Source organism: Furipterus horrens, unplaced genomic scaffold, assembly GCF_987537825.1.
Source record: "Furipterus horrens unplaced genomic scaffold, mFurHor1.1.pri manual_scaffold_5, whole genome shotgun sequence".
In the NCBI taxonomy this organism is placed as follows: domain Eukaryota; kingdom Metazoa; phylum Chordata; class Mammalia; order Chiroptera; family Furipteridae; genus Furipterus; species Furipterus horrens.
The window spans coordinates 149,973,249-150,045,337 of record NW_028327175.1 but is presented as its reverse complement, the minus strand read 5'-3'; the positions used below and the strand labels follow the sequence as shown (position 1 = coordinate 150,045,337).

Sequence of the window (72,089 nt, the reverse complement as noted above, 5' to 3'; positions counted from 1 at the left end):
CCCATGCCTATATGGTCAATTAATATTTGACAAAGTAGGCAAAAACATACATGGAGTAATGACAGTCTATTCAATAAATGGTGTTGGGAAAATTGGAAAAAGACATGCAAAAATTTAAAATTAGACCACATTCTTGCACCATATACAAGAATAAACTCAAAATGGATTAAAGATTTAAATGTAAGACTCAATACCATAAAAATCCTAAAAGAAAACACAGGCAGTAAAATCTCAGACATCTCTCTTTTAATAATTTTTCTGATATATATATCCTTGTGCAAAAGAAACAAAATTAAAAATAAACAAATGGGACTATATCAAACTAAAAAGGTTTTGCACAGGAAAGGAAATCATCAACAAAATGAAAAGACAACCCACTGAATGGGAAAACATATTCACCAATAATACATCTGATAAAGGGTTAATATCGAAAATTTATAAAGAACTCATACAACTAAACAACAAAGAAACCCAAAACAATCCAATTTTAGAATGGGCAAAGGGCCTAAATATACACTCATCCAAAGAAGATATACAGATGGCCAACAGACATATGAAAAGGTTAAACATCAGTAATCATTTTAATGCAACTTAAAATCACAGTGAGATATAGCACCTCATACCTGTCAGAATGACTATCATCAGTGAATCATAAAATAAGTGTTGGCAAGGATGTGAAGAAAAGGGAACCCTAGTGCACTGCTAGTTGGAATGAAATTTTGTGCAGCCACTGTGGAAAAGAGTAAGGAGGGTTCTTTAAAAATTAAAAATGGAACTACTTTATGACAGAGCAATTTCACTTCTGGGTATATAGCCAAAAAAACTCAAAATAATAATTCAAAAGAATATGTACACCCCTGTGTGCATTGTAGTGTTATTTACAAAAGTCAAAATATGGAAGCAACCCAAGTGCCCATCAAGAGATGAGTGGATGAAAAAGCAGTGGTACATATATATAATGGAATATTACTCAGCCATTAAAAAGAACAAATTCTTACCACCTGTGACAGCATAGATGGACCTAGGAGGTATTATGCTAAAGGAAATAAGTTGTCAGAGAAAGACAAATATCAGATTATTTCACTTAAATATGTGGAATCTAAAGAACAATATAAACAAACAAACAAAACAAGCTGACTCATAGATACAGAGAACAGACTGATGGTTGCCAGAGGGGAAGGGGTTTGGCAGACTGAGTGAAAAAGGTGAAGGGATTGAGAAGTACAGATTGGTAGTCACAAAATAATCGTGGGGATGTAAAGTATAGCAATATAGTCAATAATATTGCAATAACTATGTACGGTTGCAAGTGGGTACTGGAAATATCAGGGGGAACACTTTGTAAAGAATACGATTGACTAATCACTATGCTGTACACCTGAAACTAATACAAAATAATATTGAAAAAATAAGACATTATTGGGACAATTTGGAACACTTGAATGAAATCTGGGAATTAGATAATACTGTTCAATGTTAATTTCCTACTTCTGATGGTCATATTAAGGTCATGCAAGAGACCATTTTTGTTTATAAGAAATACATACAAAAGAATTCCAAGTGATGAGGCATTATGTTAGCTATTTACTCATAAATACTTCAGGAAAAAAGTTGAAAACTTTTCTATAAATTTGAGTTTATTTCAAATGTTCTTAGTGGAAAAAGAAAGCCAGCCATAACAAAATATGTAGGGTTTTATTTCATTTATATAAAGTACAAAAGCAGACAAGAAATATATTGTTTAGGGATGAATCATTAGATGGCAAATTTTAAATAAAAACCAAGGAAATTAATGCATAAAAGTAAGGTTAGTGGTTACCACCAACAGTATATGTGAGGACTAACTAGGAAGGGAAACATGAGGGTTTTCTTGGGTGCTGGGATTCTTGTTGTGTTTGACCTGGGTAATAGTTCAGCAGGTAATTTATTTTACAATCACTCATTAACTCGTACATCTGTTTTATACACTTTCCTATAAATTTGTTGTATTTCACAATGTAAAAGTATTAAAAAGGAATTTTAAGAAACAAAAAAGAATACTATAACTTAAACCATTGGGGATAAATGCATTTGAAATTTTAGATTCGTTTTTCAGATTTTAGAAATATAATACAGTGCATGTATATGTATTATTTTACCCCCTCATAGGTTTGAAACCACTCCCTGGAATCAAACAAATCAAAATTTTCTGCACCAAATCATCTAAATACTTACACCAGGTAGTATAAATAAAAACTACAAGTAGCCACAGATGTGTTCAGGTCACATGATGCTGTCAAATAAGTTTGCTGCCAATATAAAATTTTGTTTTATTTTGCTTTGGTTTTCAGAGCTTTCTGAATTTTGGAATTGCAGATAAAAAATCATGAACCTGTATTAACTTCAAAAATATGCAGAGAAGGAAAAGTAATCATTGTATTTTATACAGTTTGGTTGTGAATATCATTTATATAGTAACAATGATATAAACATTGAATATTATTTAACTCAAAACAATGGTATAACCATACTGGGAAGATTGTATAAGGAGTACACTTTAATAAGTTTCATTTCCTGAAGTTTAGAACTCTGTATGTATGTAAAGAGGGCTAAGTCCCTATCTTCCCTATATAGATATTGCCTAAAATTGAAAAATCAAGAGATAGCAATACATGTTCATTGTTTAGCAAAATGCAGATAAATGCCTAGGTTTTAGGAAATGGGGAATGTTAGGATAGAGGAATAGGCCTATTAACTGTTCATAAACAAACCTCAGGGATTTATTTGACTTTAAATTGTATAAAAGAAATAGTATACCTAATAAGATATATAAACTATTTTCTTTTTTTAAGCTTTTATATTTTGAGTTCATTCTTCATTTAACTTTTAAAACACTACTATAGTTAAAAATTAAAACAAAAGCAATAGCAAGTAGTGAGCATATTATGATTATAGTCCTCCACTCATTCACTACTGTGTATAAGATGCCAGCAGTGAGTGCTCTTCACTGGTCCCATTAGGAGGTCTGACACTGAACACAAACCCTAGGATGATGTCCATTATCCTCATATGCTTCTCCATTGTAATGATGCCATCTTTCTTGATTTGGATCAAAGTCCACCAGTTTTATCTGGTCCATTTCACCAGTCCCTTCTGCTTCCTTTCAGGTAGGAGTTTTTTCCAGCAAAGAGAGTTTATCAGGAGAGAGAAAGCCACTCTCAGGAAAGTTTACCTTAAATTTGATGATTAGGCAATCCTTTTCATATGGTCTACAATAAATTGACATGCCTTCATTTATAGCACACACATGATATCTCCATGCTTGACAATCTGACCTTGATGAGAAGGGATGATTATGGTTCGGTTGTCAAGAGTAGCTATTGGCTTTTAGAAGCCAAACAGTGCTTCAACCAGCTGTGAGTCCATACACATGAAAAGGTCTTCTCCTTGCCAAGTGCAAACAGTAGGGTCCTTCTGATCTAAAACAATGATAATATCTCCTGGTTCTAGTCCTCGTTCTACCTCTTCTTCACCATGGAATGTTATCTTCTGACCATCTTTCATGCCTTTGTCAAAAATGAACGTCTAGAATCGTCTTCTCTCAAACTGTCTTCCTCGCATTGCAGTTTTACATCTATCTTTAGGACTGATCCATTCCCCATGGCCTGGCACTCTATGCGCACAGACTGAATTTGCTGAATCATCCCAGGTTTTACCTGATGAATTCTTACCTGCATCCCAGAACCTCAGCAGTTAGGACAGCACTCCACTGCTCCTTTCTCACCACTTCGGCCTTCACATTCGTCACAAATCACATTCTTTTGCAGAGCTAGTTGTCTTGTTGCACCATTATATAAATGCTGATACACAACATTTTTACCTCTCCTTTCCCCCTGTATCCTTCCTCTATCTCCAAAAAATATATCAAAGAGTCCATGGGAGAGTCAAAGCCACCACCTGTTCCACCTTCAATTTCCTGTTCTCCTTTATCATATAATTCCCTTTCCTTTGCATCAGAGAGCATTTTATAAGCTTGAAAAATCTGTTTAAAACCTCTCTCCGTCATCAGGGTGGTACTTCAAGGCCAGCTTCTTGTAAGCCTTTTTCAATTCTTCCTAGGTGGCATTGGGTTTGAGCCCCAAAACATCATAGTAAGTGATTTCTTTCACCATTTTTGACAGCCAGTGAGTGGCCATCAAAGCACTTATAACTTGGGCATTGTAGCTGGGGTGTCAGCCATGTATCCACAAGTAGAATGATCCATAATGTCAGATGTATGGCAACAGTCCATGGAGGTTTAGCCAACAGGAGTTTAGAAGAAGAAGAGAGTGCCCCTAAAGGAGCAGGTGCAGAAGTGTTCCCGGAGGGGGTGGGCTTGAGTGGAGCCTTAAAGATGGGTAAAGCAATACTTTTGCTCATGCTACACCAAGCCCTTGATCCTAAAAGGCCTTCTGCTCTGATCTGGGATTTGGATATCTGAAATGAACACTTGGCTAAATGCTCTTGTCAGTAGGGTCTTTCATTGGCAAAGGAATGCTATCAAATACAAGCTAAAGGGAAGTCAAAGAACAACAACAAAATTATATCCTTGTAATTTAATAATTCCAGAAATAGATTGTTTCCACTTCATTCTACTAGAGCAGTGGTTCTCACCTGGGAGTTATTTTGCTGCCCAGGGTATATCTGGCAAAGCCTAAAAACGTTTTTGACTAGAGAAGTGCTACTGGCATCCAATTGGTAGAGGTCAGGGATGCTGCTAAACATCCTGCAATGTGCAGGACAACCCTGCATAACAGAGAATTATCCCATGCAAAACGTCAGTAGTGCTAAGGCTGAGAAACTCTAAGGCAAATCATCCAGTCCTGTTCCCTGTGCATGGTGACCAAAAAGAAGAGGGGGAACTGGAAGCCATACATAGATTAAATCTTGAAAGATTACAGGAACATCTCCCAAGTACACTTGTCTCCACAGGCTGGTTACTGGTGCTCTGAAGTTTAACATTCAAAGCATTTCTTGAGGTTAAAGCACTGCATCTCTAGAAGTTCTTAATTGAAAGGAAGGGGCGACCCATTAAAGAAGTGACATCAAATAAGTTTCATCTTGATGCTAAGTCTGATCAGTTGGAAGTGGTTGCCAAGAATAAATACTGTGTTAAAAAGGATTCTGAAGACTCATCTGGATTGAGTATAGAAAAAAGAACCATATCTATAAACAGATATAGGAGAATAAGTAAGGGTATGTCCAACATATTTGCCTTTTTTAAAAAACTGAGGTATAATTGACATACAACAGTATATTAATTTTAGGTGTACAACATAATGATTTGATGTTTGTATATATTATGAATTGATCACCATAAGTCTAGTTAACATCTGTCACCATGCATAGTTACAAATATTTTTTCCTTGTGAGGAGGACTTTTAAGATCTACTCTCTTAGCAACTTTCAAATATGCAATACAGTATTATTGACTATAGTCTATTAACTATATTTAGCTTTAACATCCGTGGGGGTCAATTATCAGGTTTACTTTTCAGCTTAGTAGGGAGTCATTTAAGAATATAAATGTAACTTTTGATAGTAGGATCAAAGGTGAATGTGGTAAACAGACTAATGACCCCGTTAAGTTGTCCATGTTCTAATCCCCAGAATCTGTAAATATGTTATGTTACATGAAAAGGGGAATTAAGATGGCTGATCAGCTGACTGCAAAATAGGGAAGGTGTCCTGAATTATTTAGGCGACCTCAATGTAATCACAAGCATAATAAGTGAAAGCAGAAGTAGGAAAGTAAGAGTCAGAGTAAAAGGTGATGACAAAAGCACAGTCAGAGATACACAATCTCAAACTCAAAGGACCATTCCTGGCTTTGACAATGGAAAGGAACCACAGGCCATAAAGAAAACCTCTAGACTGGCAATTGTCCACAGTGGTGAACTCAGGGCTTCTAGAGGGCAGTAGGAAAGTTGGGAGTACCAGAAGACAGGAGTAATAGACCCATAAAGGGAAAATGAAGGGGTCCTGAGAGGAGTCTATGACAAACTTATTTCATTGTGTTCCTAAACACAAACCCTGGACTTGGGTCTCCAGAGAAACATAGGAGAGAGCAGTTTTTCCCTCTGGAATTTGGCTGAAAGATAGGTAGAGACTTGCTGAGTAGCCAAGGGAATCAGTCACTTCATTGTTCCCAGCAGGTATTCTCATTTTCCTACCATGAGCCTGGCCAGCATCTTACCTGAATTAACATGAGTGGCAGCCTTCCTAACTAGAGCATGAGCTGCAAATCTGGGACATTTTTGAGGTTTGACTCCAAGCTCTTCCTGCAATATTTGAATAATCGCCATCCCCCACTCAAACCAATACAAGTTAGATTGAGTAAAAACTCTTAGCCAGAGTCCTTTATTACTCTCAGTTATATGATTGATTACCTTAAACTGTACTAGGAATAGGCTAAGGCCTCAAAAACAGAAAAATCTGCTTACACAGCCTTTGGATCTGAAAACCAAATGGAAACATTAATATCTTAAAGCTGAAAGCAGTTACTGGGTAAACTCCTAAGGAACCTTAAACAACCTATTGAACCAAAACAACATCCTGTCCCACAAATGCTTTCAATTCATGTTGTGAAATAAAACAGACATCATGTTTTTACCCTTAAGAACATAAAACATAGTATTGAGCTTCCAGTGCTATGAAATAGATATATAACTTCAGAAAAGAAAATGAGTACGTCGCCTTCTGTTGAAAAATAATTATAGCTTCATGTTTATTTTTTTCAGGTTGAACCTATTACCAGATAATTATTTCAAAATGAATCTCTTTCCCAATCTCCTGGAAAAGAATGCTTGGTATGTTTTTGACTGTTCAGTGTGCCATCATGCATTTTATGAGCTCTTTGCTTAATCTGATGTTAATGTATTCTTTTCAGGCAAAAGAGAAAGACCATGCCCAGTGGCACCTGAATTGTTCAACAGATCTTCACTTGGTTTAATATGCCAACAGATCTTCACTTGGTTTAATACGTCCTCTTTTTTAAAAATCATATTCTTCCATAAAGTCTTCCCTGACTGACTAGCTTCATATTCTACATCATAAACCTCAATGAGCACATTCAATGTCTGAATGAGCAATAACCTATTCAATGTCAGTTAGAGGATAAAGGCCATGTTCTTTGTATTCTATGCCCCATTCCTTGTGCCTAATACTGTGCTTGGTATATAGTAAATCTATTTAGATATATTTTGAGTTAATAAATGAGCAATTACTTCCTTCCCTGAGGACTGAGCAGTTTAATCCAAGGCCTCTGACTCCTTTAAATAACTCTTTGTAGACAAGTACAAATAATATGGAAATTTCCTAAATATACCATTTGTTGAGGAAACATTTCTTTATTTGTTCTACCATACAACAAAAACACTCTTACCTGGCAATTTCTTTGAATATGTATCTAATATTTTTTTTCTTTTTTAACATCTGTCCTGCTTATATCTTACTGAATAATACAATTTATGGTTTTAACTTGTATGCTCTTAACTACCTCTCTGCTGCTCTGGTTGTGGCTGCTGCAGGTAAAGCCCATAGTTGGTCTCACTTCAGCTTAGAATTAAATGCTGGCATATGCCCATCCCAGCCCCTGGACTGATTTTAACACAGAAATGAGTTCCTTGGAAGAAATTCTCAGACGTTAGACATGAGAGAGCAAAGAAATGACCACACTTGACCTTGAAATTGTGTCTCAAAAAGCAACTAAAGTTCTAAGGAGACAGTTCATTGGTTTGTAATCCTGAGATCAAGAAACAGGGTTTCCAGAGAAAGTTATCAGCATGTGTGATGTCATCAGAGGAGGGAACAAGGTAGGTTTAGGTAGAATTATACTGTCTATCTGCTCGAAGATGCTGCTCATCTTGTTCTACATTACAACTCTTTTCCTCATCCCTTCCTCCAGTGTTCAAAAATGTGGACTTGGGTAACTCTATTGGCCTTGCCTCTTATTGCAAGAAAAAAAGAAGAAGAAGAAGAAGAAGAAGAAGAAGAAGAAGAAGAAGAAGAAGAAGAAGAAGAAAGAAGAAGAAGAAGAAGAAGAAGAAGAAGAAGAAGAAGAAGAAGAGGAGGAGGAGGAGGAGGAGGGAGGAGGAGGAGGAGGAGGAGGAGAGGAGGAGGAGGAGGAGGAGAAGAAGAAGAGAAGAAGAAGAAGAAGAAGAAGAAGACAGAAGAAGAAGACGAAAGAAGAAGAAGAAGAAGAAGAAGAGGAGGAGGAGAAGGAGAAAGAAGAAGAAGAGAAGAAGACGAAGACGACAGGAAGAAGAAGAAGAAGAAGACGAAGAAGAAGAAGAAGAGAAGAAGAAGAAGAAGAAGAAGAAGGAAGAAGAAGGAGGAGGAGGAGGAGGAGGAGGAGGAGGAGGAGGAGGAGGAGGAGAGGAGGAGGAGGAGGAGGAGGAGAGGAGGAGGAGAGGAGAGAGAAGAAGGAGAGGAGAAGAAGGAAGAAGAAGAAGAAGAAGAAGCAAGAAGAAGAAGACGAAGAGAAGAAGCAGACGAGAAGAAGAAGCAGAAGAAGAAGAAGAAGAAGAAGAAGAAGTCTTGTCATTTAGTTACTGGAAGACAGTCTGTTGCATGGATTATATTTTGAAAAATTTATTGTCCAAGAGGGACTAAAAGCATTGCTGTCTAAGAGTTCAGAGTCTGCCCCTCTGTGACTGTGTGCTTGCCTCCAGGCCTTCAGTGAAGCTAACTGGGACCAAGGATAAAAGATCTGCAAATTGGAAGATAGCAGACAAGCTAAGGATATATATAAGGAGAAAAAAACTTACCTAGCAGTGGGGAGAACAAGGGTGCATGCACGGATGAGAAAGGAATTTGGTGAGCTGACAGTCTTTGGAAAGAACTTTAGAGTGAGTAGGGAATGGAACAAGAGATGAAGAAATAATTTTGAAGACTTCTGCTAGATATTCTTTGGACATTCTTTGAAAGTTCCTGGTAAATATTTGAATTATCTTCTGATAAGTTTCAGTTGTCAAACTTGTATTTATTTGAATTGATGGTCATATGGCCTGGACCACATGGGGTCCTATGTTTAAATGGGCTTTCTCCATTGCTCTCTTCCTTTATCCCTATATGTAGGGAAACCAATATAGTGGATCTTAGCTAATTTTCATGATCCCAGAGAACTCTTAGGAAAACCAAATAAATGAAACAGAATTATTTCATACAGGGAATTTTGTTAGAACACCCATAGACACAACTATTACAGGATATATACATTCCAACATTTAATAATTTCTTCATCTACAACTCAAATCTATAAACATGAACACCCAACTAAAGTTCAGAATGATGACCCCATGATACTTTGGGTGGTAAACACACAATGCAATTTACAGATAATGTGTACAGAATTGTACACTTGAAACCTGTGTAATTTCATTAACTAATGTCACCCAATCAATTTAATTTTAAATTTTTTAATTAAAAATAATCTCTTCTCTTATACATACCAAAGGGAAAAAAATAACCAAAAGAAACCCCTTCTAGCCTTGGCCAGGTAACTCAGCTGGTTGGAACTACATCCCATACACCAAAAGGTAATGGGTTCTATTCCTGGTCAGGGCACACACAGAAAACAACCAATTGATGTTTTTCTCTCACATTGATGTTTCTCTTTCTCTGTCTCTCTCTCTCTCTCCCCCTCTCTCACTTCCTCTCTCTCTAAAATCAATAAAAATATATCCTTGGGTGAGGATTAAAATAAATAAAAAATAAAAGAAATCCCTTCTAGCTCTGGGCATTGTGGTTAAGGGCAGTTTAGCCACCTTAAAGACATAGCATGCGATTCAAAAAGAGATCAGCAATGAGTCATTTGTGGCTCCGTGTATATAAAAGGAAACCTCACCTTGCTATACCAATCATTTTTGCTGTTTCTTTTCTATAAAAGGCAAGACTTAATGAGCAGCACCTGAAAGAAGTTCATTGGAAATTCCCTGTACACTGAGGGAACTCTAAAACACTGAAGGGCAAAGCAACTAGACGTTTTTCTTACAGAAAACTTTTCCCCTAAATGATCCATTTCTACCAGTTTTGTTTATACTTCCTGAACTAGGACAAGAGGCAGACTCTCACACCCACACAGCATTTATAGGCGTCACTATGGATAGGGTTTTTTTTTTTTTTTCCCCTTATTTTTCTTCTTCTTCTTCCTTTTTTTGGGGGGGGGGGTGGCTCTCTTCATTTCTTCGAGAAGAAAGCCCTAAATTTCAACTTCTCTTGATGGTTTGCATCCTAGGCCACACAACTGGCAGAGCCCTGAGTCCAAGACCTCCCAAAAACATAAAGATGCCTGGAAATCTGAAACAGGTACCACTGATTATTTTAGCAGAGGAGGCTTCCTGTTTTCATTTGCTACTGTTACTAAAACAATTCTTTAGACATGACTTTCAGGTCCCTCACTTTGCTTTTTTTTTTCCCCACTGTCAGATTTACCCTGATTCCCTACCCCCTACTCAGGCTTTGGCTCCTGCCATCTCTGCTAGAACTGATATCAACACCATGGTTGTGTTTATGTCTCCCCCCAGTGCCAGGCTCACTGATGTGGTGAGTGGGCTCTGGGAAGTGGAGCCGAAGAGGCTGAGTCATCATTCACCATCCTCTGTCTCCCTGGGTCTGACCAAAATGACAGAGGCTCTTCTCACTGAAGTGTCTATCACTTGGAGACCACAGTAGAAAGGAGGTGGGGGACTTGTCCCCTTCGACTCTAACCACTTTAAGAAAAAACACATTTTTGGCAGAGTAGTGGGGAGATGGTAATATAGACATCTCAATGTAACTTCCATTTCCTTTTGTCCTTCAGGCCACAGCTTAAATGTGAACCTTCCAAAATTGAAAAACCACTCTGAAAAACTACTTAGTGGAAAGCTATGAACATATACATACTCTGTGACCCAACATTTCCCCTTTTGAATATGTATGTATATGCACACACACACATATATAATGTGTTTATATTATATAATCATATTCTATACTACATATAATATATGCACATAAATAATATATAATATAGGTAATATAAATCTGTTCATATGTTCACCAAAATACACGTATAAGAATTATCAAAGCAACACTACTTTTAATAGCTAAAAGCAGAAGCTACCTAAGTACCTACTAGCAGGATGGGATAAATAAATTTCAGTATATTCACATGGTAAAATACCACACTGCAATGATAATGAAAGCACCATAACTATACAGAATACTGATGACTACCACAAATATAATAGTGAGCAAAAGAAAAAGCAGAAAAAGACAAGTAAATGTTGTGTGGTTTCATTTATATAAAGACAAAAACTAGGCAAAATTAATCTATGCTGTTAAAAGTCAGTATAGAGATCACCACTGGGGGTTATGACTGGAAGGGAGGATGAGGGAGGTTTTCTGTAGTACCAATAACTAGATTTCTGAACAGTACATCTTAAAATGGTGAATTTTATGTTATGTATATTTTAGCACAGTAAAAAAGTCATCTAATATATTTTCCTGATCACCTCACAGAAGGAACCACACTTGCAGTCATTCCCATCACAAAACCAAGTTTATTTCCACCATGACACTTTTACTACTTGCTACTTCTTGTTACTTATCTGTTTTCATTATCTTTATCGCCAATGTCTACTAGAATGTGAGCTCCATGAGGATAGGTATCCTGTCTGCGTTATTCAACTCAACTCATCTACCAGCTCCTAGACCTCAATAAATATTTGATGAGTCAACAAATGAAACACTTCTGTAAACCTTTTATTTTATTCATTCATCCAACAAGTATTAAGCATTTATATATATATATATATATATATATATATTATAATATATAAATGTATATGTTACAGCATTCAAAAGTGCAATGAGGCAGCATATTCTTTTTTTTTAAGGTTTTATTTATTTATTTATTTGTTTATTTATTTATGGGAAAGGAGAAAGAAAGAGAAGGAGAGAAACATCAATGTGTGGTTGCATCTTCTGTTCCCCCAGTGGAGACCTGGCCTGTAACCCAGGCATGTGTCCTGACTGGGAATCAAACCATTTGGTTCACAGGCCAGAGCTCTCAATCCACTGAGCCATACCAGCCAGGGCACAGTCTTACAGAAATGAAGCTAGTTCTTGCAAGTAGCAATGCACTCCCAGTCTTCAGCTCTTGGGTAGAGGTCAGGTCAGAATAGCACATGGATTTAAATTAAATATGACAGACCAGATTGTTTAATGGGATCTGCTTCCAGAATTTGTTGAAAAACATTTTAAAGCCCATTCTGGACTCAGCAGAAGAAAAGAAATGTCATAAAAATATTAGTAATCTCTAATGATACTACATATAGAGAACCATAAAATATCTACCAAAAAACTACTGGACCTGATAAAGGAATTCAGTCAAGTAGCAAAATACAAAACAAATGTTCAGAAATTGTTTGTATTTTTATATACCAATAATAAACTATAATAAATGGGAACTAAGAAAATTATCCCATTTACAATTTCATCAAAAAATAAAAATACCTAAGCATAAATTTAACCAAGGTGGTAAAATTATAAAGCACTGAAGAAGATGCAAATAAGTAGAAACATATACCATGTTCATGGATAGGAAGAATTAACATTGTTAAAATAGCCATACTACCCAAAGCAATCTATAGATTCAACATAATTTCTATCAAACTACCAATGAAATTCTTCATAGAACTAGAACAAATAATCCAAAAATTATCACAAAACCACAAAAAGATCCCAAATAGCCACAGCAATCTTGAGAAAGGAAAACAGAATCAGGAGTATCATGCTACCTAATATCAAACTATACTGCAAGGCCGTGTTATTAAAACAGTATGTACTGACATAAAATATATATATATATATATATATATATCGTCGGCAGCCGTCCGTCTCGAGAGATGATGGTGTAGCTTCTTAAGGGTCTATCTGCACTGCCGAGAATGGCTGTGCAGTCCGACTCGGGAGTGACACGGTATCTGTCTCCTCCCGTGTTGAATCGACATCTTACGATGACGCTGGAGTGTCCTCTCCAGTGAAGCTGAAGCTACAGAGCCTGGGCAGGGTGATATGGAGGGTCTGCTGTTGCCCATGCAGCAGACCCCCCCTCTCTTCGCAGCTGAAGGATCCAAGGGAAAGACGGAGTCAATACAGCTTGGCTTCAGGTGCGCCGCAGGAGTTGCCGGTGTTGACTACAACGTCAAACCGCCTTAGGGACTCCGGCTCCGGATTTTCTGTCGGGGTTTACTCCCTTAGCCTTTCCCCTGAAGAGGTATGCCGCAAGGCAGCGGAGGTTTTTTGGAGTCAGAGTTTTCCTTCTCTGATATATATATATATATATTTGTCAATGGAACAGAACAGAGAAACCAGAAATAAACCTATGCCTATATGGTCAATTAATAGATGACAAAGGAGACAAAAACATACCATGGAGTAAAGACAGTTTATTTAATAAATGGTGTTGGGAATATAGGACAGATATATGCAAAAAATTAAACTAGACCACTTCCTTACACCATGTACGAGAATAAACTCAAAATGGATTAAAGCCTTACATGTAAGACTTAATACCATAAAAACCATAAAAGAAAATATAGGCAGTAAAACCCCTGACATTTCTATTAGCAACAGTTTTTCTGAAACATTTCCTTGGGCAAAGGAAACGAAAGAAAAATAAACAAATGAGGCTACATCAAACTGGAAAATTTTTGCACAACAAAGGAAACTGTCAAGAAAACATAAAGAAAACGTATTGAATGGGAGAACGTATTCACCAATGATCCATCCAATAAGAGATTAATACACAAAATTTATAAAGAACTCTTACAACTAAACACCAAAAAAAAAAAAAAAAAAAAAAAAAAGACCCACAAACAATCCAATTTAAAAATGGACAGAAAATCTAAAGAGACACTGCTCCAAGGAGAACATACAGATGGCCAATAGACATATGAAAAAATGCTCAACATCACTAATCATTAGAGAAATGCAAATTAAAACCACAGTGAGATATCACCTCACACCTGTCAGAATGACAATCATCAATATATCAACAAAGAACAAGTGTTGTCAAGGATGTGGAAAAAAGTGAACCCTCACACACTGTTGCGGGGGGGCGGGGCAGATTGGAGAAGCCACTATTTCCACAGTATCATGGCAGTCAGTATCATAACCTCAAGAAATTTTTCACTTCAACTTGCTAGATGTGGCCAAGGATTGAAATAATAACCCTGAGAAGAACTTAGGTTTGTTCCTACAGATACTGGTCAAAGGACATAAACTCTGGGATAAATTTTCAACTTGAGGACACATGTGCCTGACTAAGATGCTTTCCTCATGCTTCCTTGCTGGTGGTAATCCTCAACTCTAAGCAGTGCCACCACTCTTCCCCATAAAAGGAGGGAAGCCATCTCTGCCTCTAATGCTTCTTGTAAGAATAACTGCCATTGTCACTAGCTATTCATCAACTTCTGGGACCTGGGTTGGCACCCCCAAGGGATTCATGGCAAATTACTGCCATGAAGATTGTCCTTTCTCATCAACAACCTCCCTCAACAGCTCCAATTATGCTTTCATGCAAGCACCAATACATGCTTTGACCCAACAATTTCCCAGACTGTGAGCTCTCCATATTCCCGCGTAGCTGTCCCCCATTTCCATGCTTTATCAGGACAATAATGACAATGTCATGCTATGACATAATGGAAACATGGTAGTTGATAAATGAGGGAATGGGTAGGCAGTCAGAAATATGAATTGAGGGAGTATCTTAGGGTAAAGATTTTAATTAAAAAAACAGCTTTTTTTCTTTTTAATAAACTGTACATATTTTTTAAACAATTTTATTTACTTATTTATTTATTTTTAGAGAGAGGGGAAAGGAGAAAGAGAAAGAGAGAAACACCACTGTGTGGTTGCCTCTTATGCGCCTCCAACTGGGGACCTGACGTGCAACCTAGTAATGTGCCCTGACTGGGAATCAAACCGGCAACACTTGGTTCGCAGGCCGATGCTCAATCCACTGAGCCACAGCAGCCAGAGGCAAAAACAGCTTTTATTAGAAACAAATAATGCTTCTCAAGATGTTGGCAACAGGTCAAAGTACAGATGTAAATTTCATACATGTATTTCTCCCTTGAATTATATTCCAGTAGGAGGTAAAATACCTCCTTGGTTATGTAAAACAGAAGTACTTGGTGGACCATGTAAGCTGGTATCCTTGTACACAAACCATGCATTTCCTCCCCAAAACATCACATTCAGAAAGCCGAAGATTACAGATACATTTAGAGATCCCACCCTAGTCACAGATCCAAAATAACACATTCTTTGAAGATTACAGGGTTCATGTTCCTGGACAATATTGTAACTGGTAGCTATTTTGATAGCTGTAAGACCCTTAGTAAAGGCTGAAGTGTTCACTAGCCACAAGAAAGTGGCAACAAGAATAACAACAGTGTCAGCCATGGAAGTTTTTGACTATCTCAATACAGGTTTGTGTAATGACCACAGAGCAGAAGAGCAGCAATGCAGTACAGGAAGACAAAGACTACAAACATAATATAGAATTGCATAAAACAATAATTTTAAAATTAAAAATGGAACTGCCTTATGACCCAGGAATTCCACTTCTCAACATATAGCCAAACAACAACAACAATAACAACAACAACAAACAAAATACTAATTCAAAAGAATATGTGCACCCCTGTGTTCATTGCAGTGTTATTTACAACACCCAAGCTATGGAAGCAACTCAAGTGTCCATCAATAGAAGAATAGATAAAAAAAAGTAATGGTACATATGAGTACTGCCCAGAAGGTACCCAAACGTGTAATATGAAAAATAGAGACATTTATTGAAGAAGATACAAGATACTAGAAACGTTGTACATGGGACAATTATGCCTTAGTTGTATTCAAAGTAGGCAGTTCTCTCAGTCACCATCAGCTGCCCCATCACATTTTCCTGAGTCTCATCGAGGGTCTGAAATCTCTTCCCTTTCAAAGGTGATTTTAGTTGTGGGAAAAGGCAGAGGTTGCAGGGTGTCAAATCTGTGCTTCAGGAGGGCTGAGTCACCTGGGTGATTTGATGTTTTGCAAAAAAATTCTGCACAAGACTTCCAGTCAAGATGGAAGCATAAGTAACATGCTTCATCTCCTTGCACAACTACAGCAAAATTTACAACTAGACTACAAAACAAATATTACCCAGATTCATCAGAACATTGTGCTGTCTGACAACCAAGGATTTAAAGAAACCACATTCATGCAGATGGGTAGGAAAGGCAGAGACGCGAAGTGGCACAGAGAGGCAGAGGAATAGATGGTCCCTTGTTCACATGTGGTGAATAAAAATTGGGGAGGATATCTCAGGAATGAGCAATCCTAGTCCCACACCAGACCACCAAGCCCACAGTTGCAGCACCGGGAAGATAAGTCCCCATAACGTCTGGCTATAAATACCAGTGAGGGTTGGGGTGGTGGAAGAAACTGCAGGATTCAGAGGAAACTCCTCTATAATGGGCCTTCAAAGGTCACAGGACTTATGTAGACCCACCCCCTTAGGATTCAGCACCAAGGCAACAGCTGGAAGGGCACAAATACATACAGAGAGAAAGTGAAGTGACTAGTAACAGGGACCATGCCTGGAGACAGCTTCCTCCAGGAATATCTCCAGAGGCCAAGCAACAGCATTGTCCCCTCTCACAGCCCTCCCCCACACAGAGCCACAAAGTGGTGAAACAGGTTGTCCTGCCTTGCAATTACCTAAGGCTTCACCCCACACAATTCACAGCTGCCTTTTCTCAACAAGCCACACTACTAAGACAGGGAGTCAAAGCAGTTCTACCTAATACACAGAATCAAACACAGGGAAGCTGAGAAATTGAGAGAGGAAACAAAGAAATATGGCCCAAATCAAAGAAAAGAACAGAACTTCAGAAAAAGAACTAAACAAAATGGAGATAAGCAACCTATCAGATGCAGGGTTCAAAATGGTGGTAATCAGGATGCTCAAAGAACACATTGGGTAGAGCAACAGCATAAAAAAGAGGCAGAAATAAAATTTGCATTAAGTGAAATAAAGAAAAATTTACAGGGAACAACAGTGCGGGGGGGATGAAACTGTGAATCAAATCACCAACTTGGAACATAAGGAAGAAAAAAGCATTCAATCAGAACAGCAAGAAGAAAAAGGTATTCAAAAAAAATGAGGATAGAATAAGGAGCCTCTGCAACATCTCCATACATACAAACATTCGAATCATAGGAGTGCTGGAAGGAGAAGAGGAAGAGCAAGAAATTGAAAACTTATTTGAAAAAATAATAAAAGAAAATATACCTAATTTGGTGAAGGAAATAGACATACAAGTCCAGGAAACAGAGTCCCAAACAAATTGGACCCAAAGAGGACCATACCAAGACACATCATAATTAAAATGACAATGGTTAAAGATAAAGAGAAAATCTTTAAAGCAACAAGAGAAAAGCAGAGTTGCCTACAAAGAAGTTCCCATAAGGCTGTCAGCTGATTTCTCACAAGAAACTTTGCACGCAAGAAGGGGCTGGCAAGAAGTATTCAAAGTGACAAAAAGCAAGGACCTACAAACTAGAGTACTCTATCTAGCAAAGCTATTACTTATAATGGAAGGGAAGATAAAGTGCTTCCCAGACAAGTTAAGACTAAAGAAATTCATCATCACCAAGCCATTATTATATGAAATGTTAAAGGGAACTATATAAGAAAAAGAAGATCATTTAAAACATTTAAATGGCAACAAACTCACAACTATCAACAACTAAATCTAAAAAACAAACTAAGTAAACAAGCAAAACAAGAACAGAATCATAGATATGAAAATCATTTGGAGGGTTGTCAGTGCGGAAGAGGAAGGGGGAAAATGGGGGAAATGTTGCAAAGATTAAGAAATATAAATTGGTATGTACAAAATAGAACTTATATGCACAACCCATGGACATGAACTACCATGTGGAGGGAGGAAAAGAGGGAAAAACTGGGACAATTGTAATAGCATAATCAATAAAATATATTAAGTAAAAAACTTCAGGAGACATGATGCGTGAGCAAGTGCTTTATCATGATTAAGCTGTCAGTTACCAGTTGCCCATAGCTGCAGCCTTCTGAATCATCCAAATGCTTTCTGCAGGGGAATGTTCACACTTAACACAAAGTTTGATGCAGATGTGTTGATCCACTCACTCAGTCATTTTTAATGTGATGGTCACCCAGTATACATACTCATTCAATGGTGTCTACTGACCCCACTGACTAGTACAGTGAAGTCATCATTGTTCATGCATGTGCATTCCAGTTCACTCTCCTTGGCTGCCAGGTTACACTGATGTCATGCAAACCTCCTTGTTATGTTAACAATGGCTGGATTTTTCTGGACAGACCTTGTATATACAATGGAATATTTCTCAGCCATTAAAAAAGAATAAAATCTTAACATTTGTGATGGCATGGAGGGACCTAGAGAGTATTATGCTAAGTGAAATAAGCTCAGTCAGAGAAAGACAAAGACCACATGATCTCACTTATATGTGGGATCTAATGAACAAAATAAATGAACAAACAAAATAGAAACAGACTCTTAGATACAGAGAACAGACTGATGGTTGTCAGAGGAGAAGGAGGTTGGGGAAGTGGGTGAAAAAAAGGTGACGGGATTACAGACTACGAATTGATAGTCACAAAATAGTCACAGGGAATATAAAATACAGCATAGGAAATATAGTCAATAATATTGTAATAACTAAGTATGGTGCCAGGTGGGTACTAGAAATATCAGGGGGAACACTTTGTCATGTATGATTGTCTAATCACTAAGCTATGCACCTGAAACTAATACAAAATAATAGTGAAGGTAAACTAATTGAAAAAAATTAGTGATATCTACCATGAGACCTTAAGAGGAGAACAATAGCATTGCTATATCATGGATTTTGTCATTCTTGGGCTTGTTGATATCTTATCAAGGGTGTTGTAGATATGAATCAGGGATCAGACTGAACCTGAACTAACAGATGACTTCTTAGTCTTCCCAATCTGGAGTCTATGATTCCAAAAAAATGAGTCAGATTTTGAGGGCACGGTTAGAAAACACCAAATCTGTAGTCCTAAACTAATATAACATTCGACCAGGTAACCCACTGAAGGTAGAGGAGAGATGTAGGTATGGGAGTGGTCCAAGACCATAAGATCTACTGGTCATGTCACATATTGCTACAAGCAGATGATGTCAGCCTCTTAGAATAATGAAATGACCTGCTGAAGTACTAACTCATAGGAAATACTGTGCAAGGACAGGGTACCATCCTCCAGGATGCAGTGCATACACCAAATCAAAGACCTCTATATGATGCTATATCCCAAATAAGAAGAGTTCATGGGTCCAAAAACCAAGGGGTGGAAGCAGGAGTGGCCCCACTTACTATCATTTCCAGTGACACATTAGGAGACTTTGTCCTTTCTGTCCCAATTCTAAGCTCCACTGGATTAGAGGTCCTGGTACCAAAAGGTCCTCACAAAGCGTCATAACGAGGCTTTCACTGATCTCTAAGACACAGCTGTAATTTGGGTACTTGTGATTCCTTATATCTAGGACCATCAGGCATGAACAGAAGTCATTGCAGTAACAGCAATTATTGAACTTAATAAGTAGGAGATGGAGCTGTTGTTACACAATTGGGACAGGGAGAAATGTATGGAACTCAGGTGATCCACCAGGGTACTTCTGGTTACTCCCTTATCTAGCAGTGACAGTGAATGAACAAGTGCAATCATCCTGGCCTTGGAAAAATATGGTTCCCAGGGCTTCAGGCTCCTTAGGAATTACCAATAAATGAGCCCATGAGGCCTGTGAGGTGGCAGCTGAGAGAGAGGGAGGAATTTAGAATGGATGCTGGGGGGCAGATGATGAGTGCCAGTTTGAGCCCCTGACTCACCCATGAGGAAGGGAGGCTCATCAGAATCCTGAAGTCTCTGTTGCCATTCACTCAGCACAAGGGCAGACTGTGGCAGCCAGAGAGGTTTTCCATTCCAAACTCCCTTCAAGAGAGAACTTGTCAGCAATCTCCGTCTCAGCTATTAATGTTCTCAGGATCAGCCTTAACTTTCAAGCTAAAGCCACACTCTTCCAAAGCATCCCCCAGCCAATGACAGCACCGCAGAAACAATAGGCCTATTTCTGGCCATTCCTCTAAAGAGCAATCTTTGCTCTGGAGCTCTGTTAGTTTTGCTGAGGTTTTGTCAGATCCGAATCATGGTCTGAGGCTCTCCCTACCCACTGCCTCTTCCTCCTCCTCTCCCTTCACAGGTGTCAGGGCCACATCACAAATCCCACTTCCTTCCCCTTTTATCTTGTGCAGATACTACTTCCCAATGAACTTCTTGCACTCCAAACCTTGTCTCGGGTTTGCTTACTCTAGGACCCAAATTATACAAGTAGTTTCAAGCTGCAAATTTAACATTGCAAATTACAAGTGTTCACTTAGAAACAACTTATTTATTATCAGGGATTTACTTATTCAATGACCAAAAACAAATCTTTCAAGAAATGCAAGGAAGGCCAGCAGGAAATAAAATCACAGTTGAAATCTACTGAGTATGTGTAATGTGCCAAGCTCTCCACATGAAATTCCCCACTTATTCCTCACAGTGCCTTATGAAATGTGTAGTACATTTTACAGAGTGCAAATGGAGATTAGTTTGATTGTCCAATGACGTAAGTTAAAGAATCAGAATCTGTACTCAGGAAAGCCTAACCTTTTAATCACAACACCATTCCAGGTACCCAGAGTTGATATATGTTATTTACAGCCAAAGAATCCTAATACACATGAACATTTGTTCCAGAGAGTAAGTTGTAGGATATAGACCTATTCAAACAAATTTGGCCCTATCTAAAGGTAACATCTATGCTTCTGAGCCAAGTGACCTCAATATTCACTCCTTAAAAAATTCCTTCTCTTATTTTTGCTGGTATAAATTAGCCAATTGCTACAATGTTTTCAGAACATAAACTCTTTTGAAGTGTCCAGTGTTGCAAATGATCCCAGGAAAAATGGGATCTAGTCCTAGTCCCTAACCTGTTGAAAATAGATGTAGCATGAAGGAGATCATTAGCTTCCTCCCGGGAGAGAGCTCTCAGGTTGTCCAAAAGAACAGCTTCTGTAGACAAGGAGGGTAGAACTGCTTCCTTTGGCAATGACATTTCAATGGTGAGTTTTGAAGAGGGATTTGAGTACTTAGAAACCTCCGGTTCCTTCTGCAATTCTTATAGCAACCTCAGCCCTGACGTTACAAGAGCTAGGGATTCTTAGAGAATGCTGGCCATAGAAAATTGAGGAATTGTAGTTTGTGACTCCCTAAAAATCAAACTCTGAGGTTGGCTTTGTAGGCTGTAGATTGAATTTGCGGTCTTTTCAAGTATCTTGTCTTTTCAAGCATCTTATGTAAAAATCTGGACATTTATTAAAGAGTCCACTTACCCAGAGACTCTATATTCAATATACTAGCTAGAGTAACTGGATGGCATTCTCTAAGAGAGTGGCATCCTGGGTATTCATGCAAAGGGCCCAGGGACTTCAAATAGCCCAAGAGAAGCTGTTGAAAAGCATAGATGGGTAGGATGCATTTTGTTTGAAAGCCATCCTGGGAGGTCAGATGGGTTTAGATTTTCTCATGCTGGAATGTGAATAGTGCTGGGAGCACATCCCAGCTGTGCCTCATCCACAAAGAATATTTGTCAATAGCTGAGGAAGTCGGCATGCTTCCTTAGATCTGTAGGTTCCTCGAGCCACTGCTTTCACAATCCATCAGCCAATTTGTGTTTGTGGGACCAAGGAAGCTGCACTTATTAGGATGGTTCCTAATAAGCCTTTCTAAGCCATCTCATGTCATCTGCTAGGTAAATGATTATTGAACAAATGATAGCTGTGAGCTCTCAGCCATTATATTAGTGGCAGTGGTGGGGTCACAGTGACTTACCTTAGGAGTGGCACAAGGCACACAGGAAGAAGGAATTTGTTACTGCAGAGGTTTCATGGTGGTATTGCATTTCAATCCACCTGGTGGCTACAAAGATCAGAGACAGGGATCACGGTGCTGTATTTAGGCTGCAGCTGTTCCTTACCTTCAGCCAGTGCATCATTCAGGGGTCAGTTAGAAAACAGAAACCACTTCAGCTATTTTAAGCAGTAAGGGATTTATGAAACGCAGATAATTGAGTGCACCTAAAATATTGGAAGGGCCGGAGAAGCACATTTGAGGTAAGCCCTCCAGGGATGGCTCCCAGATGACAGAACAGAACTGGCCTGTCAGGGAACCAGCTACCCTGCCATAAACTACCCTGGAATTGTTAGCTCCAGAAAACCATAGCCTAAACAGCAACTGGAAACCCAGGGCTGTAGCTGTTGCCTTCAAGGTCACACTGCTCCTGCTCCTGTTTGACTGGCCTCAGCCAAACTGCATGGCCAGTACCCGACACCTTGCCGACCGTGGAGCTAGTGACTGGACATTGTGATGCTACAGCGGCAAGGCCAACTCTTCCCCACCATGCCAGCCTGCAGGAAGCAGAAGCAGCAACAGCGCTTCTCCACACACCCATTTGACTTCCAAATGTCCCATGAGTGCATCTGATTCGCCAGACTTCAATCATATCTGCAACCTCTACTATAAGGGAATTGGGAAATAGTGTTACAGGCATCACAAAAGGAGGCAGAAGGGATGCTGAGCACATTGCATTACGAACCCCAGCCAGCTCGCTGTGTTCTGGAGGAAGATGGGAACAGGAGTAGCAAAAAGCCATAGGTGAAGGCATTTACTGGCTTGAAAACAGAAGCGGAATGAGGGGAAAAAAAGGAAAAGCCTAACCCAATGGAGCATTCAGGCAGCTTTTGAACTTTCAGAATCCTTATCAAATACTGCCCTCTGATGTTTGTGGCATAAACTGCTTTTGAGAAATGCTGAAACACAGCCCGATGAGAGAATGTACCTGGATGTAGTTTTCTGGGGTAAATAGCTATTGATGTCTGAACTTCGTGGAAACTGGGGAACATCCACTGAATTGGACACTAATTGACATCAAGATCAAGTTTCGCCAAGGCATTATGGACCTGAACCTCTAGTTATAGGTTATTTTTTCCTTCATAATCAGAGTGGGGAAGTTTTAAACATTCCTGGTGGTTCGTGTAATGATCAGAATCAATTAAACTATGAATGGTTGACACAAATTATGGGTCAAAGTGAAGACTTCCAATAAAAGAGTTTAATTTATTGTATTGTTAACTTGAACTTGCTTGGGTTGCAATCTATCATTACAAGATGCTTGAAAATGCTTCCCCCCAATATTGCACCCACAGAAGTGCAGTTCTCGCTTGCGTCTTCCGAGCTGTTAAAATGTTAAGGTCCAGGGTCCATGCTCACAGGAAGTTGGTCAGTCCTCTCCATCTCTTTCCTCATGGACATCTTGGGGTAAACCAGACTGTGGTTTGGGATCTTTGGATGAGTGAAGCTGGGGTAGAATAGGACTCCTCTTCAGACAACTTTATGTGAGCTGTCTATATTAGGGTTGAGGGTCAAAAGCACATTTATCAATCAAGCATTACTCTGTTTTCCTTTGCTTACCTTCCTTGACTATAGGCCTCTATTGGTTATTCTTTAGTAGGACTTAAATATTCAAGAATTTCTAGCAGCATCTCAATCTCACTCTTATATCTAATTGGATCCAGGCTAGAGAAGCCAAGGAGAGTAAATAGAAAAGACCGCCAAGGCTGGTGTTGTAGCACTCTTCTCTGAAAACAATCTCTACCTAAGACCACCATCTCTTAGAACCTCTAAATATTTGGGAACTCTGACAAACAGGATGAAACATCCAAGTTTGAGGCTCCATAGCAGTACTAAACATGACAAGCTGGAAATGCTCAGCAGGAGCCACTTCTTATACCGCTTCATGGAGATAAACCTTCTCTTCCAGGTGCCAGAGCTGTCCCCAGTCCCACGTCTCTGTTCAGTCCTCTGGCTTGAAGGGAAAGGCATTTGCAAACAAGTCACTGCAGAGATCAGAGAGTGCCCCCTCTGCACAGCCTGGGGGACATGCCTCACGCTCTTCCCACTCCACTGTTTGCTTTCCCACTGGGAAAGAGATGGGCTCCTTTTCAGGATGCAGGGATGAAAGGCTGCAGAAAACAAGCTTGAAGCTGTGTGGGGTCAGGGCTGTGTGTAATCAGTCATAAGGGGGTCCTGATCTGCTCATCAGCTTCAAAGCTTTGGCATTTGACTTAAGGGATGTCATCCTGCTGGGTTCACAGAAGAAACTCCCAGGGGCTAGAGGTGAGGTTTTGCCACAAAAGTGAAATCATAGATAGAGAAACACTTAGAACAGCATTTGCAGTGCTGTTGTTTTGATAATGACAACAATAATAAGTCAACAACAAGAATCCTCCCAAGATTGTCACATCTCCCATGTGGAATAGTTTAGTACAATAAAATAGGGTAGCTTCGAGAGCTAAATAAATGTGGGCTAGAGAATCCGTTTTAATATTCACAAACAGGAGACTGATTAAATAAATTATGGTAATCCGTACAATAGAACAATATGCAGCCATTTAAAAATTATGTGGAACAATATGATTTCACTCACATGTGGAATCTGATGAACAAAAAGAACTAACAAGCAAAATAGAGACAGATTCATAGAGAGCAGGCTGATGACTGTAGGGTGGTCTGTGGTGGGGAGGTGGAGAGACTGAGCAAAAAAGAAAAAGCTCATGAAAATGGACAATAGTGTGGTGATTGTCAGGGAAAGGAGGGTTGAGAGGACCTGGAGGAGAGTATAGGGGAGATAAATGGTGATGGAAGGAGACTTGACTTGGGGTGATGAACACACAGTACAGTGTACAGATGATGTGCTGTGGAATTGTGCACCTGAACCCTGTGTAATTTTGTTAACCAGTGCCACCCCCATGAATTCAATAGAAAGGAAAAAGTGAAGTGGTACACACATATTGCTAACAAGTATGTAATCGGTACTACCTCCGTGGAGGGCAACTTGGCACCATAAATCAAAATTACAAATGCCTATATCTCTAATACAGCATTTGCATTTTAAGTAATTTATCTTACAGATATATCCACAGAGGTACAAAATAACATGTAAATACATAAACAACACTATTTATGGCAGCACTTTTTTTTTTTTTTTGTAACAGCAAACGTTTAGAAACTATCATTAGGAAACCAGTTTTAAAAGTTATGGTATAGCCATACAATGGAATAGAGTGAAGCCTTAAAAGAGAGGGTGAGGTCAAGGGGGAGATGGGACTGGTTGAAAGAAGGTGAAGGGATTAGACAAGGAACATATATGCATGAGCCATGGACATGAACAATGGTGTGGGGATCAGCTGTCGGAATGTGGACAGGCTGGGGGGAAGTGGGCAAAGAGGGAAAAATTGAAACTGTAATAGTATGAACAATAAAATATTCAAAATGAAAAAAAAAAAGAGTAGTATCAGCTCTCTCTTGATATATTGCTAAATGTAAAACAATAATAACAAAAAAACCAAGGTACAGAGCAGTATGTATATCACACTATCATTTGAGGTTAATAAAGGAAGAGAGAGGGCCTGGCAAGAATATTCGCTGGATGAAAGACAGCCAGAGTCCAATCCAACTGCTGTTTGCCTCAGATGCCTTCCGCTTCAGCCAGCTGGGTGCTGAGCGGTTCTTAACTGTGCGGTCTTAGCTGAGGACAATGCATATTTTATGTATCCTGTTACAGTAGGTTTGATATTTTAGTGGACATAAAAATCATCTGGATTATTTGCTGAAAATGAGGATTTAAAGGATCTACCCTTAAGAGATGGTTTGCTCTTGGTGTTGCACATTGTATAGGTTTGGACAAGTGCATAATGACATGTATTGTTATTACAGTATTATACAGAGTAGTTTCACTGCCCTGAACATCCTGGGTTTTCCCCCTTTCTATCCCTTCCTCCCCCTTAACCGCTGGAAAACACTGATATTTTAACTGTCTCTGTAGTTCAACCTTTTCCAGAATGTCATGTAGTTGGGATCATACAGTATGTGGCCATTTCAGATTGGCTTCTTTCACTTAGAAATATGCATTTATGGGTCCTCATGGCTTGATAGCTAATTTCTTTTTAGTGTTGAATAGTGCATTGTCTAGATGTCCTGCAGTTTATTTATCCATTCACATACCAAGGACACCTTGGTTGCTTCTAGGTTTTGGCAATTATAAACAGCTGTGAATAAACACCCATGTGCAGGTTTTTGTGTGGACTTACACTTTCAACTCCTTTGAGCAAATACCAAAAAGCACAATTTCTGCACTGTATGGTAAGAATAGTTTTTTTTTTGGGGGGGGGGGCTGCCAAACTGTCTTCCAAATAGCTTACCATCTGGCATCCCCACTACAATGTCCCTGTTGCTCCACATCCTCGCCATCATTTGGTGTTTTAGTTTTCTGGACTTTGGCTATTCTAATTGGCTGTAGTGGTATCTCATTGCTGTTTTACCTTGCATTTCCTCCTGATGACACATGATGAGGAGCATCTTTTCATGTTTATTTGCCATCTATAGACATTCTTCAGTGAAGTGTCTGTTAAAATATTTGTCCCACTTGGTACTTTTGTTTTAAACAAGCACAAAAGGTGATTCTGGTACAGCAAAACCTTGGCCCAGTCTTTGAGAAACAATGCTATAGCAACCACAACTAGCAGGTGGTATGAACTAATGCCTTCTCACTGAGTTGAAGTCAGACCCAGGATCTATGAAAGGAAAATCCAGCCATGCCACTTGGCCTCAAGCTCAAAATGAAAAAGAGCCTTTTAAAATTTCCCTGCTTTTCACTGGCAAATTTGTTCCTGGAAGCAAGCCCCTCCAAAATATTCATATTTTGGTCCTTTTGAGCTTAAGGCTATCTATATCATTTTCTAATAATTATAATGGAACTGCAATATATGTAACTGCTGATCACCCAGAACAATTCACAGATGGAAATTGGATTTACATGAACAAAACAACTGGCTGCCCAGTTTATGGTTTAAGGATGTTTTATCTGCTTCTATTTATGTGGTGACACTTTTATTCTCAGAGAACAACATCAGATAGATGAGATAGATATTCCCTTAAATGATCATTGATACAATTCAATGTATTGTAATACTGTAGTTCATGTACACAATACATGGATATTGTAACTTGTTTTGTCAATTATCTTTATTTGTTTTCATACAATCTATTGCATCATTAGTTGTATTTTGCCATTTACTTCTTTTGTTAATTTTAGATGTGATTCAGGTAACAGAGTGCAAATACACGTGCAACCTTTATGCGTTTTTCCACTATTTATCACTCTTTTCATCAGATCTGTAATATTTTCAAATCTAATAATATTCACAATTTTATTTGCAATTTAAAGAGTTCAAATTACTTTAAAATGTTCCTAAATTTATATTTTACTCAGAAAAGTACAATGTAACCTTTGTTACATACTGGACTTGTGAGAACTTAGGCAGTACATTTTGCAAAATATGTTGCTATTATATGGCACGTGTTCCCTGGTATGTAGCGTAGTAAGGTACTATTCTAAATACGTTCTAAATATAATCAATTAAATTTTCAATAAGACTATATATAGGTTGCTATTCTCACTATGCCATGTTGACTCTCAACATTGCTGTCGAAGTTAGACTTCTAAGTCTAATTGAAATCCATCTTGAATTGAAATCTCCCTATACGACCTACATCCAAGAGAAAGGGGTCTCAAATCTGAATGCTCTGTGGCCTCCTTGGTATTGTTAAAAGTGTTCCTTACATATCATACTGCTCCAGGTCAGACCCTGCAACTGCATAGAGCGGATTTTCAACCTTTCTCATGTCATGGCACACTAAACTAATTGCTAAAATTCTGTGGCACACAAAAAAATGTATTTTTTGCCGATCTGAACCAAAAAGTAGGTATAATTTTGATACATTTACACTGGATGGCTATTGTTATGTTTGCTGCAGTTATTTTTTTATTTGACACTCTAGAGGAAAAGAGATTAGTGCCTCTGACTAAACAGTCAGGTATTGCATGTTTAAAAAATTCTTGCAGCACACTGGTTGAAAATTGCTAGCATAGAGTCTTGTTAGTTCCCGCTGGAATTGGGGTCCTTGCTTGCACCCTGCCCTTCTTGACTTGTTACTGAGCCTTTGCCCTAAAACCTCATGTTGGGTATTTGTCTATCCTAGCCTCTGCTGGCTTCCTGAAGATCACTGTTGCTTCTCTTTGTCTCTGAGTATTGCCTATCGTCTGCCTTCCTTGTGAATATTGTGCATTTCATCTTCACTGCCTCCCTTTAATTGGGCCATTGGGTTGGACCTCCTAGAGACTGTTGTCCACGATTTATTCTAGAGATAAATAGCTCCTTTATTTTTCTCAAATCATCTTTTATTTTTTTAATTATATTTCATTGATTATACCATTACAGTTGTCCAAATTTTTCCCACTTTTCCCCCAAAACCCACTGCTCCCCACTCCTTCAGGCCAACCCCACACCATTGTTCATGCCCATCAGTCATGCATAAAAGTTCTTTGGCTTCTCCATTTCCTACACTGTACTTTACATACATCCCCATGGCTATTCTGTAACAACTTATTTGTACTTCTTAATCCCTTCACCTCTTCACCCATTCCCCACACCCCTTCCCATTTGGCAACTATCAAATGCTCTCTGTATCCATGATTCTGCTCTGTTCTTCTTGCTTGCTTAATTTGTTTTTCAGATTTAATTGTTGATAGCTATGTATTTATTGCCATTTTATTGTTTATAAGTTTGAGCTTCCTTTTTTAAATAAGCCCTTTTAACATTTCATATAATAATGGTTTGGTGATAATGAACTCTTAGTTTTTTCTTGTCTGGGAAGCTCTTTATCTGCTCTTTGATTCTAAATAATAGCTTGGATGGACACAATAATCTTGGTTGTAGTTCCCTGCTTTTCATGACTTTCAATATTTCTAGCCTGCAAAGTTTCTTTTGAGAAATCAGCTGACAGTCCTATGGGAACTGCTCAGTATGTTACTTACTGCTTTTCTCTTGCTGCTTTTAAGCCTCTCTCTTTATCTTTAACCTTTGACATTTTAATTACGATGTGTCTTGGAGTGGGCCTCTTTGCATACATCTTGCTTGGGACTCTTGGACTTGTATGTCTATTTCCTTCACCAAATTAGGGAAGTTTTCTTTCATTATTTTTTCAAATATATTTCCAATTTCTTGCTCTTTCTCTTCTCCTCTGGCACCCCTGTGATGCGAATGTCAGAATGCTTGAAGTTGTCCCAGAGGTTGCTTACACTGTCCTCCATTTTTTTGGATTCTTTTTTTTTCTTCTTGTTCTGATTGCTTGTTTTTTGCTTCCTTAGGTTCCAAATCATTGATTTGATTCTTGACTTGATCCATTCTACTGTTGTTTCCCTGTAAATTGTTCTTTATTTCAATTAGTGTATCCTTAATTTCTAACTGAATATTTTTGATGCTGTTGAGGTCCTCATTAAATTTCTTGAGCATCCTTATAACCAATATTTTGAACTCTGCATCTGATAGATTGTTTATCTCTATTTTGTTTAGTTCTTTGTCTGGAGTTTCTATCTGTTCTTTCATTTGGGCCATGTTTCTCTGTCTCCTCATTTTGGCAGCCTCCCTGTGTTTGTTTCTATGTATTAAATAGAGCTTCTATGATTCCCTGTCTTGGTAGCATTGGCCTAATGTAGTAGGTGTCTTGGGGGGTCCAGTGGCACAGCCACCCCTATTATCCAAGCAGAGTACTTGAGGTGTGCCCTTCGTGTCAGCTGAGTACACCCTCCTCTTGTAGTTCAGAACTGACTGCTATTGGCAGGTCAATGAGAGAGATTTATCCAAGCCAGTCAGCTGCAAGGATGGGCTATAACCACTGACCACCAACCTCCACTGTCTGTGAAGGATCAGATGTGTAGGGGCAGGGTGGTGGTGCTCTGACGTGGTCTATAGCTGTCTATTGAGTGCGCAGGCTCTGGGGTTTCTTGGGTGGTACAGACCAGGTCAGCCTCAACCTGTGTGCTGCCCAGGACTACCATGTATGAGCTACAGAGCAATCTGAGATGGCTGCTGTGGGAGACAGGCATGGTTCAAAGGACTTTGATGACCACTCTGTGGAGCTTGGCCTGAAAATGGGAAACTGAGTCTTAACTGGCTGGTTTTTGTCTTTTGTGCTTGCTATGAATCCCATCCTCTGGGGGATTTTAAAAATAGAATAGAAATGCAAAGTGGCTTTTAAGGAAAAGGGAACCTGCTCTGTTTTTCTCTGAATAGCCCCAAATTCTTATCAGTAGAATGTGAAAAACAGAAAGATTAAGTAAGAGGAAATGTTTTCGAACTTGTGTAAAATACCTGGGAGTTTCAACTCTGTATTGATCTGTATTTCCCTTTGTTATTACTCCCAACCACTTGGTGAAGGGCTGCATATTTTTCTTATCAAGTTCCGCCTGTAGAAAGTAGATAAAAACCCTGGCTAATAAAGAAATGGGGGCAATTTTCCTCAGAAAAAAACCCTCCCTTCCTTCCTCAGATGGTGAGTGTCTAAGTAGTTTCTTCATCCATTCCGAGGGACCCAAAGTTTCTCTCAGGCTGCTACTTGTGCTAGGCTTGGAGATTCCCAGGCAAAGCCAAGCTGTGAATCTAGGCTGGCTGCTGCTAGTGACAGACCTGGGGTCACTTAGCAAGAAGTACAGGGGTTAGGGACTCCCTGAGGCCATCTGTTGCTTGTTTGAAAGGATTTAGGAAATTGTGAAGCATGAGCCAAAACCAGCCATTTATATGGAAAAGTCACTGTTAACAGCTAGGTGAGCTCATAATTTGGGTGGGACAGAGTCTCAGGGGATCTCCAGGGCAGGGAAAATAGTGTTAGCCAGGTTGATTCTCAGATATGGCACCAGTCTGCTGGCTCTGTGGCTCTGTGGGGCAAGGGCTCAGAAAAGGAACAATGGCCTCTGCCTGCCTTTCTGTTTGGGAGAAAGCTGTCCCCCAGGTCTCACCTTGATACCAGACACTCAATTCCTCCCTGTATGCCACTGGTGCCTTTCCTGCTACCCCAGTGCTGAAGCTCAGAGGGAGTGAGTCTGAGTAAATCTGTGTCTGGGTTCTTTTAAAGGAACTGCTTGGGACTCCAAAAGTTTCTTCCACTGACTCAATCCCCACTGGTTTTTGCAGCCTGAATTATGAGGACTTACTTTCCTAGCACTGGATTCCTGTGCTGGGGGGCCTGCTATGGGGCTGGGACTCCTCGCTCCTCAGATATCTGTCCCAAATTCATCCAGCCCTTTCCGCATCTCCACCCCTCCTACCAGTCTGGATAGATGTGGTTTCTTCAGTTTTGTAATTGTTGTGGACTTCCATTCAACTTGATTTCTGATAGTTCTAAGTGATGGTTCTACTATAGTTTAGTTGTAATTTTGATGTGGTTGTGAGAGGAGGCAAGCCATGTTTACCTATGCTGCCATCTTAACCAGAAGTCTCAGTACCCCTTTAAATATTGACAATAACTCTACACCTCAACTAGTTTTTCCTGACCCAGTTCTAACTTTCTACCTCCATTTTTTGGGTTTGGGTGCTTAACATAATCAGTACAGCAATCTGCCTTAGCTGTGGCACTTTTCCTCTGATCTGGAAATGATAAAGGCTCTGAGAAACTGTGTTCCAGTGATGTGACTGAAAGCATAAAGCTCTCTTGTTATACAAAGAGCTGAAATGTAATAGAAACCACACAGGAAGGTTAGCATCCTTTCCCCCATTCCTCCTGCTTCTGAGTTGTCCCCTAGTCTGCTTCACATCTGCTCTGCTCTTTCAGTTTTTGTGAAGAACCATCTATTCAGAGGCTGTAAGAATCTTTCCCCCCCTAACAGTATTACACTTCAAGTTGGGCAACTCAACAGAGCTATACAACCCATCCTAAATTTATTTTCCCTGAAATTTACATTTCCTCCTAATTTTTGGCATCCTCATTGTAAGGAAGAAGAGTACTTAACTTTACAGAATCCTGCCTCATATTTAAGACCCAGTGTTATCACTGGAGTTAGTTCACCAAATGGCTCCTGATTTCTATAGTATTTGTAATGTTTCTCAAAAACATTGACACAACTCTTTGCACAACCACAGAAAAATGATAACCGTCAGAAATCAAGTTGAATGGAAGTATGACAACTATGGAATTAAAGAAACCACATCCACTCAGACTGGCAGGAGGGATGGAGACGCAGAAGAGACTGATCCCACATCCACGTGAGGTGGATAAAAATTCAGGAGGGATATCTCAGGAGCAAGGAGTCTCAGCCCCACACAAGGCCCCCCAGCCCAGGGTTTCAGTGCCAGGAAGATAAATCCCCACAACTCTGGATGCAAAAACCAGTGCAATTGAGTCAGTGGAGAAAATTGCTGGACCCCCAAGCAGTTCCTCTTAAAACACCCACACACAGACTCACCTACCCAGACTCACTCCCTCTGAGCTCCAGCACCAGGGTAGCAGCTTGAAAGGCACCAGTGGTACACAGGGAAAAACTGAAGTGCCTGGCATCAGGCCAACAGACCACAGTCTTTTTTAAACCATCCCTTGACAGAGCTGGCATGCTGGTGCCATATCTAAGACTCCATCAACCTGGCTAACACTGCTTGACCTGCCTCAGAGATCCCAGAGACTTTGCCCCACCCAACTTATGTGCCCATCCAAGCTGCTTTTCCATATGAATGGCTTGTCTTGGCTCATTCTTAAATCCTATCAAATAAGCAACAGCTGGCCTCTGTGAGCTCCAGGCCCAGCACTACCAGTATCCAGCTGAGATTCACAGCTTGGCTTCACCTGGGAATCTCCAAGCCCAGCACAAATAGCAGCCATCTCAGATTGCTTTATGGCTCAGGCAGGGTGCCCTGGGCAAAACACAGGTGGGGGATGGCCTTAGCCTGCGTCGTCGTCGTCGTCGTCGTCGGCAGCCGTCCGTCTCGAGAGACGATGGTGTAGCTTCTTCTCAAGAGTCTATCTGCACCGCCGAGAATGGCTGTGCAGTCCGACTCGGGAGTGACATGGTATCTGTCTCCTCCCGTGTTGAATCGACATCTTGTGATGACGCTGAAGCTACAGAGCCTGGGCAGGGTAATATGGAGGGTCTGCTGTTGCCCATGCAGCAGACCCCCCCTCTCTTCGCAGCTGAAGGGTCCAAGGGAAAGACGGAGTCGATACAGCTTGGGTTCAGGTGCGCCGCAGGAGTTGCCGGTGTTGACTACAACGTCAAACCGCCTTAGGGACTCCGGCTCCGGATTTTCTGTCGGGGTTTACTCCCTTAGCCTTTCCCCTAAAGAGGTATGCCGCAAGGCAGCGGAGGTTTTTTGGAGTCAGAGTTTTCCTTCTCTGATGTACCCTGACTGGAAGATCGAACCAGCGACACTTAGCTCGCAGGCCGACGCTCAATCCACTGAGCTAAACCAGCCAGGGCAGGCCTTAGCCTGCACCACCTGGGAAACCCCAGGATCAGCGCACCCAGTGGACAGCTACAGACCATGTCAGAGCACCGCCACCATGTCCCTGAACAGTTGTTGGTTTAATCCCCAGTCAGGGCACATGTCAGGGTTGTGGGCCAGATCCCCAGTTGGGGGTGTGCGAGAGGCAACTAATCCATGTTTCTCTCACATCAAAGTTTCTCTTCCTCTCTTTCTCACTCCCTTCCCCTCTCTCTAAAAGTAAATAACATCTTTAAAAAAAAAAAAAAAAAAAAGAAAAGATAGACATATAGATCAAGCTAACAGAATTAAGACTTCAAAAATAAACCTATATATCTATGAATGACTGATTTTTTATATGGATATCAAGATATCCAATGGAGAAAGAACAGTCTTTTAACAAACGGTGCGAGGGCAACACATATCCTCCTGTAAGGGAAAGAAGCTGTACCCCTACCTTACACCATACATAAAAATTAACTCAAAATGGATTATAAAACAATGAGAACAAAACAGGAATAAATCTTCATGAACTTATATTTGGCAACTGTTTCTTAGATACGACACCAAAAACATAAGCAACAAAAGAAAAAATAAACATCATTATCAAAATTAAAACTTTTGTGCTGCAAAATGATACCACCAAAGAAGTGAAAAAGACAGCTCCCGGAATGGGAGAAAGTATTTGCAATTCATGTTTCTTATAAAGGATTTCTATCTAGACAATACAAAGACCTCTTGAAACTCTCTTATAAAAAGATAACTCAATTTTAAACATGGCAAAAGGTGCCCTGAATCATGTAGCTCGGCGGGTTGGGTGTCACCCTGCAAAATGAGGGGCAACTGATAGATGTTTCTCTTGCACATCAATGTTGCTCCTCCTTTCTTTCTCCCTCCCTTCCCCTCTCTCTAAAGTAAATAAATAAAATCTTTAAAAGTATAACATGGCAAAAGAGCTGAACAGACATTTCTCTGAAGATAAACAAATGACCAATAAGCCAAGAAAAATGCTCAATATCATTAGTCATTATGTAAATGCAAGTCAAAATCACACTTAGGTACTACTTCACACTCACTAGCATGGCTATAATTTTAAAAGTCATACAATAATAAATGTAACACAGAGAACTGATTGGTGGTTGCCAGGGATGGGGAGTGGACAAAATCGGTGAAGGTGGTCAGAAGGTACAAACTTCCAGTTATAAGTCCTGGGGATGTAATGTACAGCATGGTGAGTACACTTAATAATATTGTATGTATTTTTAAAAGGTGCCAAGAGAGTAGATCTTAAAAGTTCTCATTACAAGAAAAACAAAAATTAGCACCAAATTATGTGTGGTGATGTTCATTAGACTTATTGTGGCGGTCACTTTGTAATAAATACAGGTATCAGATCATTATGTTGTACACCTGAAACTAATATATTACAATTATATCTCAATTTAAAATAAAAAAAAGAAAGAAAAATTTTGGGTGTGACGAAGTTAGAACACCCATACATTGCTGGTGGAAATATAAAATGATGCAACCACTTAGGAAAAGTCTGGTATTTCTTGAAAGGGTTAAAGATCATTACCATATGGCCCAGCATTCCCTAGGTACGATTTCATTTACAAGACATGTCTAGAACAGACAAATATAGAGACAGAAAGTAGGTTAGTGGTTGTGGTCGCCTAGGGTTGGAGAAGGGGGACATAAAGTGACTGCTAATAGGTATGGGTTTCTTTTAGAAGTGATGAAAACATCCTAAAATTAGATTGTGGTAATGGTTGCATAACTACATAAACATACTAAAAAATGTTAACTTTATGTTTTAAATTGTATACTATGTAAATTATATATCACAATAAAACTATTTTAAATACATCAACTAAAAAAATTAAGTTTACTTCAAATATGAATTCCTCCAATGTCACTCCGATGGTTGGAAAACCAACTGTTAACATCTCAGATCTGCCTACCCTTGAGCTCCCTACCACTAACAATGTCTCATATTCTCCATTCACATTCTTCTCCTTCCTGCCTGTCCCCTAAATGCACCATTTTCCTGCCATCATTTTTAAAGGAATCAGTCATAGGTGTACATGAAGGTTTGTGAATATCATAGCTAGGGAAAATCAAGGAGAGATATATTCATGTGGTAAAAGAAGATAAAATTGTAATTTCTTCTAAGTATAAAATATTTAAAATGAGTTTAGAATGATATATGTGAAGCACCCTTGTCTTGAAATTTTGTAGTTTTATTTAAATTATTGGCTTCTTGAAATTTTGTCCTTCAGATTTCAAAAGATATGGTAATTAAGAGTGAGGGCTCTGGAGTCAGAGTGTCTAGATTCAAATTGGTGCTTTGCCAGTTTTAAGTTAATAATAGCTGGTAATTCACTTTTCTCATCTGTAAAAATGGAAATGATAGCACCTACCTCTTCAGCCTGCAGTAAGAACTAAAGTACAATAATTCATGTAAAGTGCTTCAGTACCAGTAACACAGTAAGCACTCAACAATTAACTAAAATGAAATGCTGTATAACATAATGGTTTAAAGTAAAACCAACTAGGGTCTGAATCCTGGCCAAGCTCTTAAGTGCTCTGGGACAATGAAACTTTATTTTCTTTCCTCAAAATATCTATAAATATTTTAGTTTTCCACTTAAAATTACTTAAATAATATAAATATAGAAAGGAAAACATCAATCAGGGGGTAGGAGAAGAAAAGCAAATCTCGCTTCCTGTCCTCCCATGCCTATTTCCACCTTCCAAACTAGCCATTCCACTTTTCAGGTTTCAGTACGATGATTACATCTAGAACTCCAATTAATAAGATTGTACCTGTACTATTTATTTATATAATTAGCAATGTCTCCATGAAAGATGAAAATTTTAACCACTTAATAGTAACACTACTCCTTCCTATTGTTCTTAGTTTTAGTTCTTCCATTGCTATATCACTTTAAACAACATTTGAATTTTTTCTTGACCCAACTAACTAGAAAATACCTCTACTTTCTTCCAAACTATCAGCTATATGGTTTATATACTTTAGTAGTTTGTCTTCCTAGGAATTTGTCCATTTAATGCATTGCCATAAAAGTGCTCATAGTATTTCTTTATAATCTTTTTCTAAAATTTCTGTACAATCCACAGTAAAGTTCCCTCTTCCATTTCAGAGTCTAACAATTTGAATCTTTTTCCCTAAGTCAATCTAGCTAAGTTTGTCAATCTTATTGATCAGTTCCAAAAACAAACTTCTGGTTTCACTGATTTTTCTCTCTGTTCTATTAATTTCTACTCTAATTCTTATTTCATTCCATCTGCTTGCTTTCAGCTTACTTTGCTCTTCTTTTTCCAGTCTTAAGGTAAAAGGTTAGGTTGTTGACTTGTGATGTTCTTTTATAATGTGGACAGTAGCAGCTACATATTCCTCTCAGCACTGTGTTAGCTGTAACTCATGCTTTGGCATGTTGCCTTCATTTGCATTCACCTCAGTGTATTTTCTATTTCTCTCATGATTTATTCTTCAGCACATTTGTTACTTAGAAATATGATATGTTCATATTCCATATATCTGTGAACTTCCCACATTTCCTTATTTCTTTCATTATTTTTATTTTGCATGATTTTTAGCTTTTTTGACTTGAGGCTGTTTTATGACCTAAAATGTGGCTTGTCCTGAAAAATGTTCCATGTGCTCTTACAAAGAAAGCAAATATGCCTGTCCACACGAGACAAAAACAGTCCTCAGTCAGCTTGACTCCATGCTTCAAGTACCATCAAGGTTTAAAGATGCCAGGGTTTAAATCGGGGATTCAACACCAGTGGAGGTGACGTTTCTTTCAGACGAAACTCTCATTTTACTACATGTGTTAGAAGTAGCCTAGGGTTAGTTACAAACAGTACTTACCAATCTTTTTCAAATCATGGCTTACCAAAGATGCTAATATTCCCAAGGCATACTGAAGAAAACAGAAGAGGCATTTTATGGAACATGGGCTCTTTCCAGCAATAGCCTAACTACACAGAGATAAAAGGAATAAGTAATTAAGCACACTCATAACTAGAGTGACCATATGTTCCAGGTTGCCTGTTGTCCCCTGAATATAAAAGTTCCTGCTTTTTCAAAAACCTTCCAACTTGGATAATGGATTACAGTTACTCTATTATTAGCCTCTGCTACCAGGTTGGGAAGCTCTGAGCAACACCAAGTGGTTCCTCAACCCTAGTGTACATTATTTCACCAAGGTAACTTTCACAAAAACTCCAAAGCCTAGTTCTACCCTCCAGATTCTGGCCTAGGCAATTGCATGTTAAAAAATAGTTGATTCTACTGAGCAAGGGTTGAGAATCACTACACCTAGTATGAACAAAGAACCCATTACGTAATAGCTTACTTAACTCTACTTTCCCCAGTTTAAGCAAAATAACTAGGGAGAAACAAACTCTTTATAAAATCTGTCCATTCACACTTACTCCTCTCCTGCCCCACCCAGTCCATTATTTCTAACCACCTTAGGAGTTAGCCTTTGACAAGTCCCCACCGCTCAAAACTGGTGAGATCTCCATGTTTCTATTTCACTCTTTATGTGGCTTGCTCATACTGGCGCCAAGGAGCATCTGCTGATTCTTACCTACTTATCTTCCAGAAATAGCTAGAAATTACTGCTCTATTGATGGTACTGTTTCTTGTTTTCTAATGTTGCTATACCTATGTCCTCTACTTGTTTTTCATTTTAGTCACTTTAATGAAATTTTGGAATAGAAAAAGGAAAGAGGTCTTAGTCTCACCATTTTCAAACTTTTTTTCATCACTTGCTCTTTAGAAAGAGCAACGGCTAATTCTAATTATTTTGTTCATCTACATTTTCTTACTCTTACTACTCAAGAACAAACTGAATCAACATTCAATTCCCTTTTTTCATTAAAAAAAAAAAAAAAAAGGAACACTTCCCTTCTGAATCCAAGACAACACTTCAATAATAGTAGTGGCTAAGGGCTGTGACATGTCTCACCATCCGTTCAAGTCATTCATGCTCTTATTATTGTAGAAATGACAAGTAGGAGCCCTACAAAATTAAAAACTAAGGGTGAGGACATAGCTTTGGGGAAATATCCTGAGTTGTTTAGGTCTAATTAATATTTGATGCTCAGCTTATATAAATTCAGGTGTTACTCAAAACTAATTTCTACACTTTTAACAAATTTCTACTATCCTCATCTAAGTAGTCTTATAGTCAGAATATAAATTTCAGCTTGGAAAAACCATTGGCGTCTCTAAGTTTCTGCCAGTAAAAGTTCTGTTCACCTTAGTTATACAAATATTGAGGATTTGTTCTAACTGGTGACCGAAGGAAAAAAATCCAAAATTGAGTAGAATAGTCATAATGCTTCAACAACTTATGATTAATTAAAAAAAAAAAAATTGGAGACCTCTTCTCATCACTTAGTCCTACTCATGATTCAATGCACAAAACTTCTAGCTAGTAAATACACAATCGTAAAGATGGGTATAACCAAACCAAGCTTTTTAATGTGAAGACTATGTAAGGTCAGTCGAAACTATATACTCTCCTCCTCCTTCCCCTGTCTTATACATGATTAGTGGGGAGGAATGAAAATGGATACATTTTAAATTAATACAGGCAAAAAAACCAAAACCAAATTCAAATATTTTCTTGCACACCACATATGTATATCAAAAACCATTATGTAAGGATCATTTAAACAATGTTAGGGTGATTCTTAAATGTTTAGCTTCTTTAAAATTCTTTTAGGGTTCATTGAATTTAGCTCCTTAGACAGTAAAATATATATATTAATATATTTAAATGCAGTCAGCTCTGTGTTACCTGTGGGTTCTGTATTCATGAGCTAACTGCATTAAGAATATTTGAAAAGTTACTGTTGCTGATGCATACTATATAGTTAGGCCTAGATGGTTGTGTCTATACTGACTAGGTAATTTTTTGTCATTATTCCCTAAGCAATATAGTATAATAACTAGTCAGTATAACTATTTTATATGAGGGACTTGAGCATACACAGGTTTTAGTAACATGGCAGTGGCAGGGGTAGCGGTCCTGGAACCAATCCTCCACAGATACAGAGGGTCAACTGTACTAGAAAATGGTTTGTGTTTCACATATTTCCCATTAAATATAATCAATGATTTAATCAATTACCTAAAGTTTTTTATTTGTGAAACAATGTGAGAAACTGATACTAGCTCTGTATAGTTTTACAATACTTTTGGCTTGGAAAGTTCTACAAATCAAAGAAATAATAAATATGTTCACTTCTTCAGTCTTCCCTTCTCAAAGTTTCCATTTTAGAAACAGTATTTTTGCTTTAGAATTTCAACACAGTCTGTGTTTAATAATATTTTCAAATTTATCTGTAAGAGCTTGGTACTATGACGAGAAGGAAGAGTGACTGTGAGAGAGGAAAGAGAAAGAATATTCTTATAGTTAATATCACTAAACAATATAAAAACTGGTAGTGATTAATTTTAGGTACAGAAAATGTCATGAAAAAAATAAATAAAATTTGCTAGTTACTTTAAATCAACTTATATTTTAATTCACAAATTTAAATATACACACACACATTCATAGAAACTATAAAAAATACACTTTTTAAAAAACATGGCAATTTCAAGAAATGAGTAGCCAAAAGCAATAGCAAAATTACATGATTATGGTAGGCTGAATCTTCACACAATTTCCTTACATAAACATCATAAAGTAGAATTATCACCCAACCCTCTCCTGTCATCTAATTTTGTCAAACCTAATACTAGTACTCCAATGAACCGAAGTATAGAAATCTCCTTATGGCTCTGAACAACATATGCTCAGAACAGCATAAGCAGAGCTTTGTTTCATTTCTTCAGCATCTTCCCACCTAGCACTCTCCTTTAGCTTCTACAGCCAATTGCTTTGTTAGGTGAACTCAGTCTAAAAAGAAAGGCTTTATATGAGTGGCTACTGGTTATTCATGTAAGTTCTCACTCTTTGTAACAGAAAGTTTGGCCCTGGCCCAGTAGTTCAAATTAGTTACTGTCGTCCAGATATGCCAAGGTTGCAGGTTCAAACCTAGTCAGAGCACATACAAGAATCAACCAATGAATGCATAAATAATGAGTGGAAAAACTAGTCAATTTTTCTCTCTCCCAATCTCCCCGTCCTCTTTAAAATCAATTAATAAAAATTTTAAAAAGAAAATTTGTGCATATTGTTAAACCGGAAGGCATTTGGTCTATGGCATACCAGTTTTCAACATGTTCTAAAGTTTATTAAGAAAGGCATGGAACACATTATCGTAATATTTAAAGCATTAACAGTGACATTCTTTTAGAAACAAAAGAAATCAAATAAAAATTGATTATTATCATAAAATGGTTTTGCTTTACCTCTTTTCACAGTTTCACCGTTTTGGGCAGCAGAGGGCAAGGGAGGGAGAAAGAGAGGGAGGGAAGCATCGATGTGAGAGAAAAATTGATAGATTGTCCTACACACCCTGAACCCTCAACCCACTGAACTAGTGACCTTTCGCTTTGTGTGACATCAAGCAACCAACTAAGCCACACCAGTCAGGGCACTGTTTCACATACGCCCCTCCTCCGAAAATACTTGAGAACTTACTAGACATTGAACATCCTAATATAACTGTGAAGATAGAATTTGAGTATCTGTATGAAATAGTTTATGTAGTTGAATGCTACAAGAGCTCGGAATAATTGCAAAGATGTGCTTTATACATTTGCCTTACAGATGTTTATATAACTCATTTCTCAACCTCACCTATCCTGTAATATTACAAACACTGACTCCGATGCGTTCCCTGGGCTCATCTGATGCACAGAACACAGTAAATGACTTGAATGATTTTTTTCCTTCTACTAAGTATGGTACATAATCAGTAACATTCTAGATGCCACATGAAATTACAGCTTCATCTCTTCCAGAAGCCCAACTGGGCAAGACTGTGACAGACACCAGCACACCTCTTCTTCCCCAACCCCTCTCCTCATGGTATCTATTTAACTAACAGCCGACTTTGTCCTGCATTCATAACCACAGGAGAAAACTGTCTGAAAACACCCAACTTTAATCTTAAACTTCCTCTTAAATTATATGTTTCTTTTCAGTCCATAGTCCATGCCTTTATCAAGTTCAGTACAGAACAAGGCATGACTTTTTACTTATTTTCTATCCACAAACAACAAAAAAGTCTTCAAAATTTTTCTGGAGATCTAGATTTGAAAATTCCTAAATAGTTTGCATAAGACAATGTATGGATAAATTTTGAGTTATCCTATTTCTATGAACAGATGATGAAAGATGAATTATTTTGATCAAAAAGGTGGTGTAAATTTTGAAAACTTTTGCTCAACTCGAGGATAAACAAATGCTAAAAGACGGTAAGGTTTTCTGTGGTATGTGCTAACTGGACAACTCTTACGGTTCATTTTATCAAGGCATAGTATATAATTTAAGAGAATCTCATTCCACAGTAGATGGAACTCTTCTGTTATAATGCAGTGTAATTTGAAACAAGATTATTTTTCTTGCTGACACTGTGGGACAACAGTTTAGCTTCTTTTGTGATTTGACCTCTTTCCTCTTAAGATACTGGTGACAAATTCTAAAGAACCTCGGAGCCAGTTAAAAAATGTATTCCAACTTATCAATACACTGGAACACTTATCACACTACACTATACTGCAGACCCCAGTTTAGCAAACTGTTTCTGTAAAGGGTAAGGCAGTAAATATTTTAGGTTTTGCAAACTACATAGTCTCTGAAGCAACTATTCAACTGTCATTGTTGCGCAAAAGCAGCCATAAATAAAAAATGAATGAATGAATATGGCTGTACTCCAATAGGACTTTATTTATAAACATTGACTTTCATATTAATTTTCATGTGACTTGAAATATTCTTTTTTTAAACCATTTAAAATTGTAAACCAAATTCTTAGTTTATAGGCCATGAAAAGCAGGCAGTGGGCTCAACTGGGCCCACAGGCCAGAGTTGGCTGTCACTTATAGTCTTTCATGCTATATAAAATGTTTTAAAATTATAGGTTCCAGGTATAGAGACTTTGGAGACTTTTGTTTTTAGATTTCTCATCTTAAAACTTACCAGAAGAGTTCTCAACTTTCTGGAAAAATATACTCACATGTGAGAGAAAAAGTAATTCAGAATACAAATCCCTACTTAAAAAAAAAAAACAGAAAGGAGCTGTAAAACAAATGTTTCACCTTAAACATATAATTAGGAAACACAAAAGTTTAATTCTATGCAATATAAAACAATATGCATAGACTTAGTACATAATGTCTTAGTTTTTACTTTAGGAAAGAAGACAATGTCGCCAAGGTTTATATATCACTCCATCTCTTATCAAGTTGCAAATGAAACCAGCAAGCCCTTGCCTGTACAACTGTCAGCCCTGAATATAAATTATGCCTATGAATTGGAATTTACATAAATGAGTTCCGGGTGCCCTTTAAAAAATGCACAATTAATCATAGAATGCTATGGCCCTACAATTTGGGACACTTCTGAATAGGAAACCCTGCCTCCATAATATAAGGAAACAAGAATAATCTTTCCACAGTCATCAAGTATTATAAAAAACCTTCACAGTCTGACTCACCTTTATCAAAGGTAAAATGATTACTGATACATTTCATGGATTACTTTGATCTTCCATAGTTTTTAAACACAAAATAAATTTCTCATGAACTTTTGTATGTTTGAGTTTTTCAAAGCAAGATACCAATACAAAATGTATTGAACTGGCAGAAGTCCATGGTGTAAAGAAAAAGGAATTAAGTATAAAATGTTTACCAACTTTAGCCTTCTAATTTTATAAGAGTTTCAGATATTGACCTAATTGGTTTCTTGTGTCTATCAATTATGATCATAACTCAATCTTCTATTTAACAGTCCTCAGTGCTTTTTCCTTGGTCCTTCACTTTGCGACGAAGAAGATCATCACGTCCAACTTCAATCATTTGTTTTTCCCATGCTTTGATTTCATTAAAATAACGAACTTTATCATCTTCAGCAAGTTGAATATATACCTGAGAAAAAGTGTAATTGTTAAAATTATTTTAGAAGAATTTTTGCCATTAATTTCTGGACTGCTTCCATGAACACTATAAAAATTACCTTATTCTTCTACATATATGAGGGGGGACTGAAGAAGAAATGTTTTGTGAGATAAAAATTAGGTGAGAGAAAGGTAAGAGACAAAGATTTGGTATTAAGATATTACAATTTCAGGGCTTGGGATGTGGGAAGGTACAGAAGCTCAGTGTGACCGTCACTGGAAACACTGGACACTAAATCTGGTGTGATACCGTTTTCAACACCAATTTTATTTGCAGTTAAAAACTTTCAAAAGAAAAAAAGCAAAATTGATGCGAAGAACATAAAATTATTTTTAAATACTTGAATTGTGTTACTAGTAGTGTAAGGTTGTTTTCACATGAACCAAGCCTTGCCCTAATACATCCTCAGGTGCTCTAACTAGATACTTAAGATTAAAACCATACTTACTTGCTTTTCAGAACTAGAAAGATTTCTCCAGTGTTCATTTACAACCTTCATCCTGAACTGTAAAACAACATATGTTTAAGTATCAGATACAGGAACTTTAGTGATTAAAGAAAAATCTTTTATTATTATTCATTTCAACAAAAACGCAGGTATTAAGAATCACAGGTAAAGCATCAATTCTTAACATCTCTTCCTTCTAAATTAAACTATTAAACTGTTAAAATATATACAATGACTGGAATAAAGATATTTATCCTTTTATTGAGATATAATTGACACAAATTATATTAATTTCAAGCGTACAACACAATGGTTAGATATTATTGTATATACTGTGAAATAAACATCACAATAAGTCTAGTTAACACTTGTTACCATAAATTTTTTTATACTCTGAGTAACTTTCAAATATGCAATACAGTATTATTAACTACAGTCATCATGCTATACATTATATCACCAAGACATTTATTTTATAACAGGAAGTTTGTATCTTTTGACCACCTTCACCCATTTTGTCCATTCCCCATCCCTGGCAATCACCAATGTGTGTTTTTGTTTTTTTTAATCTATGAGCTTGGGTGTGTCTCTTTTTTTAGATTCCACATATAAGTGAGATGATTTGGTATTTGTCTTTCTCTGGTCTGACTTATTTCACTTAGCATAATGCTTTCAATATCCATCCATGATGCTGCAAATGACAAGGTTTTTATGGTTGAATAAATTCACATTCATATATCCATTTCTTTATCCACTCATCCATTGGACACAGAGGTCACTCCCACATTTTGGCTGTTGTAAGTAATGCGGCGATGAACATGGGGGTGTGGTGGTTCTGATATCTTTCCTAGTTAGTGTTGTCTTCCTCTTCGGATATTACCCTGAAGTAAAATTGATGGATATATGGTAGTTCTAATTTAAAATTTTCCAGGAACCTCCACACTGTTTTCCATAATGACTGAAGCAATTTACATTCCCACCAACTACGCACAAGGGTTTCCTCCTCTCCACATCCACACCAACACCTGTTATTTCTTGTAATTGATAACAGTTATTCCAAGAGGTGTGAGGTAAATTGTGGTTCTGACTTGCATTTCCCTAATAATTAGTGATGCTTAACAACTTTTAGCAATCTTTATGTCTTCTCTGGGAAAATAATTATTCAGATCCTCTGCCCAATTTTTAATCAGAATTTTTTTTTTTTTTTTTTTGGCCATTGAGTTGTTTTGAGTTATATATTTTGGATAGTAAATCCTTTTTAGATATATAATATGCAAATATTTACTCTCAATTCAGTAGGCTGCCCTTTCATTTTGTTGATGAGCTTTTATTGTGCAGACATTTATCTTTTTTGATTTAGAAATACTAATATTCAAGTATATTCTGTTATAGTCTAACTTCAGAGACTGTTTTTTCTTCCCTATACTTTAATGTTTCATTCTAAAATGTATGCCAAAGTGTTTAGGTACAGTCACAGGAACAACACAATACCAGTCCTCAATTCCACTTAGTTGAACTTAACTATGTGACTTGGAAAAAATTGTATTACATCCCTTAGGCTTGGTTTTTCATCTATACAATTAAAGGGATACAGGGATTCCATTCCATGGCTGGAAGAGAGTCAGAGAGGAGAGTCGGCGCACCTCATACTGTCTATGCAGTTACTCCCAGAGAACAGAGAATAAAGGGGAAAATGGGCGAGTGGAAAATGAGGGAAAGAAGGGGACTGTGAGGGAGGGGCATGGTCTGAAAAGTATCTGTTTAAAGCTAGGAAGAGATCATCAGTGATTTTAAGAAGTAGAGACAGAATAACTTTATCGTTCTGAGCAGAACTTAAACTGAATTTTATCTTCCTATCAACAAAAATAGAGGTACCAGCTAGTACCTGAAACTACACAACCATTATGTTTTGAACATTTTAAACTTCAGTGAGTAAATAACTGCTCTGACTCTTAGCTTGAAAGGAATTACTTTAATGCTTTAGATTCTTTCCTAACTAATCTTTTTCTTATCCATAAAGTTTAATCCATAAAGTTTCATATTCACTGAGTTCATAAAGAATTCTAGAGTTAGAACAAAGAAAAAAAGAAAGGGAGAAGAACAAAAGTATCACATTCAAAAGACCAATAATCAAAACAGCTTTAAACTTCTCAAGAGCAATACAAGCTCACAGAAGAAAGGAGTACTATTCTTTAAGTTTTCAAAGGACATGAAACAATTCTATCCAGGCAAAACTATCAAACATAAAAACAGAGACATTTTGAGATACACAAGAACTAAAAAAACTAATCCCCCATGTATCCTTACTGGGTAAGATTGTGTAACAGAATCAGTAAACCAAGAAAAACAATCACAGAAGAATCAAAAACACCAAAAGGGTGATGATGAAAGAAGATTCCAGGATGTCAGCTGTGCACTAAGCATTGAAGTCAACAACCAAACTGCAATAAATCAGAGGCTCCAGAATGAAACTGAAAGGGAGAGATCCAAGATGGCAGCAGAGTAGGTGGAAGATACTCTAACCTCCTCCCAGGAACAAACTGGAATTACAACTAAATTATAGAAAAATCATCCTGAATAACCAACTGAACCCTAGCTAGAGAGAAGCCTTATAACCAAGGACTTTTGGAAGAAACACCACCAAAACAATAAGACTGGTGGGAAATGCAAGGCACAAGAGGGCTGGCTGGGCTCCCATGGGTGGCAGCTGAAGTTCCAGAGGCATATTTCAGTGGTTGGGGGTAGGGGGTGATGTGGTTATGCCTGAGAAGTGTGGAATCTAAACCTCAAGCTGGGATCCCCAGCATAGAACACTAAAACTGGGAAAGGAACTCAAATAACACCCAGCTATGAAAAGCAGGATTTCTGTCCACCACGTAGAGACAGCTAGAGACGCAGAGAGCCACCTAAAGGGACAACACACAAAATTTTGTTTGCAGCCACTTACCCTAGGCTCCAACAGAGGAAGAGCAGAATGGACTGGAGATGCGTGAGGAGAGCCTGGGGTTGGTGGCTCTGGGGATAGCACCGAAGGGTCAGTTGCTATCATCCCTGTCCTGAGTCATTTCCCATACTGTAGGAGCCATCTTTCTCAGGCAGAGCACTACCCTCTATTTGGTATCAGCCTGGGCGGAACCAACAGCCCCATCCACAGAAATCCCTCTTACCCCACTCTTTGGAGCTTAAGCCCAGCTACCTTCAGTGATTAAGCCAATAATAAACTAACAGACAGACTGCAGGCAAAGGGGGACCTCTGGGAGCTTTGAGACTTTAGCTGACTTTCCCCCAGGTCTGGTGGATACAGGGAAAGCAGTACTAAAGAGGGAAATTCATAGCAGTACAAGCCTATCTCAAGAAACAAGAAAAATCCCTGGCTGGTGTGGCTCAGTGGGTTAAGTGCCACCCTTCAAACTGGAAGGTCACCAGTTTGATTCCTGGTCAAGGCACATGCCTGGGGTGAGGGTCAGGTTTCCAGCTGGGGGCAAGCGAGAGGCAACTACACATTGATGTCTCTTGCACATTGCTGTTTCTCTCCTTCTCTTTCTCACTCCCTTCCCCTCCCTCTGAAAACAATAAACTAAAAATCTTTTAGCCCTGGCTGCTGTGGCTCAGTGGATTGAGCACTGGCCTGCAAACCAAAGGGTTGCTGGTTCAATTCCCAGTCAGGGCACATGCCTGGGATGCGGGCCAGGTCCCAGTTGGGGGCACACAAGAAGCAACTACACATTGATATTTCTCACTCTCTCTTACTCTCTCCCTTCCCCTTTCTCTAAAAAGAAATAAATAAAATCTAAGAAAATAAAAATGTTTTTAAAAAGGAACAAGAAAAAGCTCAAATAAACAATGTAACTTTACACTATAAGAAACCTGAAAAAGAACGAGGAAGGAAATAATAAAGATCAGAGCAGAAATAAATAATAGCCTAAAAAATTTTTTAAAAGATCAACGATTCCAAGAGCTGATTCTTTGAAAAGATGAACAAGACTGACAAACCTTTAACCAGACTCATTAAGAAATAAAGAGAACCCAAATAAATAAAACCAGAAATGAAAGAGGAGAAATACAAAGGACTGTAAAAAGTATTACAAACAACTACATGCCAACAAATTGGACAACCTGGATAAAATGGATAAATTCCTAGAAACATACAATCTTCCAAAATTAAACCAGGATGAATCAGAGAATCTAAATAGGTAAGATTACACCTAGTGAAATTTAAGCAGGGATCAAAAAACTCCCAACAAAAAAGCCCTGGACTGAATGGCTTCACAGATGAATTTTTAAAATATATTATTTTATTTTATTGTTGTTCAATTACAGTGTCCCATATTTTGGAGATCCCCAGAGACTCTGCCCCACCCAACTTACAACCCACCCAAGCTGCTTTTCCATAGGAATGGCTGGTCTTGGCTCATGCTTCACAACTTCCTAAATCCTATCAAACAAGTGAGAGCTGGACTCAGTGAGTTCCAGGTCCAGCACTCGCAGCAAACAGTTCAGATTCAAAGCTTGGCTTCACCTGGGAATCTCCAAGCCCAGTATAAGTAGCAGCCATGCCAGATTGCTTTACAGCTCAGACAGGGTGCCCTGGGCAAAACACAGGTGGGGGCTGACCTTGCTCTGTACCACCCAGGAAACTCCAGGGCCAGCACACCCTGTGGACAGCTACAGACCACACTGGAGCACCACCATCCTACCCCTGCACAACTGATCCTCCACCAGGATAGAGGTTGGTGGTCAGTGGTCACAGCCAATACTTACAGCTGACTGGCCAAAGCAAATTCCTTCCATTAAACTGTCAACAGCAACCAGGGCTCAACTACAAGAGGAGGGTGTGCTCAACACACATGAAGGGCACACCTCAAGTACCAGCTTGGCTGATAGGGAAGGCTGTGCCACTGGATCCTACACGACACCTATTATATTAGGCCATACTATCAAGACAGGGAGTCAAAGCAGCACTACCCAACACACAGAAACAAACACAGGGAGGCTGCCAAATAGAGGGGGCAAAGAAATATTGCCCAAATGAAAGAATAGAACAAAACCTCCAAAAAAGAACTAAACAAAACCTATTAGATGTAGAGTTCAAAACACTGGTGATCAGGATGCTTAGAGAAATAGATTGAGTACAGCCACAAAATAAAGAAAAAAGTGAAGGTTATACAAAGTGAAATAAAGAAAAACGTACAGGGAACTAACAGTAATAGAAAGGAAGCCAGGATTCAAATCAACGATTTGGAACAAAAGAAATAAACAAGAATTGAAAAAAAGAAGGAAAGGATTAGTAACCTCTAAGACAACTTTAAATGTACCAACATCCAAATCATAGCAGTGCCAAAAGGAGAAGAGGAAGAGCAAGAAATTGAAAACTTATTTTAAAAAATATTGAAGACTTCCAGCCAAGATGGAGGCCTAGACTGACACGCCCCGTCTCCCTTCAAAACTAAGAAGTAATACAACTACTGCAAAACCAGAAATAACCAGAATTTCCAGAAAATAAAGCTACATGGAAGTCCAACGTACGAAGTTAAAAAGAAGTGGTGCTCGTTCGGACAGGTAGGAAAGGTGAAGCCGAAGCAGAGAGGTCAAGCTGTGCAGGTGGTGGCAGCTGTGACGACGGCGGCGGAACTGCAGTAAGCACAGACACCCGTATTTAAGGGAAGGCTAGAAGGGCTTGAGGAGCACCCCCAGCTGCAAACCAAACCCATCAGCTTGCTATTCCTACACCGGGGAAAGCAGACCCCCATTGCCTCCGACTGTGAGGCCCAGACGGTGTGGGGATGAAGGAGGAGGCTCCCGGTCTCTCAGCAGAGAGTGAACAGCAGGAATCCATCTTGGACCCCTGCCCCCACACAAAACACTACAGCGTGGTGAGACGGGTCACCCAGAAGTGATGAGTGCACAGGTCTCCACCCCCTATAGCGTAGGAGGTGTGACAGCCCCACCCAGGAAGCAAAGGTAAACTCAAAACTGTCAGGATGGCACAATCATGATAGAAATCCCAATCACGCAGCTGACCAGACAGCAAATATCTAATCTAACAAAGCATCAGATAGGAAATCTTTCTGAGGCACAGTTCTGACCTTTGGTTATAAAAATGATTACAGACCTAACAGCAGATCTTAAACAAACCAGGGAAGGAACGAACGCTATTCCTGCTGAAATGAACAAAAACACATACGAGACAAGTGGTGAGGAAAGGAAAACCAGGGATCAGATCAACAAATCAGAACATAGGGAAGGAACAGTCAACCAATGCAGAAAAACAGAAAGTGAGGAAAATGAGGAGAGGCTCAGAAACCTATGGGAGAGCTATAAGCAGGCCAACATCCGACTCATAGGGTTGCCAGAAGGTGAAGAAGAACAACTAGATATTGAAAAATTATGTGAAAAAATAAGGAAGCAGAACTTCCCTAACTGGAGGAAGGAAACAGACTTCAGGTCCAGGAAGCACAGAGTTCCAAAAAAATTGGAGTCAGGGAGAACCAAGACACATTATAATCAAAATGTCAAAAATTAAGGCTAAAGAGAGAATCTTAAAAGCAGCAAGAGAGAAGAGAACTATGTACAAAGGAGTCCCAATAAGACTATCAGTGATTTCTCAAAGGAAACTCTGCAGGCAAGAAGGGACTGGCAAGAAATATTCAAAGTAATGAAAAGCAAAAACCTACAACCACAACTACTCTATCCAGTGAAGCTGTCATTCAGAATAGAAGGGCAGAGAAAGTGCTTCCAGGACAAAGTAAAACTGAAGGAGTTCATCAGATCCAAACCACTGTTATATGAAATGTTAAAGGGACTTGTTTAGGAGAAAGAGGACCAAAACTATGAACATTAAAATGAAAACTGTATCACAGCAACCAACAACAGAAGCCAGGGAATTGAAACCAAGGCAAACTAAGTAGGCAATGAGTGGGAAAAGAATTATAGGTATGGGGAACATTTTCGGGGGACGTCAGCTGGGAGGAGGAATGGGGGAAAAGGAGGGAGATGGTACAGGAATTAAGAAGCATAGTAGTAGGCAGTGGAGTATAGATACGAAGATGTTGAGAAGAACTATATGCACAACCAATGGGCAGGGACTAAGGGGAAGGGACAACTGGAGGCGGGGGTCACTGGGTGGAGGGGAACAAAGGAAAAAGAAATAGGGACTACTGTAACAGCATAATCAATAAAGCATATTAAAAAATAAAAATAAAAAAATGACAGAAAACTTCCCTAATTTGACAAAAGGAAATAGACATACAAGTCCAGGAAGCAGCGTCCCAAACAAAATTGGACCCAAAGAGGACCAACCAATACACATCATAATTAAAATGCCAAAGGTTAAAGATAAAGAATCTTAAAAGCAGCAAGAGACAAGGGGCAAAAAATTGGAACTACTTTAACAACATAATCAATAAAATATACTTAAAATAAAAAAAAAAGGCAGCAAAAGAACAGCAGAGTGTTACCTGCAAAGGAGTTTCCATAAGAATGTCTGCTGATTTCTCAAAAGAAACTTTGCTGGCAAGAAGGGGCTGGCAAGAAGTATTCAAAGTGATGAAAAGCAATAACCTACAACCAAGATTACTCTATCCAACAAAGCTATCACTTAGAATGGAAGGGCAGATAAACTGCTTCCCAGACAAGGTAAAGCTAAAGGAGTTTATCATCACCAAGCCATTATTACATGAAATGTTAAAGGGACTAATTTAGGAAAAAGATCAGAACTAAGAACATTAAAATGACTATAAACTGACAACTATCAACAGCTGAATCTAAAAAATAAAAACAAAAACAAACTAAGCAAACCAGAACAGGGGCAGAATCAGAGGCATGGGGATCATTTGGAGGTTTATCAGCTGGGAGGGGGAAGGGAGAGAATGAAGGAAAAAGTATAGGGATTAAGAAGCATAACTGGTTGGTACAAAATAGAAAGGGGGGTGTTAAAAACAGTAAAGGAAGTAGGGAAGCCAAAGAACTGAATATGATCCATGGGCATGAACTAAAAGGTGGAATTGCTGGAGGGGAAGGGATGTACTGGGCAGAAGAAGGGGCAAAGTGAAAAACTGAGACAACTGTAATAGCATAATCAATAAAATATACTTTTTAAAAAGTTTGCAGTAAAATTATTGATAGTACATAGGAAATTAAGAAAACAAAACATTATCAAGTTCAAGGATAGTAAGTTTTGCAAGAAAGGCAAAATAATTATAGCAAATGGTACAGCTAAGCTACGACTAGGATTTACATAATAAAAAGAAATAATATTGATCTAACCAAAATTATGATAACAATATTGGGACATAGAATGGAAACATGAAGAGTAGGGAGTTAAGTGTTCATCTTAAATAATGAGAGGCAATGCCTAAAACAGAAAAAAAAAAATCAAGAAATAACAATATAAGAATGTTATTTATAGAGATATGGAGATGAATATCACAAGAATCAGCCAAAACACTAGAATTTGCCTCTGGAGTAAGAAATAGGACAGGGCAGTGAAAACTGATATCTCTCATAACCAGCCTTACTTTGATTCTTTGAATTATGAGGATGTATATATTATTTTTTTAGTGAATAAAATGACACAGTCAACTTAATTTTCAGTTCCAGGGATAGGACCCAGCCATTAAACTTCCTAGGTGATTCTAAGGTGCAGGGTTAAGAACCACTGATCTAAGAGAATTCTCTAGTACATAACCTGATGCTGCTAAAAAAAAACTAATCCAAGGTAAATAATGACCGAGCTAATTCCAAATGAAAAAGTAAACAGGCTTGCATATTAGTAATGTAGGGCTATAGTGTAGGGGCATCAGCTATTCTCTGTAAAAAGTTGTAAAGGTCAGCTAAGAAGTTGCGTGGGTCTGCTAAAAGATATTGTCAGGGGACTGGAAGGGGGGAATGTTATAGCCACTCGGTGATTTACAAGCTGAGACCCCAGCTTAGCTCCTTCCCATAGCTCCTATCTCCTTCCATTTGCTTGTGACTTGTTTATAACTCTTATAAAGTTATATCTTACAAAATGTCTAGCCTCTTTGCAGAGATAATTGGTTTACAAAGAATTTGACGTGACTAAGAGGCGGCAGCTGCGGCTAAAGATAATCTTATGGCTTTCGAATTTCTGTTTCTGTTACTACCAAGACATTGCTGCAGCCCTGCCCAGCCCCCGCTTCCCAAGGCTGCTTCCCACCAAAGAAGAAACAAAGAAGTACAGCCCCCTATATAAACCCTGCCCTAAACTCCATTCATGGTCGGTGTCGTTTTAGAGACTTGGTCTCAGCCCGACCGCTGGCAAGAAACCTTTTGCTTACTTTATACACTGCTTCAGAGTGTTCGATCTTGCCTATGTAGCTGCAACAATAAAAACTGAATTTAAAGCCCCAAAGGGAATAAATTAAAGTATTTAGCCAAGGAACACACCACATATACACATTATGTAATTATATGTTAAACAGGTTTTGTGAAAAGAACTACAGATGCAAATAACCCAAAGGCAGTGACAAATACCATCTCAGATTGACAGGAAAAAGGGATTTGAATATACACTTTTCTTAACATGTCATATTATAAAAGGAAAAATGTAATTGCCAATTTGGAGTTTCTAAGAAGGAGATAAAGGCTAAGCCACAACAGGAATAACCTTTTCTTTCTTCGACATGTTCATATGACAACATACACATGTATAAAACATTCCAATGAGCATAACTAACATTTTATTTTATTAAAGGGTATAACATATTCCAGTACAAAATATTATAGCTCTACTCTTATTCTTTCCCAGTGATTGTAAAACAGTTAAGAACTGATGGATAAGAAAAGTTTCCAGAACTTTTAACACCCTACAAACTTGAAAATTTTGTTTTTTAAATTAAAAATGTTGATAATATATATATATTGGCAACTGTACCTCAATTACACATGGTAAGAAAAAGGACTTCACCACCTGATATATGGCACCCCTAAAATTTGCTGTCTAAATATTTTTAAAATTTAAATAAAAATTTAAAAAAGAAAAGCAGTTCTATTTTACCTGTGATGTACCTTCCTTAAGTTCTTGGAAACGTTCAGATATAAAAATGTTATAAGCTGAGCGAGGTCTTTTCGGTTTTCCAAGCAGGATTAACTCCTGAGTAATAAAAATGGAAGAGTTAGATACAGTTTTAACCTCTATGAGAATTAATTTTACTTATAGAAACTGTATTCACTATTATGTATTATGCAAAATGTTCCTTTAAGTGAATGTTATGATTCTTATATAAAGTATGTGATTATTTCCTTCTGGGGTCAGAATTCTGATAGCACTAAGTTTTGAAAATTATAATAGATTTTATGACTTATTTTCCAAATATTTCCTTTATATATTATTTTCACAGTCTCCATGAACTGAATAACTGAGCACATATGTACCAATCATTTTTAAAACATAAAACAATCTCCTCTGATTTCCAGCTAGAAATCACTTCCTTCTTCCTAAACATCTCAGTCATGAAACTGCTGTAGACTCCAGGCACTTCACAACTTAATCATCACCCCTTTTATTTTCAGAATTTCTACTAGGGATTTCTCTCCTACGTGATGCGCTTGCAACTTCCTAATTCCCACACTTCTCACCTGATCTCTAACTATTTGGTACCTGGAGTTTCTAATGCGAAGGGAAGGAAAATTCCAACAGGGAATGGGAATGGAAGTGTGAAGAAAAAAAACCCCAGGCTTCAGGTTCAATTTTTAAAGAGCTTGGAGGTCGCCACTCCTTCCTAACAAGTATAAAACTGAACAGATTGAAAAATCAACAACTCTTCCTGGATCAATGGGAGGAGGACACAGAGCAAACTGCTGCTGCCCCCGAGACTGGAGGCAGACATGTGAATACAGAGAGTTGGGGCTTCCAGAGCAGAGGGGCAGAGACTCAGAAGGAAGCTGCTGCCTGAAGCACCGCTGGGTAGGAAACCTGAACTGTCATTATTCAATTGCCAGAGGTTCTATGTGGACAACTCTGAGATTTTAAGAACTACAGAGGACCCAGTCACAGGAGGCCCCTCACAATGTGAGATTTACAACTCCAGGAGCTTGACAAGATTCCCACAATAAATATCTAAAAAAATACCCACCCCATCCCTCACCCCTGCTTTTATCAGTGGGAGGAGAAAAGAAACCATTCTGAAATGTCTGAGCTCTCTATTATTCTTAACAAGGCCTCCCCTCGGCGGTAATTAGTTAATCAGAGCTAACCTCTGATCAGAGCTGTGGTATTAGCAGAGCCTAACCGATCTGAAGAAAGGAAAATACCCAACTCTAGCCCACTGTAGTCATCCTATCCCACCCAAGGTGGAGACAAAACTGAGAAACATTTGTGCAGTTCACAGAATAGAGGCAGAGGAACACTGAAAGAATGGGGCCTAATCACAGCACTAGAGAATACTTCCCTTGCCCCTACACCTCACCACCACATTAAAGCCTTTTTAACAGCAATGCACTTTACCCAGTACATCACATCCAGCTACCAAGAAAAAATTCCAAGGCACACTAAGAGGCAAGAAAACATAGTTTGAAGAGACAAAGAAGCATGGCAGGGATTTGGAATGATCAGATCAGGAATTTAAAACTATGATTAATACACTAAGGGTTCCAGGAAGCATGTAAGAACAGATGGGCAATGTAAGCAGAAAGATGGGAATCCTAAGAAAACCATAAAGAAATGCTAGAGAGCAAAAACACTAACTAAAATGAAGGATACCTCTGATGTGCTTAACAGTAGACTGGACACAGCTACAATAGAATCTGAGCTAGAGGACATATTAAACTGAATCCTTGAAAACCCAAAGAGAACAAAGACTTGGGGGAAAAAACCCAGAATACCAAGGACTATGGGACAATTACAATACGTGTAACCGGTGTAACAAAAGCATAATGGGAATACCAGAAGAGAAAAGAAGACAAGAAATATTTGAAAGGAAAATCCCTTCTGTCTGCCCAATCCTCATTTGTGGTCCTTTCTACTCTTAGCACTGGCTGGGTGCAGTAAAGAGAAAAGAAGCAGAAAAGAGGAAGTCAACTTTAATACCCATCCCTCCAAATACCATCCCTATGCAGAAACTATATTTCTTGCTCTTGCTATCTTTTCTGGATCCTTTCACTATCGGATCAGCAACCTTAGATTACTGACTTGAAATAGGATGAGTCCTTAGGAGGACTTAAAACATTAGGGTCAGGGATATACATCTTGGTTATCTCACATTAATGCCTATAATCTACTTTTTCAGAGAAAGTTTTAACTGATGACCATTTTCTATACTGTATGTACTGACTACCTCACACCTAATACTGATTTTATACAGAAATGTAGTCTAATTTTCAAACAATAGAATTTATGTGGATTAATACCTTAACTAGGAACTACAATTTTTGAACCATGTGGGGTTTTTAATGAGGAAAAATAAGATTTCACCTTAAAGGCACTTATTTGATTAGATACAACAGGCACTTTTCACTGATGTTATTAAATTCAGTCTATTCAGCAATATTCAGAATCCAATTCACCATTATCTATAGTACTCAAATCAGTAGGCTTATTCTAGATAAGACTCAGAAGCAAGATTCTTACTATTCCTGATTTGTCTGCTCCTACAGCTTCCATGCTAGTCCTAACTATATGTCTTAAATTTGAATACATCCCAGGGTAGCAACAAGGGTTTCTAAGATAGACTCAATAACAAATGATCCTTGTGGCAAAAGAGGTCTATCCCATTTTTCCTGACTAGAGTATACCATATAGCCACACACATCATCAAAATAAAATTACCTATATTCATATAGTTATGTAAGCTACAGTTCTTTGTCAAAAGAAAACATTTCAATGATACTCACTCTCTTTTTTACTATCGATTTCTTTTTTAAACGCTTCTGCAACATTTCTTTTTCTAAAGATATCTTCTGACTTGGAGTTAGCTCTTTTTCAATTCTCATTAGCTCTTCTTTGTATACCTGCCAGTCTGCCTTGTAAGCATCTTCATATACCTATAAATTAAGGAAACAAACAAAAAAAAAAACAGTAAGAAGCCAATAAACTGGTGTTGGCCAATAAAACATAGCACATCTGCCAAGAAAAGACAACTGCATGACTTTAGATAAAGACAGGCTAAACCATGGAGTAGAAAATATGTTCTGGCATCATATTTATATAAACCAAAATCATGGGTTTTTTTCCATATACACACACTAATCAAGGTGAGAGTCTAGCAATTAGCCTTCAATTTCAAATTACTGCCAACCCTTCATCACTACCTCCATTATCCATACTCTCATCACTTAAGTAGATCAGAAGGTATGAAGTTCCTTTGTAGATAATGGATGTTTAAAAAAATAAGTAAAATTCTGGGTCATCTGGTCCCTTAAAAGGCAAGACAACTGCTCCTAACTGCAAAATAATTGGTCAGCAATGTTGAAAACCTATATGCTTACTTTTTTCTGTGAATCAGGAAGTTCCCTCCATATCTCTGCAATTTTTTTAATCAGTTCTGAATTTTTTGCACCTATAGATTGAAATAAGAAAAGATGTCACAATTTTGTGTCTCAGGATTAATTTTTTTCTAAAGACTGCCAGGAAATCATAATCTATTAACTCTAAACATAAGTTTTACTAGACACCCTCTATAACAAATACAACTTAATACAATGATTTAGCTTTTCTTTAACCAGCTAATTTAAATGATAAATTTAATACTTTATCCAAATAATTAAGGTTTGTTATGTAATAATCAAGGAGTATATCACATATCACCAAAATGGTCCTCAGAAATTGACTACTAGTTTAAGCAGTTGGGTAATCAATTTCTTTAAGTTCCTTACTTCATATTTTAATCAAACTTTTTTCAAGTCTTTTAGTAATTAAGTTCACAACACCTCAATAAAGAACAAAATACAGTATTGATTCATACACTACCATCTTGGATTTTAATTACAGAAATACCATTTGCAAACAAACTAAATTTTCTAAAATCAATTCATCGTTCCCCATTTCCTTCCTCAGGTTAACTAAAATGATGGGGTGTAAATACTTTAACAAACCACTTACTAGTTTCAACTCCTACATTTTAAAGATATGAGCACTTATGCATGTCTCATAAACCAATTCTTTGGGAATTTTTATTATAGCTCATTTGGTCTTCAGAAATGTCCTGTGATGTACTCCTTGTGAAAAGGCTTTAGACTTCATAAGGTAAGGTTAGCTGTTATTGATTTAGTTATTATCTTTACACTACAATCCCAAATGAAGACCCTACAGCCTTTCTCAGGCGTCATAAACATACCACCTGGAAATCTTTCAGTACAAAAGCTCTTGAAATTAGCACTAATTTGTATAGAGCTTTACAGTTTACAGAACACTTCCACAGAAGTTATTCCAACACAACTTCTGTTAACAATTCCCTGAGGCAGAGGAGCTAAGCAAGAGATAAAATGATTCATCAATGGTCCTCTAAGCTAATGGCAACTGGGCCCAAAATGCTATTTTAAAAATACCTTTCATTAGTTTTCAATTACATTTAAAGTACTTCTACTTGGTTAAAACAAACAAACATGTTCTTCCTGCTATTTCATAGGCCATCAAATAGAATAGTTATGTTCCTGCAGTTACCGGACGGTTTGGTAGTGCAAATCAAGTTTGCAGTTTATCTGCTTAGTGAGCTCTTTATTACATCAGAGAAGAGTACAAGCCCCAAAACTCCTTACCTGGGTTCTGAGCTTTAAATATGGATAGCTGTTCTTTAGAAAATCGAACATATGAAGTCATAGGCTTCTTTGGATAACTTCTCAAGGTGGATGAAAACCATCTCGGTATGTATACAAAACTACTCATAAATAAAAATAAAATAATCAAATATTTAAGTGCCAATATTCACATGTCTATAAATAGGTCCATCAAGATGCTATATATCCAACACCTTCGACAAGAAAGCTAGTGACATCTGAAATCACGCCCTAACTAAAGAGAAAGCCTGCAAAACTGAAGCCTAACTCAAAGCCCCTTAGCTCTTACGAAGGGCAGAAAGTAGAGAAAGCACCTTCTCTCCAGCTCCTGGGCCCCGCCTCCTGCACCCCTAGATAAGGCGGGAGATTGTTGGCGCAACTGACCAAGAACGCCAATCAACCAGGTGCTCCTAGGCCGGAGAGGAGGGGCGGGAAGGTGGAAGGTGGCCTGAAACAAAGCACGGGGTACTACTGGAGTAAGGCCTGCAAAGCTACCATCCCCTTGGCAAGGTTGAGGTCTGAATCTACGGGTCTAAGTAGCCCTGACCTCCCGGGGGTGGTGGGGAGCGGGGGAGAAAAATGGAAGAAACCGTCTGCATTCCAGCCTCTGGGCGCCCGGAGCCCGGCCGCCTCCCGAGGCACGGGCGAGTGGTCCTACCTGAAGGGAGAACGCAGCCGACTCCCACAGTCCGCGCAGAGATCGGCTCCGGACTTTCCCAGGGCGCTCAGCACGCCCCACACTCCGCGAAGAAGCGGCATCGCACCTGCCAGATAAAGCAGTGACCGAGCCCCAATTGCGCAGAGCACCCAGGCAAAACAGGGCAACCCAAACAATGACTACAAGAAGCCCTGTTCAACCCTCCCGAGCACTCTATCGCACCGCTCCACTCGCAAAGCACTATGGGAAATCTATTAACTTCCGGTTGGTAGACGGGAGGTGGGGGCAAGGCAGAACTGGCGCAGGCGCTGTAGAGGATGCCCGCTGGGCGGAACTGCAGTAAAGGAGCTCGGCAGCGGAGAAGGGGAATTGCAGCCCGGCCAGCTGCGGAGGGCCGTATCTTCGCGGGGCTGCTGCAGAGCTGCCTCTGCCCCCGGCCTCCGCCTCCGCAGTGGGTTTTCGGTGGGGCCAGGTGATGGAAGTGCGGTGGCGGCCTCACCCGGGCCGGCACTGGTTGGCGGCCCCGTGTGTCAGCTAGAAGGGCCAGTACGTAACAGACAGTTTTGCCACCAGAAACCGCGCGGCCCACGCTGCTCTGAGGTCAGATTGGCGGGGATGAGCGCCCAGCTGAGCCACTCACTTTAAGCAAGAGCTGGAGCCAGAAGTACTACCAAGGCGTGGGGTGGGGGATGGAGCGTATTTTCAAACCTAAGAATGCGTATTTCCTGGCCTTACCGCAGCGCCCAAATCGGTGTGACTGTGTGGTGCCCGTGACTCGGAGTTTTTAACAAGCTCCTCAAGGTTCGACAGGTTCCAGTGCCAGTGATCATGGGACCACGCTTGGAGCAACACTGCTCTAGACCATCGTTCCAGCCACTGCAGCTAACACTGACCTTCAAGCCTGACACGCAACCTTCCTTAATTTGTGCGAAGAAGTCTTAGGCCAGTTACTTGTCCGAACGCGAGTTCTAGCCCCAACATTAACGTTAATGTCTTGATCCAGGAATGTTGCATCCTCTCTCTAAGATCCAGTTTTTCCCACTGCAGATGAGGATTTTATATTCTGTTTTCCCAACCAAAGCCCTGAGAACCTGTAACAAGTACACTTTGAGATATTGATGTGCTGTACAAACCATTTCCTGTGTAGGCAATGACATGAAAAAAATTGGGAAGACCTAAACTAAAGATATTTAAGGACCCTTCCAGGTTTTAACACTATAGTCACTTCAAATATAGCCATCTCCTGAAACAGCCTTACCTCTGTTGGTTAGCCGTAACTGTTAGATAATTCTTAACCTGTGTGATAAAGAGCTGTGTGATAAAAAGCTACCTTTCTGTAGCTTTGGAACGTTGGTCCTTTGGTGCTACAAAGGACCAAGCTCACTTCTTTTAAGTGGTAAGGAACAAGCATCATGTCCCTTTTCATACTCTGGGTTGAAAGGGAGCTTCTAGATCATCACTGTTCAAATCTCCAATCCTGTCATGAAAAAAAAAGTGGTTTTTTTCCCTGAGTACACACGATGTACAATACAAGTCCCCTAACACAGGTGAAAGACACAGCATTTCCCCACCCCCAATACAATGTAGTGGCACAGGAAAAGAAATAAACAATTACAATACAGAACCAAGAAAGGATGTATAAAATTCCATTTTGTAAATAATTTGTTTTCCCTAGTTTTGTGGAATGTTTTTGTTCTTTCAGATGTATATGTTCATCTTCTTTTAGATTATTAAATCTGTTCTTTTTAAGTGTCATTCTGATAAATATTATTATAAAGTTCATATAAATCTGATGTCACATGCCTGTTTTCATCAGGTAGCAATATTCTTTAAAACACATTTACACTGCAGTAATTTTATTCCAAATGTAGTAATTATAAAGAAAATACAATTCTACCTATTTTCTTAGTCTTTGAACAAAAACATGGTTTCATTATATTTATAAAACACGAAGACTTACCACAGCCTTTCTCAGGGTTCTATCCCTTTATTTTGTTTTAAAATTTTATCCACTCTGATGACTTCAACTATCAGTTATATGGTAATGATTCCCATATTTTATATTGAAACCAGACCTCTCTTTTTAGTCCCATTCCTATATAACCCTGTCTTTTGGACAACTATAGCACCATGTCCCACATATACTTCAATTTTCCCTGAACGGAATTCACTATCTTTCCCCTACCTTGAATTCCCTCTATTGTCAAGAGATACCAGTTTCCATTTAACTCATCCAAGCCTATTAACTTGATGAATCATTTCATTATCTCCTTTGACACTCCTCACCTGTCAATCAACTGATGCTAAGTATTGCTGATTCCTCATTAACCCCTCTAATAAGTTATTCCCTCCTCTTCAACCTTTTGTTCAGGCCAATAGTGTTGGTAAATCAGCTCTTCAAAAAGAAAGACCTAATTTGTAGTGTTTGCCAACATCTGTGGTTTAAGTACTCCCACCATGACTGATTGGTTACAAACTACCAACCTGATGTCTCTGAACCTAGAGTTGGGCAGATATATAACTGGCTCTCCAACCCAGTACCAGCCAGCTCCTGTATGCTACCAGTTAAGGCTCTGCCATTTTCACCCAAGCTCTCACAGTAGTTTTCTTACTTTCAGTCTTACTTCCCTCCAAACCATATTCCACATTGTCACCAGGTCATTCTTTCTAAAAGACAAATGCCATGCATTCATTTGTTCATTAAGTATGTATGGAGCACCAATTCTGTGCCATGCACAGTGACTGCATTTCTGTGTCCTTGAAACCTTCAGTGGCTCCTGATTACCCATAGAATCAAGTTTAAATTCTCACACATCTTCCATGAACTGGCCTTTCTGTTTCCTTATAGCTTTATTTCTCTCTTCATCTTTGCTTAAAATGATTTATTATTATTTTTTGTTTTCATTTTGCATGTTTTCCCCCACTAAAAATTTTTGTTTTTCTGTTACAGTTGTCCCACTTTTTTTTCCATTGCCTCCCATCCTAAAATGATTTATTATTTAAATACCTATTTCTTCTTCTGATTTAACACATCAAACTACTTCATTTGGCTCTGAGTTTACTATTGCATTTTGTGTGACACTCCAAAGTTATGGAAAATACTGGCTTAGAAGTTAGGCAGAGCTAGGTTCAGATCCTGCTCTTGTTACTTACTAGCTGTGTGACCTTGCCAAATGACAACCTCTGAACAAGATTTTTCCCCTCTGTGAATGGGACAATAATAGTGAGTCTTAGGATTGTACTGAAGATGAAATTAGAAAATGCATTTAAAAAGTTCTTAGCAGAGTCCCTAGCACATAATAAAGGCTCGATAAATCATGGCTATAATTACCCTAACATTATTCATAACAATTATCATTAGCTTCTAAATAATTATAAGTATAGTATAAATTGCCCCCAAACAAAAGTCAGATTTGTATCACAGCCCTGTAATCACTTTGTCATTTCCTCTCCCTATTAATTAATATACATATAATATACCAGCATTGCGCCTCTCTTTTTATTGAACTTTCAACATTTCTTAGTGTTAAATTACTAGGAGTGGGGGGTATTAGGGAACCCAATGGTAATGGAAAAAATATAATAAAGATTATATTTTAAAAGAAAAGGAAAAAGAACAATACATTCTTAGGTTTTAATCATACTTTAATATTGTCAGAACATTTTAATATAATTTTACTTGATTATATGATTTACAAATTGAAGAATTAAACAGAAAAGTCATTATCATGATCATGATTCCCAGTTTACATATGAGAAAAATTAACTTCAGAAAGCCCAAGTCATGTTACAATAGTTAGCAAGTGGTGGCAATGAAAACTGATCTTCTGATTCAGTGTCTCATGCTTTTCCCATTATATCAAACTATCCCTCAGACTCTGTAAAAAAAAAAATCACACAATTCCAGCCCATAATATCTTCCTTGGATCTTCTGTGATGTATAAGCTTGCCTATACTGTACCACTCTGGTTTGTAATCTTTTTTTATGTGTACACATTTTTTTCCCTCAATAGATGGTAAGCTACTTGAGGACAAGATCAAGTCTTTTGCCTTTTTCAATCCCCTTTAGCACCTAGCATAGTACGTTCAGCATGACAGATGGAAACAGGGAAGGAGGGGGGAGGGAAAATTTGTAAAAATTAGTATCTACACAAATCAGTTATTGGCTCCATAGAAAAGAGCAACTATCTTTTATAAATGTTAATTGCCAATAGAAAGCACAGTTATGTATAAAAAGGGGAACCATGTAAAATTTTGGAATATACATATGCAAGCAATGAGCATGGTTCATTGATAACTTGCACACTGGTAAAGTCAAAGGTAGCACCAATAAATAGCAGCAGCAGTCAGAGAACAAGGTAGTTTTCCCTGTTGAATAAAGGAGTTAGATACATAGATACATAGTTATCACTGGAAAAAAAAACATTTTTAATAGCAATAATGCTTTTGTAATTACAATGGATAAATAATTCAGCTATAATTGAAGCAATCATCTAATAGGTTTAATATATGTAATTCTGAACTCCTAAGTAAAATATATTTCTAGAAATAAGATTATACTGAAAACATCACATTTAAAGACAATTTACACATCAGGAATTAATTAGCACTGTGATAGGCACTGGACATGGCACAAAAAGATAAGATATTGTTCCTGTGAAAAGTATAAACATGTAAAAATTACAGAAGTATTATAAATCATTGCAGCAATACAGGGGGAAAAACTTGTAATCTGAATATTCCCTAGGTTATCTTTTCTGTAAATGTTAATAAAATGTATAATTTTTTCCTTCAAGCCATTTTCATTCATTTGGGGTCTATTATCACTTCACTGGAGATTGCCTTTAAAATCAGTTTACAAAAAGATGGAAGGGAGAGAAGAATTAGAAAGATTCATTGCATGATAATAGTTCCCAGATATCCAAATTAGTTTGAGTTATTTCTTAATGAGAACAAAGTCTGCAAGCAGCCTTAATTATTAAGAGCATATCAGAGCTATTTTTAGCCCTTGCTGTAGCAGCATTATGCAAAATAAATATAGCTTCCTATTTTAGAGCTGATTCTGAGTCAGCAGGATGCAGGACAAGCAAAAAGGGTAACTATAATTTTATGCAAATTTATAAAACCCAAATTCATATTGCTGGATATTCCAGAAAGCTGTTGAAGAGTGGAAGAAATCCAGAATGATTATATTGATGGAATAATGCTATTAACAAACAGTATAACCTATAGTGTTTGCCTTCACATTACTGTAAATCACCTGATCAATACAAATAATAATCATAATTTATTGCCCGAGTGCCCAAACACTTTAATTACTATGTCTAATCTTTTTACACATCTTACAAGGTGGAATTACTTCTATTGTACAGATATGAAAATTGGAATTCAGCAAGATACATAGGCAAAAGTAACTTACTGGTGGCATGGTGTTAAAAATTTCCACCTATGAATCCAATTTGCAGCTTTGAAATTATATTTGACTCTATGTAACCACAATATAGGGAAATCAGTCATGAAGTTACAGTTTTGTTTTTCAAACACTCACTCACATTCAATTGCTTTTCTATCCCCATTCAGTCTCTTAGATTTCTTTTTAATGAGTGGATTGTTTAAATAACATCTTAAATTCCTTTATTCACTCATTTATTCAGTCATTTAGTAACACTTAGGCTTGAGTTTTTAAAAATTACACTTAAATATGCATGGATATACATGCATAAAAAGTGCAAAATAATACACACAAAATTAGGTTTAACAGCGATTAAACCTGAGTATTGCAGGAGTGAGAGATGGCACTCACTTTTTACCATATATAGATCTGTGTTGTTTTATTTTTTCCAATATATAACAATAATATTCACCTTGTATAATAATTTTTAAAAACTCAGTTCTTAGAAGCCAGTACTATGCTAGATACTACAGTAAGTTCTAAAAATACAAGAATGACGAAGGCATGATCCATCTGTTTAAATCTGCCTGGCAGAGTAAGGGATGGCTTCATAGAGTAGGTGACATTTGAACTGTTTTTTTCAAGTGGGGAAGGGTGGAGGTGCTTTCCAGAAAAAGGAAACAGTACGTGCGAGTTCTAAATATACACAAGAGTACTTTTAGAAACAAAACATATATGAAAAGGGGTGATATGAGACAAATCCAAATAGGCTGGATGGCATTAGGTCATGAAAGGCTATGTATAATATGCCAAGGAGTTAACAAAATATAGACAAATAACTTCTTAAGCAGTTTAATCTTGGTTTTAGAGAAACCTCTTTATTAGGAGCACAGAGAGTGATGGGAGTGTGGAGACTGTTAGGAAGATGAGTGTGGAGGCCTTTGCTATAATACAGGGAAGAGAGGTTGAAATCCTGAACTAAGATATTGGTTTACACTCCAAAAGCATTTCTAAGTACAATCAGCACAATTTCATTGACCAGTTAGTTAAGCATATGGAACCCAAGAATGACTCTGAGGATTCCTAGTATGACAGACTATTCCAATCCAGGTTCTCTGCTAAACAATATCCCTAAACAAATGCTTTCTTTACACCACTTTTCTGGTTAAAAATTTACACTTACTTAGTAGAGGCTATCAAGGTTTCACATCCAGCAGATCTGCCTTCTCCACCTAATCTTTTCTTTCATTAAATTTCACACAGACCTGCCAAGGTGATTTTCACTTATTTCTACGTCACTGTTTTTGTGTGGTCTCTCTGTTTTAATCAATGTCTTCCCACTTACAAATGCCACTTAAGATCCTAACTATCTTTCAAAGCCTAGTTCACTCATTTATTTATTCAATAAGTACTTGGGTTCCTATAGGCCAAATACTGTGCTAGATCTCAGGGAGTCAAAAAATGGGAAATACAAAGGATCTCACGATTAATGATACTGATAATACAGCATAGAAAGGGCAATTATAAAGATGCACACTGCAGGTACAGTTTCATCAGTATTACCACAGAATAAGACATCCACTGTTCAACCCCCTGACCCCCCAAAACCATTTGGCATCCATCCTCAGACAAAAATGCCTCTGTGGGAGCTGTGGGATCTAGTACCCTATGTCAAGACATCCAGGAGGAGTCTTGCCTGCTTGTGCATCAGGTAATAGGCATACAGATTTTGGTGCTGGCTGTGGATCCTGCAGTAGCCCATAAACCAGCTACATTGTCTATATCCCAGGAACCCCTGCAAAACACTGCCCTAGACAATCATTTACAGATGAAAAAGCCCTTGCGTAAGTCCAGGTTTCCAGCAGATAACTTCCAGGACAATGCTGAAGCAAAATATACGTTTGCACTGGAGAAGGTAAGATAAACAGTTTGACTTTACCTCCATCACCCATCTACCAAAATGAAACAGCTTAGAGCCCAGAGAGACCTTCCGAGCCTGGGATTTCTCCAATGAGGAAAAGTGAGAGCATGTGAGTGAACCCCCAGCTTCTCCAGCTGTGCAGAACACTGCAAAAGGAGCTCATTTCTCTCTCAGTCCATCCAGAACACTGAATAGTGAACTTCAGGACTACAGAGTGGGAAGAGGCTGAGAGAATGCCAGACAGAATTCTCTAAGGGAATTAAGGATGTGGATCATACCAACTGTGTTGTGGAATCCATCAAGAAGCCTGCCCATGATCTGCTGAGGATGCCTCACTCACAGATCCCCTTAACTGGCCACGGTCATCCCCAGTGCTCGGTGCACCTCAGGCACGCATGCATGCACGCAAGCACTCACACACACACATCTGTGTCCCACTCCCTGTGCACACTTCTGATGACAGCAGTGGCAGTGGGATTTGGCACACAGCCATAGTAAGCACACACAGAAAGTCAGCCAGACTGCAGGCCAGAGATTGCATAACCTTGAACTTAAGCCCCACTGTTGGAAAAACAAAAGGTAAACTGTCAACACTCAACCTGGTGTGTTATAGGACTGAGAGAAAGCATGCAAGCTTAAGAATTCTGCCACAAGAGGGAGCAAGAAACATGGAGCAGTCTTATCCACAGCGAGTCTGAGAAAGCCTCAGAATCCCTAGCAGAGCTGAAGGAAGTTATTTCTCTCCTAAAGGCAGTTCTCTAGACGAGGTGCTACTTGATAAGCGAAGATGGCAATGCAAAACTTGAAGAAATGTGAAAAGTCAAAGAAACATGATGCCACCAAGGAACACATTCTTCTAGGACCCAATTCCCAACACATAGAGATCTTAAATTTACCTGATGAGAATTTTAAAACAGCTATTTTAAGGAAACTCAATGTGCTACAAAAAGACAAAAACAAACAAACAAACAAAAAACCCCACAAAAAGACCGTTAAACAAAACCAAAAAAACAATAAATTTTTAAAATAAAGTTTTACAAAGAAGTAAATGCAAATCATAAAAAAGACTAAAAGATAAATTCTGGAGCTGAAGAATTCAATAAATGAAATACAAAATGCAATGAAGAGCATCAACAGTACAATGGAACAAGAAAAAAGCATCTGTGAGTTTGAAGACAAGAGCTTTGGTATTATCCAGTCAGAGGAGAACAAAATAAAAAAATAGAATGAAAAAAGGAGTGAAGAGCCCTGGCTGCTGTGGCTCAGTGGATTGAGCGTCGGCCTGCGAGCCAAGTGTCACTGGTTCAATTCCCAGTCAGGGCACATAACTAGGTTGCATGTCAGGTCCCCAGTTGGGGGCACAAGTGAGAGGCAACCACACAGTGATGTTTCTTTCCCTCTCTTTCTCCTTTCCCCTCTCTCTAAAAATAAATAAATAAATAAAACAAATGAACACATACTTAAATAAATTATAAAAAAAGAAAAAGAAAAAAAGAGTGAAGAAAGCCTACATAATCTATGGGATTCCACAAAAAGAAATAATTTGCAAATTACTGAAGTTACAGAAGAAGGGTGCAGAAAACTTACTTAAATAAATAATTACTGAAAATTTTCTAAATCTTGGGAGAAATTTGTAAATCCTAGTTCATAAAGCTCACAGGTCCCCTACTCAAAAAGATTGTCTCCCAGATGCATTATAATAAAACAGTCAATTATCAAAGACAAAGACAGAATCTTAAAAGCAGAAAGAGAAGATTGTAACTCCAAGGGAGCCCCCAATAAAGCCATCAGTGACTTCTAAGTGAAAATGTTACATGCCAGAGAAAATGAAGTGAAATATAAAGTCAAAGTGCTAAAAGGAAAAAAATGTGCCAGCCAAGATTACTCTACTGGGAAAAGTTGTCCTTCAGAAATGAAAAAGAAATAGACTTTCCCAAACAAATAAATGTGATAAGAGTCCATCACCCATAGATCTGCCTTACAAGAAAGCTGAAATTAGTTCTTCAAGATGAAACAATATTATGTTTATTAGTAACATGAAAATATACAACACACTAGTAAAGGTAAATATATAAATTCAGAATACCCTAATACTGTAATATATACAGTATGTGTTAATCACTTAAATCCCGTGTAGTGCTTAAAGGACAAGATTACTAAAAGCTATAGCAACAATTATTTGTTAATGAATAAATAATATAAAAAGCGGTAAATAGTAATATCAAAAACATAAAAGGCAGAGGGAAAAAAGGGTAGAGGTTTTATATGCAATCAAAGTTAAGTTGTTATTAGCATAAAATAGACTGCTATATTTATAAGGTGTTTCATATAAGCCTCAAGATAACCACAAGCAAAAACTTGTATTATAATACATTCACAGAAGATAAAAAGAAGGGAATAAAATCGTATCACTATGTAAAATCATCAATTCATAAAGGAAGGTAGCAAGAGAAAAAGGAACAGGGAACTACAAAACAGCAAGAAAATAATAAGATGACATTAATAAGTCTCTACCTATCAGTAAATACTCTAAATATAAATAGATTACACTCTCCAATTAAATGACACAGAGTGGGCTAGATAAAAAAAATTTTTAAAGACCCTTCTATATGCTGCCTATAAGAGACTCAGCCTTAAGGATATGCATAGCTTCAAAGTGAAGGGATCAAAAAAGATATTGATGCAAGTGAAAACCAAAAGAGAGCCAGGGTAGCTAGCTATACTTAATATCAGACAGAGTAGACTTTAAGTAAAAAACTGTAACAAGAGACAAAGAAGGTCATTATATAATGATATAATGATAAAGGGGTCACTTCATCAAGAACATGTTACAATCTTAAATATATATGCAACTAACATTGGAGTATCTAAATATATTAAGCAAATACCAACAATTCTGAAGAAAGAAATAAACAACACAATAATGGTAGAAAACTTCAAAACACCACTTTCAACATAATGAGTAGATCTTCCAAACAGAAAATACACAACAAAACGTTGGACTTGAACTATACTTTATGACCAACAGACCTTACAGACATATATAAAACATTTCACCCCACAGCACAAGAATACACAATCTCTTTAAAAGCACTCAGAACATTGTCCAGGATAGAGCATGAGAGGTCACAAAACAAATCTTAGCAGATTTAAGGAGACAGAAATTTCACCAAGTATCTTTTCAGACCAGAGTAGTATGAAATTAGAAATCATTAACAGGAAGAACTTCTGGCCAAGATGGAGGCCTAGACTGACACGCTCCGTTCTCCTTCCACAACTAAGAAGGACTACAACCACCGCAAAACCAGAAATAACCAGAAATTCCAGAAAATAAAGCAACATGGAAGTCCAATGAATGAAGTTATAAACAAGAGGTGCTTGTCTGGACGGGTAGGAGCGGTGAAGCTGGGGCGGAGAGATCAAGCTGTGCTGGTGGCGGCAGCTACAGCAACAAGCGGTGGGACACGGTAAGCACAGACACCCATATTTAAAGGGAGGAGAGAAGCGCTAGGGGAGCACCCCTGGCTGCAGACTAAACCCGTCAGCTCGCGATTCCAACACTGGGGAAGGCGGACCTCCATTGCCTCGGACTGTGAGGCCCAGAGGGCATGGGGACGGCGGAGGAGGAGGCTCCCGGTCTCTCAGCGGAGAGTAACGGCAGGAATCCATCTTGGACCCCCGCCCCCACACAAAGCGCCACAATATGGTGAGAAGGGTCACCCAGTAGTGACAAATGCATGGGGCTCTGCCCCCTATAGGAGGTGTGACAGCCCCGCCCAAGAAGGAAAGATAAATGAAAACGGTCAGAATGGCAGGAATCATGATTGAGATCCCAATCACGCAGCTGACCAGAAAGCAAATACGTGAATTAACCAACGAACAAATAGATAATCTTTCTGAGGCTCAGTTCAGAGTTATAGTCATAAGGCGGCTTGCAGAACTAACAAAAAATCTTGAACAAGACAAGGAAGGAATGAAGGCTAGTCCTGCTGAAATGAACGAAAACACATACGAGACAAGTGGTGAGGATAGGAAAACCAGGGATCAAATCAACAAATCGGAACACAGGGAAGGAACAGTCAACCAGTGCAGAAAGAGGAAACAAAAAGTGAGGAATATGAAGAGAGGTTCAGAAACCTCTGGGACAGCTATAAGTGAACAAACATATGAATTACAGGGTTGCCAGTAGGTGAAGAAGAACTAGAAATTGAAAAATTATGTGAAAAAATAAGGAAGCAGAACTTCCCTAACTTGGGGAAGGAAATAGACTTACAGGTTCAGGAAGCACAGAGAGTTCCAGATAAACTGGACCCAGGGAGAACCACACCAAGACACATTATAATCAAAATGTCAAAAATTAAAAATAAAACCCCTGGCTGCTGTGGCTCAGTGGACTGAGCGTCGGCCTGTGAGCCAAGTGTCACTGGTTTGATTCCCATTCAGGCACATGACTAAGTTGCACGTCAGGTCCCCAGTTGGGAGCACGAGTGAGGGACAACCACACAGTGATGTTTCTCTCCCTCTCTTTCTCCTCTCCCCTCTCTCTAAAAATATATAAATAAACAAACAAACAAAAATTAAAGATAAAGAGAGAATCTTAAAAGCAGCAAGAGAGAAGAAAAGAATCATGTACAAAGGGGTCCCAATTAGACTATCAGCTGATTTCTCAAAGGAGACTCTGCAGGCAAGAAGGGACTGGCAAGAAATATTCAAAGTAATGAAAACCAACAACCTACAGCCACGATTACTCTATCCAGCAAAGCTGTCATTCAGAATAGAAGGGCAGAGAAAGTGCTTCCAAGACAAAGTAAAACTGAAGGAGTTCATTAGATCAAACCACTGTTATATGAGATGTTAAAGGGACTTGTTTAGGAAAAGGAGGATCAAAACTATAAACATTAAAATGAAAACTATCACAACAACCAACAACAGAAGTTAGGGAATTGAAACAAAGGCAAACTAAGTAGGCAACGAGAGTGGAAAAAGAACTACAGGTATGGGGAACATTTTGGGGGGAGGCCAGCGGGGAGGGGGAAGGGGGAAAAGGGAAGGAGATGATGCAGGAATTAAGAAGCATAGTAGGAGGGAGTGGGGTAGACAGGAAGATGTTAAGAACTATATGCACAACCAATGGGCAGGGACTAAGGAGGGGGAGACAACTGGAGGGGGATCACTGGGTGGAGGGGAACAAAGGGAAAAGAAATTGGGACAACTGTAACAGCATAATCAATAAAACATGTTTTTTAAAAAATCATTAACAGGAAGAAAGCT

The 72,089-nt window shown here is 38.5% G+C and overlaps 1 protein-coding gene and 2 pseudogenes across 1 annotated transcript; all 3 read right to left on the bottom strand.

The window, feature by feature from the left end:
- Nucleotides 1-2,995: 2,995 nt before the first annotated feature.
- Nucleotides 2,996-4,151, bottom strand: LOC150010103 (dnaJ homolog subfamily A member 1 pseudogene; annotated as a pseudogene).
- Nucleotides 4,152-15,147: 10,996 nt separating this feature from the next.
- On the bottom strand, nucleotides 15,148-15,474 carry LOC150010102 (synaptophysin-like protein 1 pseudogene; annotated as a pseudogene).
- Nucleotides 15,475-40,099: 24,625 nt separating this feature from the next.
- Nucleotides 40,100-59,738, bottom strand: TFAM (transcription factor A, mitochondrial). Its single transcript, XM_090278051.1, has 7 exons — nucleotides 59,506-59,738; nucleotides 58,830-58,948; nucleotides 57,561-57,631; nucleotides 56,967-57,116; nucleotides 54,133-54,228; nucleotides 44,118-44,174; nucleotides 40,100-43,639 (listed from the first exon to the last, which is right to left on the bottom strand). The coding sequence occupies exons 1-7, from the start codon at nucleotides 59,604-59,606 to the stop codon at nucleotides 43,496-43,498; spliced, it is 738 nt and encodes a 245-aa protein (XP_090134177.1). The 5' UTR covers nucleotides 59,607-59,738; the 3' UTR covers nucleotides 40,100-43,495.
- Between the last annotated feature and the right edge of the window lie 12,351 nt (nucleotides 59,739-72,089).

Coding starts and splice junctions, on each gene's coding strand:
- TFAM (XM_090278051.1), bottom strand. CDS start 59,606: ATGCCGCTTCTTCGCGGAGTGTGGGGCGTGCTGAGCGCCCTGGGAAAG. Junction 54,229..56,966: donor AATCGATAGTAAAAAAGAGA/GTGAGTATCATT, acceptor TTTATTACTCAG/GAGTTAATCCTGCTTGGAAA. Junction 44,175..54,132: donor TTAAGGAAGGTACATCACAG/GTAAAATAGAAC, acceptor GTTGTTTTACAG/TTCAGGATGAAGGTTGTAAA.